The 72089-nt window shown below is 39.2% G+C and overlaps 1 protein-coding gene across 1 annotated transcript; it reads left to right on the plus strand.

Annotated features, from left to right (window-relative positions):
* The first annotated feature begins 12363 nt into the window (after positions 1-12363).
* osgin2.S (oxidative stress induced growth inhibitor family member 2 S homeolog) lies at positions 12364-35023 on the plus strand. Its single transcript, XM_018223852.2, has 6 exons — positions 12364-12766; positions 21227-21361; positions 22769-22905; positions 26435-26629; positions 31119-31210; positions 33811-35023. Exons 2-6 carry the CDS (start codon positions 21295-21297, stop codon positions 34838-34840), a joined length of 1521 nt encoding a protein of 506 aa, XP_018079341.1. The 5' UTR covers positions 12364-12766; positions 21227-21294; the 3' UTR covers positions 34841-35023.
* Positions 35024-72089: the final 37066 nt, after the last annotated feature.

The following is a 72089-nucleotide window of genomic DNA, read 5'->3' on the forward strand; positions in this document are numbered from 1 at the left end:
AGACAGCCACTATTTATTTGGCTTATGGAGGACTGTCTGGACCTCTGTGTCCATGAAATGCCAGGGCCTATTCTCAATCTCAGTCCAGACCTGCACTTTTAAAAAAGAGTGGCCTGGTGCTCATATTGGATGCTAGGACTACCTTACTGGTACTACTTTTATATATAAAGAAGTTATTCTTTCTTTTCAATATTCACTTAAACTCTTTTCTGGTGCTATTTATAGCAAGAACATGTAAATGAGCTAAGTGGGAGTTAAAATGTACAATTGCCACCCACACCAGTCTGCCACCACTTCATATGAGATCATTATACAAGGTAGATCAATAGCATCATATGTATCTTTCCTTCATGATAGCAATTAATTTGGAATTATAGGGAAAACATGATATAATACTACTTGCATTTGAACTGCACTCTGACAATGCTGTAGTGCTATGTAGCCCCAGTGCAGAATCAGGGTCCGATAAACGCCTATATTACTATCGCCCAAAGTTTCTTAATGCTATACTATCTGTCCAGCCTTTTCCCTCAACCCCTGCCAGTAGGACTGGACCTTTTGAACTTAATATTTTAGTATTGCTAATGAAACCCAAATTTCCAGGAAATAGTGAAGCAAACATCGAGAAATATGGAGTAAGTTATTATACTGCTCTTGCAGTTTGAGTTTGAGAAGCAATAGCAGCCTCTACACTCACCAATGTTACACATCAAGACTGTTGGTAAAATGGGATGTGCTTTGGTTAGGACATTGCAGGGTTTGCTGCTCAATGGTGATGGCTTCTAAATGGAATAAGAGTGAGTTTGTGAGACATGATTATAAGAAGCTGAAAACTCCTGAATTCTTGATGATAAATATTGGACAAATATTTGCTCCAGAACATACAACCAACCTGGCTTACATAGTAACATAGTCAGTTAGGTTGAAAGAAAACATGTGTCCAAGTTCAACCATTTAAGTCTATATATAACTTGCCTAACTGATAGTTGATCCAGAGGAAGGCAAAAAAAAAAAAACATTTGAAGCCTCTCTAATTTGCCTCAAAGGGGGAAAAAAAATCCTTCCTGACTCCAAAATCAGACCAGTCCCTGGATCAACTTGTACTATGAGCTATCTCCCATAACCCTGTATTCCCTTACTTGCTAAAAAGCCATCCAACCCTTCTTAAAGCTATCTAATGTATCAGCCTGTACAACTGATTCAGGGAGAGAATTCCACATCTTCACAGGTCCCACTGTAAAAAACCCCTTCCAAATATTTAGCCGGAACCACTTTTCTTCTAATCGGAATGGGTGACCTTGTGTCAGCTGGAAAGATTTACTGGTAAATAAAGCATTAGAGAGATTATTATATAACCCCCAGAATTAGCAAAACATTTTTTTGCTAATTATTTGCTTGTTATTTAAGCAAAAATCATCAAAGACTGATAAAACAGTCACTAGGGCCAATAAAATATATACATGCAGGTTGAGTTTAATTGTAGTACAGGTATGGGACCTGATATCCAGAATGCTTGGGACCTGGGGTTTTCTGGATAATGGATCTTTCCTTAATTTGTAATCTGCATACTTCGTATAAAATCGTATAAACATTAAATAAACTCAATAGGCTGGTTTTGCTTCCAATAATGATTAATTGCTGTATATGTTAGTTTGGGTCAAGTACCAGTCATTTTTAAAAGTTTGGATTATTTGGAAGAAATGGAGTCTATGGGAGATGGGCTTTCTGTAATTTGGAGCTTTCTGGATAACAGGTTTCCGGATAATGGATCCCATACCTGTAACAAGTGACCAGCTATATAATAAATAACTGCATAAAACTGGCTATACAAAGAAATATGTCCCATTTGGGCTCAAGTTATATATGGGCACTGTAAGAGAATGCAATTCCACACAGGAGTGGAGTGCTCACCTTTTACTCCGTCAACCTTTTCAGGTGACATGTCCATATTTACATATCTTCAAATCCATATTTTACACCCAATCAATCCATTGTTCATATTTATCTCTAAAATCCTTGTCCGCGGATCATGTAAGAATCAAATTCATTGTGCAAGTCGGTATATCTTAAGAAATATAAGTTAAATAGTGTAAATATTTTATAGTAGTGATACAACAATCTGAAACACAAACATGGTACCTCTACTGCATGTTATACCCGTTCTTTCTTTCTTAGGCACTTCGGGTTACGCAGATCGTGGTACTGGTATTCAGATTGTTCTTTCAGTGACCTTAAAAGAAAACATGTTTTTAGTAATCATGTACATTTCAAGATATTCAATAAGATACAACAATATTAGTATCAAGTCTACATACCTACTGATAAATAAACATTGCTGGGGTATAATCTTTGTTCAGGCCCCTTGGATACTGTCCATGGATACTTATGTGATCCATGGACAAGATTTCGGATTTTAGAGATACATATGAACAATGGATTGGGTGTAAAATACAACACTTGTTTTGCATTTGATGATATGTAAATATGGACATGTCTTAACTTCTCACCATTGGTTGTTCCCTTTGTCCCGCCCCACCTCCTCATTATACTCCACCCCCTTGTTGAACTATTTAATACAATATTCAGTGTTGGCCATAGATGTTGAGATTTTAAAAGATCCGATCCTCATCGTGAGACCACGATTTTCTCGGAACGATCGTACGAATTGTCCATCAACTAAAAAGACCAATTTGCCAGGAAAACAAAGGGGAGCTGCCTGCTTGGCCCTGCAAACATAGAGAGATTGCACTGGGACCGATAAAGATTTTTTAACCTGACCGATCAATTTCCTGACAGATGTCAGCTGAAAAATCGTAAGATGTAGGATCGTTCGAATCCCACTAACCGCACGATAATTTCGAAGGATTGGTCGGACTTCGCTAAAATCGGTCGTTCGGCAAGAAGAATCGTCACATCTATGGGGACCTTAAGTTCAAGCTTGAAAAAGGGCCCTGAGTGGCCCGATAGGTTGCCATGTTTTAAAGTCTACAATGAGCCAATGAAGTCACCTTTTTGCATTCACTAAAACGGATCAGTGAGCTACAGCGATTGTAAGCGAATGCAAACAGTATTTTGCCTGCAGAGAAAAAGCTTGAAAGGGGAGAAACAGATTGGCATTCACATGGTAACATTGTGCTCCTCTGTGATAACCTAGTGTTTGCTCCTCAGGCATGGGAACAGAAAGCATGACTAAGTAGGTTGCACTCATGGAAAATATTATGAAGTATCATACACAAAATAGAACTAATTCCAACGTGGCTGTTTTTTTTTTTTTTTTAAATATTCACTATAACTTTCTTTTTTGCACATATGACAGTTGCCCTTTATTACTTATATTAATCTAAGAACAATAGAGTGATTATACAGTCGCCTGTGAAACCGATATTTTGTTTTGGTGGCCTGCACTTGTGTTCCATTAAGCCCAGTCTGTTGAACTAAGCTCCAGTAAGCCAAGAATATTTTCTTTTCAGCATAATTATACTAGGATTATGAAGAGAACTATTCAGCAAAGCTGGGCACATTTCTAGTTTGTTGCCATTTAAAAACAGGTTGCTGCGAACAGAGCACTGTTCATCGGTCCGGCAAAAAAAGAAAACGGCCTTTTATCTAGTCACAATGAAAATGAATTCAAAATAGGTGACCGGTCAATGCTTTCTGTTGATTGGTTACTATAGGTGATTAGACCTGTAGCAAGTTTTGAACCAATTTCACCTATGATAAACAAGGTAGACCCATTTAAAGGAAAAATAAAATATTAAATGGTTATTTATTATATTTTTTATAAATAATACTGCACAAAAGTCTGAGAAAAATTCTGAGACCATGGAGTTAAAAGATCATGCTGGGCAAGCAGCAAAACCATCATATTAATTCAATCTCATACAATAAAATTAATTTGTCTGATGTTTTAGGAAAGAAAGTGCTGAGAAATGATTATGTCTTGATAGCAGCCAGGGCCAAAGTTTTTTAAAAAAGGGGACCACTGGCTATTCTAGGAGGCTGTAGCACCGTCTGAAGAATTGGGGGTGAATTACATAAATATGCCCAAAATAAGAACAGGTAAAGCTCTAAATGATATATACAGGAATGGGACCAGTTATCCAGAATGCTCTTGGCCTCTGGTTTTCCAGATAAGGAAATCATTTTACATTTTTTTTAATATTTGATTAAAAATGAGTCTATGGGAGATGGCCTTCCCATAAGTCGGAGCTTTCTAGGTTTCTGGGTAACGGATCCCATTCGTATACAATTCTGCTGAAGCAGCACTAACATGTTTTCCCGTGACAGTATCCCTTTAAATATAGTTTTCCTGGGCCTGTACCAGAATAGAAAGAATCTGCATCTGGAATTCTGAAAATTCAATAAACCTACAAAAGCCCAGAGAATTAAGCAGTAAAGCATTCAATCGAACTTGAATTTTGGCCTATTCGATAGTCGAAGTACACACAAATAGCTGAAATTCAAATTTTTTTACTTTTAATTTTCACTTTGACCCTTGATAAATCTGCCCCTTAAAGTATGAATATCTAATTTATGGAAAGATCCATTATCTGGAAACCCCCAAGTCCTGAGAATTCAGGTCCCATACAGACTAAAAGTTCATTTTAACCACCCTTTAATGTGTACAGTGCATCACAGAAATCTATTAAGATATAATGCTTTGTGTGGAGGTTATGTGCAATAAACATTTACTAGTTGCAGCTGATAATTGACCAGTATGGTCCTTGGTTAAAGATTTCTGTAAAATTGTTTTATGAAGTTTGAGGTGGGTGAAAACAAAAGCCAATGACCAAGGGTGTGTACCAGGCAAGATAAGATTACAGTTTCCCTTTCAGTCCATAATCAGGGTGAGATAAAAAGAATTTACATTTTACAGTACATAACATGGAGGAGGACATATCCGACACATCACAGACAGCTGTTGCCCAGTATGAAGTCTATTTTCATTTATTACACTCGCAAATTTTGTGTCTGACAATGCAAAACACCCTGTGATGCACGTTTTGAAATACTTCCTATTGCTGTTTAGTTTGTAAAGTCAAGGCAAGGGTTAATCGTGATATCTACATTCATTTAACTGCTATCTGTGCCCCCCTAAACAGATTCCAGAAATAATTGTGTTGGCCATACTGCCTCTGTAACCTTGGCAATTAAAAATTCTAACTGCTGAGCCAGATTATGGAGCATTTGCTACCTAGGTTTCTGACAAGTAGGCTTTCCTGGTGTGGGTTGTTGAGTAAACATGCGATATACTCTGTGGAATCAATCACTCAGCTTCAGTAATACATAACATAAGAAACTTTCTAAATACAAACAATTGAAAAATTCTATGATGTTTCTGAAATAAGTTTATCTTCACTATTTTTCTCTCAGTATCTGGTTCTCGTCATGCAGGAGTTGTGTGTCAGATATTCATTGACAGTTAGATCCTAGAAGATGTATTAGAGGTCACTCTATTAAACCACCAGACATCATGTCTCTCTACATGCAGAATTTGTGCAAAAGGCAGTTATTTTGTTAGATTTTGTTTGTACTGGAATCAGTTATTTGAATGAGCTCTAATTCATCTGCTAGGAAAGGAAGCCCCTCTATAAGATATATTGGGGCAAATTCACTAAGCGCCGAAGCGCCGAACGCTAGCGTTACTTCGCTAGCGTTTGGCATTTTCGTTACTGCGCAAATTCACTAACGAACGCTGGCGTAGTTTCGCTAGTGTTACTTCGCACCCTTACGCCTGGCGAAGTTTCACTAGCGACGTAACTACGCAAATTCACTAACGCGCACAGTGTACTGAACGCTATCTTTTACGCTAGACTTCCTTCGCCACCTCAGACCAGGCGAAGCGCAATAGAGTAGATAGGGATTGCTTCAAAAAAAGTCAAAATTTTTTCTAAGTCCCAAAAAACGCTGGCGTGTTTTCTACATTATGGGTGATAGGCTGAAAAAGATCGAAAAAAATTTTGGGGCTCCCCTCCTTCCCCCCTACATTTCCTGACTCATGGCAACTTACCTAGACAGTGGGCAAATGTGTAGGGCAAAATAAAATTTTTATTTGAGGTTTTTAAGGTTTTCTAGCCATTTGTAGTGCTGCTACGTATTCCTCCATTGAAATTTGAATTTGGTGCCGTATGCCAATTAGCCTTCACTAGCGTAACTTCGCTTCACTTAGCGAATCAACGCTAGCGCAACTTCGCGACCTTACACTACCCCCGAGCGCAACTTCGGATTTTAGTGAATTTGCGAAGCGCTGGCGAAACTACGCCTGGCGAAGTGTGGCGAAGTGCGGCAAAGTTACGCCTGGCGCAACTACGAATCTTAGTGAATTTGCCCCTATATTGGATCTAACTGTCAGTGAATATATGGCACCCAACTGCTGCATGAAGACCGAATGAAGAGAAACAGATGCTGAGAGAGAGATAATTAACATAAACGCGATTATTTCAGAAAATATGCAGTACAACGTATGTATAAAGTTTCTTATTTCAGTATGTTGAAGCTTATATTCATTTTCTTACATATTTTCGTGATAGTTCCCCTTTAATTTGGTACCACGGATTCTTTAGAACTCTTTTTGAACAGAGTACATATGACTTAGTAATAAGCATGTCAAGTTCCTCAGCAGTGACAGTTGGGCATCATTCTGTATATATTGGAGGTGATTCCATACCAACCCCAGCCTAATCAGGGTTAGGAACAAGCTGAGCACAGCTCCATGGGGCATGCCTCTACTTTTAGGTGGAGCTCAGCACTGCCCAGTCTAAAGTGCCCATTCTACTACAGTGGGGTCCCCCAACCTTTCTTACTCGTGAGCCACATTCAGATATAACAAGAGCTGCAGAGCAACACAAGCAAGGGGGTGCCAAATAAGGGCTGTGGTTTGCTATTTGGTATCCTTTATGTGGACTGGCAGCCTATTGGAGGCTTTGTTTGGTAGTATGCCTTTGTTTTGATGGAACTAAAACGTGCCGAAAAACAAGCTGAAAATTCAAAAATAAGAATCTTTGAAGCCACTGGGAGCAACATGTTGTTGAGGAGAAACTGGTTGGGGATCACCGTACCATAGTATGGTCCCTTAAGCTGGCCATAGATGCAAAGATTTGATTGTATGAATCTTTTTTTCGTATGATTTTTAGACTGTGTGTGGAGTGTCCTGACATTTTTCGTGCCATGGCGATTGGACAGGTTAGAAAATTTTTGTCGGCTACCGATAATATCTCTAATTGCCGATCTGACGATATCAGTGGGAGACTGTGACCAGTTTTGTCAGAAATAACTTTTTATACGATTGCTGTCAGCGGCAGAACATTATCTGACCTGTTCTTTTACTACTTTATTTGATCTGAATAGTTAGTGGCAGGTCGGGAGATTGCACGGCACAATCCGATATTGAAGGTATATCTGCACCTCTATGGGCAGATTTTCTTATGACAGCCTCCACTGATCTATCTACGACACACAAACCCCTACAGTGGGAGGTTACACATACAGTGCTTCATATATACTCCCATTAGTACAATAGATTTACTTCAGTTTTTTTATGCAGGCCTGTAATGATAATTCCCTACATTTCCTCCCCCCCAAAAAAGTAGTATGTTTACACTTCTACAGAAACCATAACTTTTTGCACTGTACATCTTAGAGGTCATTTATGAATGCAAGTTTGCTGGGTGTTATTACCCAAAATGCAGCATCCCCCCCCACCAGAATTCCAGCATAATAACAGGCGCACAGGGAGTTAAACCTGACACAACTGCACCTAATGTGTCAAATAAATGCAGTGCAGTGCTCTGTGAATCGGGCTGGGATTGCTTCACTTCCAACGTTTGGATCATCAGTTACTATGTGATTTACTGGGTTCTTCTTTGTATAGCAATGTTGGTGTGGCTATTGCCTAGGGGTGCACCCAATCCACTATTTTGGATTCGGCTGAACCCCCGAATCCTTTGCGAAAGATTTGGCTGAATGCCGAACCAAAGCCTAATTTGCATATGCAAATTAGGGGTGGGAAGGAGAAAACATTTTTTAATTTCCTTGTTTTATGACAAAAAGTGATGTGATTTCCCTCCCCACCCCTAAATGCAAATTAGGATTCAGTTCGGCCAGGCAGAAGGATTCAGCCGAATCCGAATCCTGCTGGAAAAGGCAGAATCCTGGCCAAATCCTGGATTCGGTGCATCCCGACTATTGACAGAAACCCAGGAATTACCACCACCTCCAGGTTTCCCCGTGTCAATGATTCAGAAGTAGGGATGCACTTCGTGAAAGATGTTGGCAGAGGTGGTCTTTATGATGATCACAACAAAAGATTCGGCCGAATACTGAACTGAATCCGAATCCTAATTTGCATAGGTGGGAAAGGAAAAAGTTGAAAAATAATGTTTTACTTCCTTGTTTTGAGACAAAAAAGTGATTTCCCTCCCCACACCTAATTTACATATGCAAATTAGGATTTGGATTCGGTTCAGCCACACACAAGGATTCGGCCGAATCCTGGACGAATCCCGAACCAAATCCTGGATTCGGTACATCCCTATTCAGAAGACACGGGACTGAGAGCAGCTATATGGAAATGCAAGGAGCATGCTTAATGAATAGCATTTGTACAACACATTTGTTTCCATGTTGCCACAACCACACATTTGTAGATGATTCTGTATTTACTTCAATAAGCCTTGAATGAAAGCACTTGCTTTTTCTCTGCTTATTAAGTAAAGTGAATTTTAGGTTTGGTTATAGAATAAAGTGTTATGTATATGACAGAACTAAAAGGGGGGTTACATTTGTGCAGGCTTATTATTTACTTACCAGCCATGCAGAACTCAAGCAGCTTTGTTTATGACGATCCCTAAGCAGCCCAGACCACACTGAGCATGTGCACAGTCTTGGTCTTGCAAAGATGTTTAACAAAGTTACAAGATGGTGACCCCCTGTAGCCAACTTTGAAAGCATAAATTATTTGTTTGATTAGGCTTGTGGTGCAGTAAGTTCATGTTTATATTAAGTATACAAAATACAGCATTTGTAGCCTTATTCTGTTTTAGACTTTACATGCCCTTTAACGGAGGCAAAATAATCCTATTGGGTTTTTCTAGTAGACTTAAGGTATGAGGATCCGTTATCTGGAAAACCCCAAGTCCCAAGCATTCTGGATTAACAGGTTTCATACCTGTACCACAAAGTAGTATGCTTATATACAAAACAGAATACCAGGAGCAGTTTCAGGGAACACTGTCTAACCTTGTGGACTAGTAATCAGTCTCAATCTATGTAATTTGATCAGTCTCACTGGGTTTTTCTGCTTGATGTGCTGTAGCAATCAAACTGATTTTTATTTAGATAAGACTGACCTATGAGCAAATCCTGGAACAAGGAACAGTGTCACAGGTCTTAGCTAAATCATGCTTTGTCTTACATGGACTCACAGTGACTTTACCACTGGAACATGAAGTTGCTCATGCATAAAAAACATTATTATTTTTATGAGGCTTTGCAAAAGTCAGAATATCTTAAAGGACGTGGCTATATCATAGAATACATGTAGCTTTCCAGTGTTTTTTACATCTGGGCCATAGTATGGTACTAATTTCCAGGTGTGCTTTATTTATGACACTGCCCCCCTACACACAAAAATATTAAGGGGCATGCTTAGAAAAATTGGAGATAAATTTCTAGAGATAACAACCAATCAGATCTTTGCTTTTGTTTTCAAACTTATAGCTGGCTGTTTAATCTAATTGCTGATTGGTTGCCATGGGCATCATCTCCAGAAATATCTCCTATTTATCTCCAATGTTGGTAAACATGCCCCTAAGAGCCTTATTTATCAAAATCCAAATTTTTTGGATTATTTTGATGATAAAAGTCTGACCAAACTAGAATCAACGATTGGACCTTATTTATTATTAAAAAAAAGCACGATTTTATCGAATTGGGGACAAACACGAATAAAAACGAGCGAAAATCCGAATTTCCCGAAACGCTCAATTTATTCTGCCTTTTTCCTGAAAAGACAAGAATTTTTCGGATTTTTACCCGAAATAGTTTTGGGCTAATTCCAGAGCAGACCACAGCAACTTCCAAATAGGAGATCTCTCCGATTATCTTATACACAACCCCAGTAGATGTGAGATGCCGGATTTTCGGATTCAGACTTTTTCCATGCTCGGGGTATAATAAATCTCAAAAAATTATGATTTCATACACTAAAAATTTGGATTTTATAGTAAAAAAAAAAAACATTTTTCGTGTTTTTGGCATTCAGACTTTAGTAAATAATCCCCTAAATCTAAAGGTGGCCATATACAGGCTGATTCAAACCGGCTTTGGCCAACCTCAAGCTATATCCAGTATTTTCATGGTGGAGCCAATGCTGGACCACAAAGAGCCCATGTGCCTTTACACATAAAGTAAATGCTTTTTAAAATGTACTTTTACAGGCACAACTTTGTGCTAACAGCTTGACAACTATATTTGCGTATATGGGCCCAACCTTTCCCCAAAGCTAGAGACTAGTTTCTTGACGTTGTGCTCCCTGTTGTGGAACTTCAAGAACTGGAGACCACTTGAGGTGAAACTTTAAAGTTTATTTGACATGAGCTCCGTGGATTTTGAACCCTGAACAAAGAAGTCACAGAGTAGAGTCCTGCAGCAGGTCGGGTACCCGCGGATTACCCGCAAAAACCTGTGGTACCCTGCAGGTTGCTGATGTTCCGGGTGCGGGTATAGACGCGGGTTGGCAGCTCTGAGGGTCGCGCCGCGGGTCTTATCAATAGCGATATTTACTACTTTTTTTCTGGTCACGTCTACTTCCGATGAAGTCACTTCTGGTTTACAATGACAGAACTTCCTGTTTTACTCCTTTTTTTCTGATCACGGCTACTTCTGATGATGCCACTTCCGGTTTTCAATGACAGCACTTCCTGATTCTTGATGGTCAGCGGGTCCGGGTTGCGGATAAGGTACTTGTGGGTCGGGTTGCGGGTCCAAGCGGGTAAGAATGCGGGTTGTGGGTCTGGGTTGCGGATTGCAGGTTGCAGGTACGGGTCGGGTACGGGTCCCAAAAAATGGACCCGCACAGGACTTTATCACAGAGTTTTTATAAACTTGGGAACCTATGACATAAGAACTTAAACAAATAAAACAGTGTTACCAATGAGAACATAGAGATATGTCTTCACAGCACAGAAAAAACAAAGAACTGCTCACAAATCAGATGCTTCTTCCTCAAGGTCAAGGTAGTAGTAGCAAGGTTAGCTGGAGAACACAATCCATCCAAGTCAGGGGGCCTCCCTGGGGGATCTGCGTACACAGACTTCTATTCATTCTCACCCCCATGCACTGACCCAACTTTACACATACATATCGGTAGACTTATTTATCCAAATGTGACCGCAGTACATTGACCCTAGTTCAAACCTCCTTCCAGATCAGTTTCTTCACTTGGGACCCATTTATCCCTACTGGGACAGAGAAACACAGGGGATTCTGTAAGTGGCATAAAGTATCACAGTAACACTGTATCCCCAACTCCATCATCTTGTCCCCCAACTCCATCATCTTGTCCCTAGGGTTGCTACCTTTTCTGGAGAAAATATACCTGCCTTCCTAACATTGGGATCAACCATCATAATACAACATTTTTACCAGGCCGGTAAAATACTGACCAGGTGGCAACCCTAGATGGGAGGCTGGGGTGCAGGGCCTAAACTCTGGTAACTTCCAACTTCGACACAACTTAGTCCCATAGCCTGCTGGGTATTGTAGTCTTACATTCAACTCGGCAGTCGACAAATTGTTAAAGAAAAACTACATTACCCAACATGCACTGGGAGACACAGGCTTGGCACTTTACGGCAAAATACAAGCCAGCCAAAGGCCCAGATCTGTAGCTTGGCTAGTTTGTACTCGCAAAACCAGCCTGGGCTTTAAATAAGTAGCCCAAATTTGGCTGGAAAACCGCCAACCTGCCAACTCTGCCTGAACTGCTACGTGAACAATTCCTTTAACCCTCCCCCCGCACATCCTTCCTCAGCTCCTTACAACTCCATCCGCAACCCCCTTTCTACGGCTCCCTCCCTCCCCCCATTCTGGTGTCAGATAAGCAGCTCCCGGATTTCACATAGAACCTCATCTCACATTCCTTCTTCTCACAACCCTGATCAAACTTTCCCCTGATTTCATCCCGCCCACTGAATCATAGCAGCCAATCGTCGCATAGTTCGTGCCACGCACAACAGCCAATCACGCAGTGCAGCGCAGAGGAATGAGGGGCGGGTTTGGGAAGAGAGGTAGAAGCTGCGTGTGGTACTGGGGAGTCAGAGATAATATGGCGTTAGAGACATTCATTATATCACAAGGCATTTACAAGTCTAAACCCCACCTCCTTTGGCACTCTGACACGCCTTCCTTCTCCGCTGCCTCAGAGAGCAGCAGCATCTTCTTCCCCATCCTTTGCGCTGACTCCTCCCACTCCCTCTCAGTGACACCCTCTGCACTCACACACCCTCAGCCAGTGACAGGCCGGCAGCTCTGCGCCTCAGGCCGCCTCTATCTCCGAGGGACTCTTTCACAGCCGGCCTTTTAATCGCATGGACATTCTTTCTGGCCCGGCTGCCTCAGCGAGAGTGTGGCACATCCCTTACTGCCTGCACAGCATCACCATCAGCCTCTCCCTGGCCGCCACTCACTAAGGAAGTGTCAGGAGAAGTGTGAGGAGGAGAGGGAGTGTGAGCGTCGCACCGCTAGTCCGGGACTTGTCAGGCTGCCGGTGAGTGGGATGCGGATGAATAACAAGAGACTCGCGGGGAGATGTGAGCGTGTGCTGGGCCCGGGTATAGCGTTCTGGTTTGGTGAGTGTAAGACGGATGAATGGTGGTCAGAGGGCATTAGTACTAAGGGAGGGCTCTCTGCGTGTCGCCAACTGCTATCAAGCTGCCAGTAGTACGGAGGCTTAGAGGGCTGGTTGGGCACCAGCGAAAAGGAGGAGGGGCGAAGGCAGAAGTCGGTGCCGCTAGCCCTGGCAGCAGCCTGATGAGTGAGAAGGATGAATGGGCAGGGGGCGTGGGCAGCGCGGGTGGGCGTGGTCTGTGGCTGTTGTATAAGCGGAGTATGTGTGCAGGTGTCTGCTCTGTGTGCGTGCGGGGATTGGCTGCACAAGGTACGGGACTGTCTGCTGATTCTGCTCACTGGCTACTGATTCTGCTCACTGGCTACTGATTCTACTCACTGGCTACTGATTCTACTCACTGGCTACTGATTCTACTCACCGGCTACTGAATCTACTCAACGGCTATTGCTTCTACTCCCTGGCTACTGCTTTCTGCTGCTTCTACTCTCTGGCTACTGCTTCTACTCACTGGCTACTGATTCTACTCACCAGCTGCTGCTTCTACTACCTGGCTACTGCTTTCTGCTGATTCTACTCCCTGGCTATTGCTTCTATTACTGGCTACTGATTCTACTCACCGACTGCTGCTTATACTCCCTGGCTACTGCTTCTACTCAGTGGCCACTGCTTCTACTCAGTGGCTACTGCTTCTACTCAGTGGCTAATGCTTCTACTCAGTGGCTAATGCTTCTACTCAGTGGCTAATGCTTCTACTCAGTGGCTAATGCTTCTACTCAGTGGCTAATGCTTCTACTAACTGGCTACTGATTCTACTCACTGGCTACTGATTCTACTCCCTGGCTTCTGCTTTCTGCTGCTTCTACTCCCTGGCTACTGCTTCTACTCTCTGGCTGCTGCTTCTACTCCCTGGCTTCTGTTCACTGGCTACTACTTCTACTTACTGGCTGCTGCTTCTACTCCCTGGCTGCTGCTTCTACTCCCTGGCTGCTGCTTCTACTCCCTGGCTGCTGCTTCTACTCCCTGGCTGCTGCTTCTACTCCCTGGCTGCTGCTTCTACTCCCTGGCTGCTGCTTCTACTCCCTGGCTGCTGCTTCTACTCCCTGGCTGCTGCTTCTACTCCCTGGCTGCTGCTTCTACTCCCTGGCTGCTGCTTCTACTCAGTGGCTGCTGCTTCTACTTACTGGCATTCACCCTTTCTCCCAGCTCTGCGGTGAGGGTTAGGGGGGCTTGGCTGGGCACCACCAGATCTTTTCCTCCTATAGGGCTGTTGTTGCTTCTGCTCCTCCCAGCTGTATGATAAGGTGGGACACCTCCTGGCAGGGTGCTGCTGTCACGTGTCTGCTTCATGGCTGTGGGATGTAGTGTGGGGGCCTGACATGGTACTGTCATTTCTTTCTCCCATCTGTGGGATGTAGTTTGGGGGGGGGGGTCTGACAGTCAGGGGTCTGTTTGCTGTATCCCCCCCAATCTGTACTTGCAGGTGTCTGGCAGGGAGACCACAGGTTTGTATGAACACTGTCCCCCCAGCTTTATGATGAGCTTGTGGAGGTGCCTGGTAGGGTCACGTCTGCTTCATGACTGTGGGATGTAGTTTGGGGGTGCCTGACATGGTACTGTTATTTATCTTTGATATTGTTTCATAGTTTGGAGGTGTTACAGGCACAAGGAGGAGGGTTTGTGTTTGCCCAGTTCCCCAGCTATATGATGGCAACATACAGTTAGATGTGCAGCACCTATGTATGTGATGTCTGGGATATCAAACCTGTGTTGATGTTGGATAACACCTAAGCATATACGTTATTTCCTCCTATGGGAAGCCTGAAATATGAGTGGTAGCTCTAAGGTGCGTTTTTCTTGATAGCAAGTGGGGAATGGGTAGAAGAGCTTGCAGTTCATTGCTCTGTATCAGGGGCACTCCTGCTGGCTCAGCCAGATCTCCAGATGTCACGGTCAGTTGCTGAGGTTTTGCTTTGCAGGCAGCATTCGGAAAGACAATCATGGGCTGAAAGACAAGTGCAGTAAGACACACACACACAGAGTTTATTTTTTTCCTTCTTTTTATTACATTGTCAGCGGGATCTCATTCTCCCTTTCTGTTCACATGACCCCTCGGAGCCTGTTCAGAACATGAAAGTGATACTGAGAATGGGAATGGAATAAATATGCAGAAGTGATTCATTCACAGTGTCAGCTATTATTTTGTCTTGAGATTATCTCCATATAAATATACTGTATATAATTATGTGTCACTTGCAGATTCTGGATTGCACAAAAGTCACCATTATAAAAGGCGATTTTATAAATTAACAGATCCAATAACTGCTGATTCGTTTGTATGGATCCATGCATTCACCTATACTGGTATATTGTTACCAGGAATGCTTGGGACCTGGGGTTTGCTAAATACTGACCCCCTCTAAAAACAAATCCTCTTTAAAGCTACACATTTATTGTTATTGCTACTTTTTTATTACTCGTCTTTCTGTTCCGACCCTCCCCTATTAATATTCCATATTCTCATTCAAATCAATGCATGGTTACTAGGGTAAATTGGACCCTAGCAACCAGTTTGCTGACACTGCGAACTGGAGAGCTGCTGAATAAAAAGTGAAATAACGCAAAAACTACTAATAATAAAAAATGAAAACCAATTGCACATTTTCTTAGAATATCACTCTCTACATCATACTAAAAGTTAACTCAAATGTGAACAACTCCTTTAAGGCTACTGAAAAATACAATAGTGCAGGTATGGGACCTGTTATCCAGAATGCTCGGGACCTGGGATTTCTGGATAACGCATCTTTCCATAATTTGGATCTTCATACTTTAAGTCTACTAGAGAATTATGTAAATATTAATAAACCCAACAGGCTGGTTTTGCTTCCAATAAGGATTAATTATATCTTAGTTGGGATCAAGTACAAGCGACTGTTTTATTATTAGAGAGAAAAAGGAAACCATTTTGGATTATATGATTATAATGGAGTCTATGGGAGACGGCCTTTCTGTAATTCGGAACTTTCTGGATAATGGGGTTCTGGATTATGGATCTCATACCTGTACAATAATTGTTTGCCTAAAGGAGAACAAAACCCTCCTCCCAACCTAGGGCCAGTTGTGCCACGAGGCAAGGGGAAAAACTTGCAGCAGGTAACAAGCGGTAGCAAAATGCTGATCCTGATAACTTTAAAAGCAGAAATTACATTTTTTAAAATGAAAATTGGGCTATATTCTTAAATTTGACACAATTGTACTCTCTGCGCTAGCGACACAGCCTCCCCTCGTCCCACTTATCACTAAAAAGATAAGCTTTCCCTCTATCTGATCTATGTTTTCCCTTGCAATATTTCACATACAAGTCATCACATGTGTACAGCCCCATGGGCCCGGGCATATTATATATAGACACCTGTGCCTAGGGCAGCAGCTTTTGGGGGTTAGCCCTTGGGTGCCTAAAAAACTGAAAACATTTTTTAAAAGAAAAATTAAAAATACCCCCCCCCCCCAAACACTTACTGCAGAAATCAGCTGAGGGGGTGCAGGCCTTGGGGAGTGACATCACACACACTTGTACGCGTGACATCAGGTTGTTACGCTGGGATTGCTCTGGACCTAAATACAGCCCTTGGGTCCTGGTGATCTCCCTTTTGGTGTGTGCAGCCTTAAAGGGGACCTGTCACCCAAAAAAATATTCAAAATCCTATTTTATCACTTTAGTCAAGCAGAATGAACTTTAATTACACTATATAAACTATTTGAATCTTGCTTTAGACTGGGAATTCATGATTATAGCAAGCAGACAGGAGCCATTTTGTGGACACTGTTATTAAGACAAGCCTTGCATCATCTCAGAATCTTGTTTGTGCAACAGAATGGGGGGACCTGATGTCCATCCCCATGCCCTGGTTACACAATTAAATGGTATAGAGAATGGGGGAATATGTGGAGAGCAGTGACATATAGGAAGTGCTGAATGGAACGAGAAAGTAATTGTCTGCCCCGCCTCTATGCCCAGGGCATAGAGGAGGGGCAGACAATATTTGATTGACAGCTGAGATTTTTAAATGAGCTTACAGCAGCTATGAATGATTTAATAAAAAGAGAAATTGGATTTCATGTTTAATTTGAAAAGGATACAGCTTTTTGTGTCTGGGTGACAGGTCTACTTTAAAGGGGTGGTTCACCTTTAAGGTAACTTTTATTATGTTATAGAACGACCAATTCTAAGCAACTTTTCAATTGGTTTTCATTATTTTTTTTTTATAGTTTTATAGTTATTTGTCTTTTTCTTCTGATTCTTTCCAGCTTTCAAATGGGCGTCGCTGTCCCCTTCTAAAAAACAAATGCTCTGTAAGGCTACAAATGTATATGTTATTGCTACTTTTTATTACTGATCCTTCTATTCAGGCCTCTCCTATTCATATACCACTCTCTTTTTCAAATCACTCTCTACGTCATACTAAAAGTTATCTTAAAGGTGAACAACCCCTTTAATGTCTGTTCTAGCTTTCTGTGTGCTTTTTTCAAGTGCTGCTTAGATTTAACAGCACAGAACATTTGTATAATTGTTATTTCTGGTTGAACAGATTAGGGCAGGCCCAGACTAGCAATCTGTGGGTTCTGGCAAATGCCAGAGGGGCTGCTATAAGGTGCCATAAAAAGTCAGTATTTAGTGGGCTGGTGGGGGCTGTTTGGGCCTCTGTGTACCTAAAATGCCAGGGCCTATTTTAATTGTCAGTCCGGACCTGGATTAGGGGTCCCCTTTGGACATGGGTCCAGCCGCACAAACTGTTGTTCCACTTGTAGTATATTCCATTTAACACACACTCTACTTGCATGGTAACTCCCCCATATGTTGACATGACAATTATTTTTTTTAAAAAAATCTTATTTTCCTTGTTAATTTTAACTAATGGCTTCAACTTTGGCCCATCAACTTTTTTCCATGAAGTCCTTCAAACAATCACTCCCGATTCATGAAATATATCCTCAAAGCCTCAAACACTTTTTTCTGATTTTTCTTTTATAGTTTGTCTTTAGGCTACGTGAAATATAGTAAATTTTTTTCTCTTGTTTTCCTTTGGATTTTTACCACCCCGCTGTCCTCATTTATCATGGGGCATGGGGTCCAGCTTCTGTTTTCAATAAGCCGTTAGTCGGCTGATGAGTGTGTGAACATTTGCTGCTATAATGGGAGTGTCCCATTGACACAAATGTAGCCAAAATAGTAATTTCCTGTGACCTGTAAATAAATGCATACTGTATTGATAGTGTTAAAAGAGAAGGAAAGCTACCAAGGCAGTTTATTGCCAATAGATTCGCCTCAACAGTGCAAGCTATAACACCATTTTTATTCTTTAGAATGCTTTCCATACCTGAGTAAACAGCTCTAGACATGTCTATGTTTGTTTAGGATAGCAGCTGCCATATTAGCTTGTTGTGACCACTTCCTGCCTGAGTCTCTCCCTGCTCAATCATAGCTTTGATCTTAGATTACAGCAGGGAAGGGAGGATGGAGAGAGAGAGAGACAGGAGCAAACTGAGCATGCTTAAGCCCTAGCCCTGGAGGTTTAAGCTGAAAACAGGAAGTCTGATACAGAAGCCCATGTGTACACAAAAGATATAAAAAAATGTGGGGTTTCTTTTGACAGAGGACTCAGAGCAGCATTACTTTGATTGTTTACTGGTATATTTATATAGACATTTCTGATCAAGCTAATTTACTTTTTACCTTTCCTACTCCTTTAAACATACCTCCCAACTGTCCCGTTTTCTGCGGGCCAGTCCTGATTTGGACAGCTCAGCCCGCAGTCCCGGCTTTTTAGAGTTTCTTTTAATTTCCTACACTGATGCCAGAAAAAGATACAAAGTTTCTTTACTAAAAGAAAAGGCTTTTTGGCAGAGAGCCCAGAACACGCAGACACATTAGTAAAAATTTTAAGATAATCAAAGATACAATTGTAACTATTTCAGATAAGTAGGTCTCTTGGCAAAACAGATTCCTTCACCTTCGTTAGCAAAACTGTTATAACACATACAACAATGTGTTCAAACTTCATAACCTGCCCAATTTTGTCAAATGTACTTGGTAATTAGGGGGTGTGGCCATAAAATGGGCTAAAACAACTATCGCTGCTTTACTTGTGGCAGATCTTTTTATGCCTCTTTCCATTTTTAAGATGTTGGTTGGTATGGTTACTTTTTTGAGTGAATGGGCTAATGATAAATAATAGTCTAGTGCTGTGGGCTAAGAAACTGGTCCTTGGCAGAATCCTGAGTTTGATTTTTAAAGGAGAACTAAAGCCCAACTAAAGAAGTAGCTAGAAATGCTGTACATTATATGTTGGGCTTCTGTACCAGCCCAAGGCAACCACAGCCCTTTAGCAGTAAAGATCGGTGTCTCCAAAGATGCCCCAGTAGCTCCCCATCTTCTTTTCTGCTGATTCACTGCAGATGCTCTGTGCTGCTGTCACTTACTGAGCTTAGGGATCCACTCACACTGTACAGTACACATAGAATAGAAATGTCACAATATAAGGCTGATGAGTAATTAATAAGATAATTACTACATGGCAGAAACCAGTGCAATTAACATCAGCTTATATTACAGGGGAAGCTAATTTTCTGCTGGATAATTAGTGATGACCCCTAAGCTTAGCTTCTCAACAGCTGCTCAGAGCCCACTGAGCATGTGAGTGTCACAGACACTTTCCAAGATGGTGACCCTCTGTGACAAGTTTGAAGTCCTGGATCATTGCTGCTATTGACAAGCTGAAACTTTAGGCTGGTGCAATAAGGTCATTATATACAATATGGCATTTTTGGCCGTATTCAGTGGCATGTTTATGATCAAATTGATTAGTGCATATGGAGTAACCTGGGAATGTCAGTAATCACATCTTGTTGGCCCTAGCTGAGACAATATGCACAGGAATAACTAGGGAGTGCTTTTTCTCTCAAAATGTGTGTATGTGCTCTAGCAACATATGTTCTGTGTAAGGCTTGCCCTATGTTTCTCTTACTCTTTATTTTGTATTGTATAACTTGATATACAGTTTTGCCGATGCATTTATAGCCTGGATTCTCTGTAATTTATAATACCCGTTTCATTGACCCAGAGGAATGTGAAAAAAAATGCTCACTAAAACAAACTCCAATTGGCTTCAAGAGGAAAAATTCCTTCATGGCTCCAAAATGGCAATGGGCCTAATCCATGGATCAACACACGGAATAATGTTCCCATACCAGTAGTGTTGTATTTGCTGCAGTGGTGAGATGCTTCCAACCTCTTCTTGAAACCACCATCTACTGCATCAGCCAATACAATTATCCCAGAATATTTTACAGTTTTATTGACCTTCTTGGGAATGTTGAGTACTTGAAACCTACTTTCCTTTTGTCCTTTGTAAAAGCCTATTTGGCAGTTGGTATCCAGAGTGTGTGGCCATATTGTATTTACATAAAATGATCATGTTTCCCCAAAGTGCTCCTTTCCAACCTCATTTTGACAACTTTTTTTCACCCTTATTTCAGTTCTCAAATGAAATGTATACTCTAAGTCATTACCAACAGGAATGCAACGAATCCACTATTTTGGATTTGGCCGAACCCCCGAATCCTTCAGAAAAGATCCCGCCAAATACCGAACTGAATTTGAATCCTAATTTGCATATGCAAATTAGAGGGTGGGAAGGGGAAAACATTTTACTTCTTTGTTTTGGGACTAAAAGTGGCTCAATTTCCCTCTCCGGCCCTAATTTGCATATGCAAATTAGGATTCAGATTTGGTTCGGCTGGGCAAAAGTATTCAGTCGAATCCGAATCCTGCTGAAAAAGGCCGAATCCTGGATTCGGTGCATCCCTTATTACCAAACATAGATGTTGAGTCATAACTAGTCACATTAATCTGGCCCCAAAGTGAACCTTGTACAGGTATAGGACCTGTTATCCAAAATGCTGAGGACCTGAGGTTTTGCGAATAACAGATCTTTCTGTAATTTGTATCCTCATACCTTAAGTCTACTAGAAAATCATGTAAACTATCTTAGTTTGGATCAAGTACAAACTACTGTTTTATTATTACAGAGAAAAAGGAAATCGTTTTGAAAAATTTGGATAACAGATAACATGTTTACAGATAACGTATCCCCTACCTGTACTCCTTTTGCCAGTTTTCTGTCTAACGATACTTACTATTCTGCTTGAACAGTTTAAGTTATGGCTTATTAGTCAGGAAAAAGTTTGGCAGTTGTTAATCCTAGCGCTAATGTGCTACCCCAGATGAAGATCTTCATTATTGCAAATTAGTCTGCTTTAGCTCTTTTATTGCACGAGAGTGTGGCTTTTTTTGTATTTATATAAAACATTTTTCTGCAGAATTCTCAACACGGGAGAACGGCAGGTTGTTACCCAGCAGTACCACAGAAATACTGCAACCAGCAATCATGCCTTTGGCAGAAGACACAACTGTACTAGATGATCCCCCTCGAACTGTGCCGATAGTTATTATAGGTAAGATTCCCCAGCTTTTCTATTCTATTCATCCTGTTAAAAGAGTAAAGATTTCTACTATTGGAAGGAAGAGAAGAGTGGGCTGTAATTCTCTCTACTAGGTGACGACAACCAGGTGATTGTTGCTTGCCCTGAAAAAGCGTAAGAACACCATATTGTTTGTCCTGTTGTCTTTGTACGTGTTCATTAGTGATGGGCGAATTTATTCGCCAGGCGCGAATTTGCGACGAATTTCGTGATTCCCCGCCAGCGAAGAAATTCGCGAAATGCCTGCGAAAATTCGCTGCAAAAATTCGCCGGCTTCAAAAAATTTTTTCGAAAAAACGGGCGCCGGCGTCAAAAACGGGCGCCGGCGTCGTGAATTTTTCGCTGTTTCGCGTGAAATTCGCGAATTTCCGGCGAAACGGAGCAAATTCGCCTATCACTAGTGTTCATCAATAAAACTTGTTTTCTTTTTTTTTTTTCTCTGTATACTCCTAAAGCTTCATACACATGTTGTACATTATAGCCTCTGCCAACATATACCTTTCCTGGCTATTCAATGTAAATAAACATATGTATCACACAAAAGAGCCATGCATTTTACTCTTGTCCCTTTCTTCAATGTTTTGGGATTTTATTATCCCTTTCTGCTTTAGTGTCCCAATTTCACCTTGAAAGGTATACATGTAAAAGTATGAACCTGCTAATAAAGCACTGTTATACTATACTCATCCTCGGCAACCAAAAGAAATTGGTGACGAGGATGGGATAACGTATAACAGTGCTTTATTAGAATGCTCATGCAGCCATTACACAACAGTAAGCAACTCTCACACCTCAAGCTGTATAGAAAGTATGCACAGTATAAGTCTTGAGCACAGTGACATCTACAGGCCATTACCACACCTTTCATAGCTGCAAGCACTGGACTGAAGGCATCACGTTTGGCACACATAACCTACTATTGTTTGAAGTCATATACAGGTATGGGACCTGTTAGTCCGTATATTTGGGACCTGGGGTTTTCCAGATAATGGATCTTTCCGTAATGTGGATGTTCATCTTCATTAAATCTACTAGAAAATCATGTGAACATTAAATAAACCCAATAGGCTGGTTTTGCTTCCAATAAGGATTAATTATATCTTAGTTTGGATCAATTACACAATACTATTTTATTATTACAGAGAAAAAAGAAATCATTTTTAAAAACGTGGATTATTTGGATAAAATGGAGTATAAAGGAGACGGCCTTTCCGTAATTCGTTCTGGATAACATATTTCAGGCTGTCAGATCCCATACCTGTATAGATAGATAGACTTACTACATATTTATGTTCTGTTATTGTATTGCTTGAATGTACAACTCTGCGCAGTTTAATATCATACCTACATGTGTCAAAATGTACTTTTTTTTTCCCACAGGCAATGGACCTTCAGGTATCTGTTTGTCATATATGCTGTCAGGATACAGACCATACCTTTGTCCAGATGCTGTACACCCTAATCCAATCCTTCAGAACAAACTAGAGGAAGCCAGGCACCTCTCTATTCCAGAACAGGTATGTTTGATGGTTTCAAGCCACAGTGCCAACAGTATAAATAAAGATAACAGCAATGACACTTTTGGGGTTGGTTACAAGTTATATGCATGAAGAACATTTAAAATGGGGTAGCCTTTAGATATGTTCACTACAGTAATCAATGCTGTATATAGGACCTGTTATCCAGAATTCTCGGGACCTAGCGTTTTCCGGATAACAGATCTTTCTGTTATTTGGATCTTCACACCTTAAGTCTACTATAAAATCACGTAAATATTAAATAAACCCAATAGACTGGTTTTGCTTTCAATAAAGATTAATTATATCTTAGTTGGGATTAAGTACAAGCTATTGTTTTATTATTACAGAGAAAAAGGAAATCATTTTGAAAAATTATTTGATTATAATGGAGTCTATGGGAGAAGGCCTTTCGGAGCTTTCTGGATAATGGGTTTCTGGATAACGGATCCCATACCTGTATGTAAAATATATATATATATATATATATATATATATATATATATATATATATATATATATATATATATATATATATAGTTTAACCGCACACCACTCAAATGCTCAAATGACCCTGGTGCTACTCACGAAATGTAATCATTGAACATCCAAAAGGAGTGAGTGCACACCAGGAACCTTCAAAAAAGTTTATTTTTTATAACATATTATCTATTAGAAAAAGTTAAAAACAGGCCAACGTTTCGGTCTCCTCCTAAGACCCTTATCAAGACCCGGTCTTAGGAGGAGACCGAAACGTTGGCCTGTTTATAACTTTTACTAATAAATAATATGTTTTAAAAAAAAAAAAAAAAAAAAAAAAAAAAACTTCCTTAGCTGCTGGTGCTACTTTATTTCTCGCCTTGGCTGATACATTTGCCTAAGACTGCAATTGCAAAACTACAAGCCTTGTGACACGAGCTGCTGCTGCCAGTAGTCTGTCAAGCATATCTGGGCAAAAGGGCACCTTCCAGTCATGTAGGATATATAGGGAAGGGTTGTTCTGTAAACTAAATATTTGAGAAAAATTTAATAAACTGGGGTAAAAATGTAACAAGCATTATAAGACAGAGCTTATTTTGTGGCTATTTATTGCTCATAACAATGGTGCTTGTTACGTTTCCTTCTTTATGTTCTATCTTTCTCTTCCCTGCACCGTCTCCTTGTGTATAAGGCATGTGATTGACCCACTTTCCTTCAACAGAACAAAAATGTGCTGATTAGCAATTGAACTAGTTTCATATTTCTATTTTTTGTCATTTGGCAAATTTCCTGATTTCTGGCATGCGTGCCGATAAACAGGCAGTCAGACACAAATATGGACAGATAAAGGCCTTGTATCTAGGTCATGATTTAAGAATTTTTTTTCCCCTCGCTCATTTACACGCCAGAGTTAAAGTTGTAAAGTCATATATCATTCAGATATACTGTATGTGTGTACTTAAAAAAACGTGTTACCTGTTTGGCCCCCTGGGCTAAGGTTCCAATTGAAATAGGGTCCTATGCCAGTGTGTATGAAGAAGAATGTGTCAACATACTGATATGGTTCTCTTTAGCCTGAACAGAAGATATCTGGCCAATTTTCAGCCAACTGTCTGCCTGGCAGAGCACAGTGAGGCCTCTGTACAGGGGTCAATAAGCTGCAGACTTGGGGGATTGTTTACGAACATTGGAGATAAATATTTCCAGAGATCTCTGGAGATGTTGCCCAAGGCAACCAATCAGCACTTGGATTTAAACCTACAAGTTAGAAAACAAAATCTGATTGGTTGCCATTGGCAACATCTCCGGACATCTCAGGAGATATTTATCTCCAATGTTAGTAAACATGCCCCTTGGTCTGTAGGGACTGAGTCAGTAACTAGATTTTATTGACATGTCATAGCCACCTTTACAGTGCCGGGGTCCTGGTCTAACAAGGGCACATTCTGCATCTGCTTTGTATTTTCTTCTCTTGTCTTGAGTGGGTTTTCTCCAGGTGCTCCTGCTGCAGTCTATACAAACATACTGGCAAATTAAATTGACTTTAGTGTGGAGGTGTCTGTGTGTGACTTTGCTATAGAAATTAGATTGTAAGCTCCACTGAACAGAAAATGATATGAGTAATTCAACAATTTATGTAAAGTTCAGAGAAATAAATGAGTGTTCTATAACTCAATTATAACAATGGCTTTCTTTTATGTTGTATGGTCAGCTATGAAATCATAGAAGACTTAACTATGTAGAATGAACATATTCTGGCTCAAATAACGAGAAATTAAAGGAGAAGGAAGGGCTAGTATTAAGTAAACTTTATCAGAAAGGTCTATATAAATACACCAGTAAACCTTCAAAGTAATGCTGTTCTGAGTTCTCTTTCAAAAGAAACTCTACTTTCCTTCTATTGTGTACACATGGGCTTCTGTATCTGACTTCCTGTTGTCTGCATAAACCTCCAGGGCTAGGGCTTGAGCATGCTCAGTTTGCTTCTCTCTCCCCCTGCCTTTTCCCCCTCCCTGCTGTAATCTGAGCCCAGAGCTATGGGGAAAATTCACAAAGATCCGGAATTGCGGAAAGTTTCACAAGTGCTATGCAAATTCACTTAAATGTGAAATTGTGCTCAGGGAGGCGTACGGTAGCGAAGTTGCGCTACCGTTACTTCGTCAGTCAAAGCGAAGTTACTCTAGCGTAGCCTAATATGCATACGGCGCGAAGTTAAAGTGCAATGGAAGTATATGCTGCAGCAACTACATTACACTACACAAGCCCAGGAATCCTTTAAAAAATAAATTTAAGGTGTTCTATTGCCCTACACATGTGCCCACTGTATCGTTGAGTTGCCATATGTTAGGAAATGTAGGGGGGAAGGAGGGTACCCCCAAACATTTTTTCGATCTTTTTCAGCATTTTTTGTGACTTAGAAAAAATTTCAACTTTTTTTGAAGCAAGCCCTATCTACTCTATTGCACTTCGCCTGGTCTAGTTAGCGAATGCAAGTCTGGCACAAGAGGTAACGTTCAGTAAAATGCGCAAGTTAGTGAATTAGCCCATTACACTACACAATCAATGGGCTGGGTTTGTTAGCCCTGAGCCCGTAGCTTGTGGGTGACATCAAACCGTGAATCACAAAGTCAGCTCTTGCTCTCCAAGGCACCAAGGTTGGATGTCACTTAAAACTTAATATTTATTGAATCCATTAAAAACATTGCCTGATGCGTTTCGTATGGCTTGCACTAGAATTCAATGAATATTAAGTTTTAAAGGAAAACTTTACCCCCAAAATGAATATGGCAATTTTCTATTTATGATTACCCAATGGCCCATACGACTAAAAAAGTATATTATTATGACAATAGTTTATTTACATGAAGCAGGGTTTTACGCATGAGCTGTTTTATGCGATATCTTTTATAGAGACCTACATTGTTGGGGGGTATAGTTTTCTTTTAAGTGACATCCAACCTCAGTGCCTTGGAGTACGAGAGCTGACTTTGTGGATCGTTGTGTATTTACACTTGTATTTTAATAATAATTCCTCACTTTAATATTTTAGGACTTAGAATACTTATCTGAAGGTCTTGAAGGCCGCTCATCCAATCCTGTTGCAGTTTTGTTTGACACCCTTCTTCATCCTAACGCAGACTTTGGGTATGATGATTACCCATCTGTCCTGCAGTGGAAACTGGAATCAGAACATTACATTCCCCATTTGGTGCTCGGCAAAGGACCCCCTGGTGGTGCCTGGAATGTGAGTATTGCTCCAAATTCTGACATTAACTCTTTTATGCATGTAGTAGAGTGTGAGCTCTTGACTGCTTGTTCATAGTTTTCTTTATAATGACTGCTGAGCTGAGCCAATTTCCCTTTTTGACATAAGCTGATCATGATTCATACTGAGAGGAAACCTTGATGGTCTGTCCCACTGCCCTTAAAGGGGTTGTTCAGCTTTAAATTAACTTTTAATATGACGTAGAGAGTGGTATTCTGAGACAATTTTCAATTGGTATTCATTTTTTATTATTTAAGGTTTTTGAGTTATTTAGCTTTTTATTCAGCAGCTCTCCAGTTTGCATTTTCAGTAATCTGGTTGCTAGGGTTCAAATTCCATGCATTGATTAGAATATGAGCCTGGGATATATCTAGGCAAGGCCCGAAGAGAAATATGAGTAATAAAAAGTAACAATAATAAAATATTTGTAGCCTTACAGAGTATTTGCTTTTTAGATGGGGTCAGCTTCGCCCATTTAAAAGCTGCAACCAGTGCAGAACAACAGTAAATTATATTTTTATCACTTTAAAAGAATTTTTTGGTGTTACTGTCCCTTAAGGGTAAGGCCAGACGAGGAGATTCGGGGAGATTTTGTCGCCTGGCGACTTATCGCCACGTCTTTTGCGCGACTATCTCCCCGAACTGCCTCAGCGTTTTTTCCCCATAGGCTAGAATGAAAAGTCGCCTTTGCTAATGCTCACTGAGGCAACTTTGGGCGACTATTGAAAATGCATTGCCGCGTGTGCATTAGCGCAGGCGATTTAGCGCTGTAGCCTATGGGGAAAAGACGCTGAGGCAGTTCGGGGAGATAGTCGCGCAAAAGATGTGGCGATAAGTCGCCAGGCGACAAATCTCCCCGAATCTCCTCGTCTGGCCTTACCCTAAAAGGGGTTGTTCACCTTTGAGATAACTTTTAGTATGATGTAGAGAGTGATATTTGCAATTTGTTTTTATTATTGAAGGTTTTCGTGTTATTTAGCTTTTTATTCAGCATGTCTTCAATTTGCATCTTAAGCAATCTGGTAACTAGGGTCCAAATTACCATAGCAACCATGCATTGATTTGAATAAAAGACTGGAATATGAATAGGAGAGGCCTGAATAGAAGAATCTGTAATAAAAAGTAACAATAATAATTCATTTGTAGCCTTACAGAGCATTTGTTTTTTAGAAGGGAGTTAGCGACGCCCATTTGAAAGCTGCAAAGAGTCAGAAGAAAAAGGCAAATAACTATAAAACTATAAAAAATAAATAATGAAAATCAATTGAAAACTTGCTTAGAAGTGGACGTTCTATAACATAATAAAAGTTACCTTACAGGTAAACCACCCCTTTAAGTCACAGCCTCATTCCCTTTTAACTACTGGCTTGTATATCTTATTACAAAAAGCAGTAACCCTGCCTGTGCCACAGCTCCTTACAATTCATTTGCTAAACTACTTGGCATAAACAAGAAGAGACATGGCAGTCAGTGAATAGAATCTCTGTAAAACAGAAGTACTTTGAATTCTAGAATCCTTACTTGAACATAGAAAAATAAGAAGGTGGGGTTGAATAACTTTCCCTTCCTATGGGGGCAGGAGAATCATCTATGCTAGTCAGAGGCAGATCATCATGTGTAGTAATTATTATTATTATTATTATTATTATTTCAGGTCTTTAAATAGGCCTGGTGCCTATAGAGTACAGGTATGGGACCAGTTATCCAGAATGCTTGGGACCTGGGGTTTTCCTGATAATGGATCTTTGTGTAATTTGGATCTTCATACCTTAAGCCTACTAAAAAATCATATAAACATGGGGAAGCACATTTATCAAATGTCGATTTTCGAATAGGGATGCACCGAATCCAGGATTCGGCATTTTTTTCCGTCTGAATCCGAATCCTAATTTGCATATGCAAATTAGCAGCAGGGAGGGAAATGTACGTGACTTTTTGTCACAAAACAAGTAAGTAAAAACTGTTTTTCCCCCTTCCTTCCATGCATATGCAAATTAGGATTCGGTTCAGTATTCAGCCGAATCTTTCTCCAAAAAAAACCTCAAATGTCAAGAAGGCTGCAATAAACTCCAAACTGATCCCTGGACCTCTCCCATTGACTTAAACAGCAATTCGGCAGGTTTTAGGTGGTGAATAGTCTAATTCGAGTTCTTAAAGGGCCCGAGTATGATAAATCTCGAAAATCAAGCTGGAATCTTTTTAAAAACTCAAATTGAATTCGACAGTTTTGACCATAAAACATTACAATTTTCGAGAAATTACAGAGCAAAGGGAAATCCTGTAATTCGGAGCTTTCTGGATAACGGCTTGGCGGATAACGGATCCCATACCTGTGTAATGAATGATAATGAATTAGATTTATATTTTTTCATCTACCATAGGCCAGTTTTAAAAAGTTCACCATAATATTCTATGTGTGCAGTATGCTGCTTTGTAAACAAAATGACTTGCCATTTTTTTTTTGGTACTGTATATTATCCCTTCAGGGAGTGCTATAGAACAGGGGTCCCCAACCTTTTTTGGCCCGGGGACTGGTGGACATGGGGAGGGGGTCGGAAGGGGTTGGCGTCCAGTTCGGCTGCCCAGTTGAAGACTGTCCGCGGACCGGATTTTGGGGACCCCTGCTATAGAACATAGTAACATAGTAAGTTAGGTTGAAAAAAGACACACGTCCATCAAATTCAGCCCTTTAACTTTTTTTAACCTGCCTAACTGCCAGTTGATCCAGAGAAAGGCAAAAAAAACATCTGAAGCCTCTCCAATTTGCTTCAGAGGGGGAAAAATTCCTTCCGGACTCCAAAATGGCAATCGGACCAGTCCCTGGATCAACTTGTACTATGAGCTATCTCCCATAAGAAGAAGACTGGACCAAAGCAGGAGCTCCAAAATAAACTAGGCTAAAACTGAAGAAATGTCTGAGCCTTATTTTATATTCTCCCTGCAGTAAACAAATTAATTTTGGATAAGTATTACAGTTCAAGTTCCAATGTCACTCTTGGAGATTGTTTAGCCAAAAATGCCTTTTCCAGCCCTTATTCATATGCAACAGTCAATGACTTTGTGACACCCCGTGAGAGCACAAATGACACTTGCATGCTCCCTCTGTGTTTTGTGGTTCATCCATGTGAAGGAACATAACAGCACTTGAGTGGAATTTTTCTAAAGATCTTTTTGTACCAATGTATTATAATAAAGTATTCATATCCCTCTCTAAAGTAGATTAGCCATTGTGTATACCCTCATACCTTGAATGATTCACATTCCTATTCAAACCATTTACTGACAAACATTTCTTTTTTTTTTTCCTTTCCCATTGGCAATGGGGCTATATGGGTGTGCCAGTGCTTCTGTTTGAACAATACATTTAAATGCATTTTTTTTGTTTCTTTATTGCATGGCGGAATAGCTCAGCACCACCAGGATACCGAATATTTAATCAAATGCATTGCATCCGTATTTGGGGAGTTTAGTGGCACTTTTATGTTGTATATATGTTAAAGATCAACTATCGCGAAAATGAATATGTAATATAAGCTCTATCATACTGAAATAAGAAACTTTCTAAATACAATCAATTAAATATTCTGCATCATTTCTGAAATAATCAAGTTTATCTTCAGTATCCCTCTCTCCGCACCTGTTTCTCTTCATTCTCTCTTTATTCAGGAGTTGGGTGTCAGATGAATGATCCAATATATCTTATAGGGGGGGCTCCTTTCCTAGCAGATGAATTAGAGCTCAACAAAATCTAACAAAATAACTGCACAAATTCTGCATGTAGAGAGACATAGGGGCAGATTTATCAAGGGTCGAATTTCGAATTTGAAAAACTTCGAAATTCAAAAAGACCAACCAAAATTAAAACAAAGTTCTTTTTTTTTTGACCGAATAGGTCCATTTTTGATCGAATTCGAATCATACAAATCAAAGTAATAGCACATTTGAAACGTACTATTTAGCCTTTTTCCCCCAAAAAAACTTTGATTTTTAAAAGTCCATCAATTAACTCCAAATAGGTTCTAGGAGGTCCCCCATAGGCTAAAACGGTTCTAATTTTCACCTCGACCTTTGATCAATCTGCCCCATAATGTCTGGTGATTTTAATAGAGTGAACTCTAATACATCTTCTAGGCAAAAGGAGCCCCCCTATAAGATATATTGGATCTAACTGTCAATGAATATCTGACACCCAACTGCTGCATGAAGACAGAATGAAGAGAAACAGATGCTGAGAGAGGAATAGTGAAGATAAAACTTGATTACTTCAGAAACAGTGCAGAATTTTTAATTGATTGTATTTAGAAAGTTTTTTATGTCAGTATGATGAAGCTTATATAAAATTCTCATTTTCGCGATAGTTCCCCTTGAATAATTATAGAAATGGGCAGTGTTTAAATGTGCAGGACTGCAGTTTTCATTCATCATATTTCAGATTTGTTTTTATTGGTCTTCTTTTGCCTCTGTTTAGGATATGGAGGAATCCATGCTGACTCTTAGCTTAGGAGACTGGATGGAATTGCCTGGACTTAAATTTAAAGACTGGGCATTGTGTAATAGAAGGTAAGATCTTGTTTTTTTCGTCGTTTGTCGTTTCTTGTCGTTTGTAATATAAATAAAATGACAAATCTATGACATCTATACTACAGATTAACCACAATTAACCATTTATTTTCTCATTAAGGAAACCATTGTGCACTGCCCTACCTAATTACTGAGTGAGGCTGCCTATAAAATGCCAAGGCTAATGCTTTGTGTGATGTGATATAACAGTACAGGTATGGGACCTGTTATCCAGAATGCTCGGGACCTTGGGGTTTCCGGGTAACGGATCTTTCTGTAATTTAAATCTTTATAGCCAAAGTCTACTAGAAAATCATGTAAACATTAAATAAACCCAATTGGCTGGTTTTGCTTCCAATACAGATTAATTATATATTAGTTGGGATCAAGTAGAAGGTACTGTTTTATTATTACAGAGAAAAGGGAAATCATTTTTAAAAAATGGGATAATTTCATTATAAGGGAGTCTATGGGAGACATCCATTCCGTAATTCGGAGCTTTCTGGATAAAGGGTTTCCGGATAAGGGATCCCATACCTGCACTTTATATCTTTCCTACACCTATATTCTGTGGTATTTGCAGCACTTAACACAAGCAGAAAATCCGTTTCAATTCACAGCTCACCAATCAATCTGGGAAAAAATAGATGATCATCACTATTTTAGAAACAGTTTATTTTCTGATGCTAGAAATGCTGTGTTTTGGGTGACTAGTTCACCATCTATTTTCTGCTGACTCTGCACCTGCTCTGGGCTGCTGTAAAACCAGATCATGCTGACAAAAGAGAAAGGGATAATAAAATAAAATTACTTCAAGATCAGAAAGACCAGTCGGGTGCACTGACAAGAATACCACGTGCAAGGGAAACACAAAGGATGCCCGACAGGAGGGCTGCTGAACCTTTATTATATTAGTAATGCAGAATATCAGACTTTATTAGCTGTATTAAGTAGGGATGCATGGAATCCAGGATTCCGTTCGGGATTCGGCCTTTTTCAGCAAGATTCGGATTTGGCCGAATCTTTCTGCCCGGCCGAACCGAATCCTAATTTGCGTATGCAAATTAGGGTTGGTGAGGGAAATCGTGTGACTTTTTGTAGCAAAACAAGGAAGTAAAAAATGTTTCCCCCTTCCCACCCATAATTTGCATATGTAAATTGTTATTTGGTTCGGTATTCAGCCAAAATCTTTCCCGAAGGATTCGGGGTTCGGCCAAATCCAAAATAGTGAATTCGGTGCATCCCTAGTTTTGTGGCCATAATGAACAAAATATTAAATACTGATTTGGCAATAGCACCCCTCTAATTAATTAGTGATGATTGGTGTTAAAGGGGATGTAAAAAAATGAAAAAGAAACCTATCTCCAATATACTTTAATTAAAAAATGTGTACAGTTTTTATAAGAAAGCGAACTGTATGCAGTGAAATTCTCCCTTCATTTACTTGCTCTGACTGATACGGATAGGAAACTTCAGATGGTCCCTAACTGCTCTGCAGGGAATGATCATACTTTCAAACTGCAGGGGGAGGGGCTTCCCAGAACTCAAGCAACTTTGTTTCCATGTAGAGCAGTCGGCGACTGTGTAGAGATTCTTATTGGATTTTAATTTTGCCTTTACATCCCCTTTACTGTTTCCAACTCCTGCTGCAGGGGACAAAGATCATGGAGCCAGATTTAAACAGATAAACTAGGATTCTCATTGAAGGATTATTTTACTGTAGCCACTGGTTCTGGAGAGTTGGAAAGAATGATCATACTTTCAAACTGCAGGGGGGAGGGACTTCCCAGAACTCGAGCAGCTTTGTTTGTCTCCCTGTAGAGCAGTCTGCGACTGTGTAGAGATTCATATTGGATTTTAATTTTGCCTTTACATCCCCTTTACTGTTTCCAACTCCAGCTGCAGGGACAAAGATCATGGAGCCAGATTTAAACAGATAAACTAGGATTCGCATTGAAGGATTATTTTGCTGCAGCCACTGGTTCTGCAGAGTTGGAGAAAGTTTGTATTAAACAATACAAAATCCACATTAGATTATATGAAAACACAGGACCCAGTGCAGTCTGTATATTCAGATTATTAATCGGCTTCTGTATCAGCTTCTGGCAGAAATGATTTGACTTGTGCTGTTTTGATAATTTATGACGCTCCCTTAGCTTAGGCTCCCAACTGAAGCTCAGACCACATTGAGCATGTGTATGGTCTTGGTCTTGCAAAGATGTTTAACAAAGTTACAAGATGGCAAACTTTGAAAGCATAAATCATTTGTTTAATTAGGCTTCTGATGCAGTAAATTCATGTTTGTTTAGTAAAAAAAAATACAGCATTTCTAGCATTATTCTAGTTTAGACTTTAGTTCCCCTTTAAAGCTTATGAACAGCCAAAGGGTTTTGCAATTTTTCTTCTTTCATTCTTCTAATAAAGTTACGTCCAACCTTGTTCTATATGTCAGTAAGAGTAAAGGTCGTGGCAGCATAACGTCAAACCTCAAAGCAGACTTTGAATGAAAATTTGTGCCACAAGAACCTACTTCCCCTTGGCATATACCGTTATATGTAAGTGCCTCAGTTCTGAGCTGTTTTGTCCTCTCTCTCAATCAGAAATTCAAAAAATGACCGAGCTACACCAGCAGAAGTGGCTTCCTATTACAAGCATTATGCCAAGGTAATGGGTCTCAAGAGAAATTTCATTGATAATTCCTACGTTACCTACGTGGCCAAAACCTACAGAGAACCAGAAGAGTCCGCAAGTGTAGAAACGAAACAGATTTCATCGGAACAGCTGCAACATAAAAACAATGACGTGTATTTGAAAAACTGGGAAATTCAAGGCTATCGAAGAGCAGCTGACGGGTCACGTGAGCCTTTTTGTCTCTTTGCCGAGACGGTGGTCCTGGCCACAGGAACTTTTGATGCGCCAGCACGACTTGAAGCGAACGGAGAGGACTTGCCTTATGTTTCCCACTCTCTGTCAGAATTTGAGACAGACATTTGTAAAGGAAAACTCAGGGGTGCAACAGACCCTGTGCTTGTTGTAGGAGCAGGACTGACAGCAGCTGATGCCGTTCTTTGTGCCCACAACCACAACATTCCAGTCATACATGTTTTCCGTAGACGACTCAATGATCCAAGCTTGATTTTCAAGCAGTTGCCCAAAAAACTGTATCCAGAATACCACAAAGTGTACAACATGATGTGTACCCAGTCATACGGAACAACGTCTCTTCACCCAAAATACACCAGCTTTCCTGAGCACTGTGTGCTTTCTTTTAATCCAGATATGAAGTTTGTTCTGCAGTGTCCCTCTGGACCGAAGAAGGTATTCAAAATATCCAAGGCCTTGGTTCTCATAGGTTCTCACCCCAACCTTTTTTTCTTAAAAGAGCAAGGTCGAAACCTCGGACACCACCCTAATCAGCCCATCACATGCAAGGGTAATCCAGTGGAGATAAACCCTTACACTTATGAAGCCTCCAAGGAACCCAACCTTTTTGCACTGGGACCACTGGTGGGTGACAATTTTATTAGGTTCCTAAAAGGAGGGGCACTTGCCATAACACGTTGCCTGGAGATGCGACTCAAGAATAAGAGTCAAATAGATGAAAGTGGCAGTACTAACGGGGCGTGCTAAAAGTGGAAAAAAATACTGCCCCATATTTAAAGTAAAATCTGCAAGTTTACAGATATCATCGGTATGTGTCTGGGTACAGTGCAACATATCAAGACCCTGTGGAGAAAAAGTGCTGCTCTTTGTACAAATACAAATTGAATTAAAAGAAGTATGTACATAATGTATATACAGTAGTAACATTTATGTATTGTATCTAATTGGCTGCTGAATTTGAATGCCTTTTTTACTGTCAATATTAGTATCTGTATATTTTTTACATTATTTTGTTTCGAAATTGAACTCTACAAAAAAAAAATATATATACTCTTTTACACATCACAAATGATGTATTGCTAATAGGGATGCGCCAAATCCTGGGTTGGTGCAAATTTTACCCTTTTTCATCAGGAATCAGCCAAATCTTAAAATCACGTGAATTCAAAACCGCGTGAAAATCAACAGTGCCAAATTTTTTTTCCAGGGGAGGGGGGCGTCTTCCATTTGCATATGCAAATTAGGGTTTCCAAGTTGGCTGAATCCTAGAAAAAAGTGGATTGGGTGCATCCCTAATTGATAAAAAAGAAACCGACTCTAATGTTTACTAGAATCATGTCATCATATGTGTAACAAAAGAGATCGTTAGTACAGGTATTGGAACTGTTATCCAGTATGCCCAGGACCTGGGGTTTCCGGATAAAGGATCTTTCTGTAATTTGGATCTTCATACCTTAAGTCTAATAGAAAATCACATAAACATTAAGGGGCAGATTTATTAAGGGTTGAATTGAAAATTTGAATTTAAAATTTTTTTTTATGGTCAAAACTCTCAAATGCGAATTGTGTATTATCCAAACTCGATTCAAGTTTTAATTCGAATTTGGAGATTTATCACACTCTGGCCCTTTAAGAACTAGAATTCGACTATTCGCCACCTAAAACTTGCCGAGTTCATGTATAAGTCAGTGGGAGAGGTCCAGGGACCGATTTGGACATTTTAGTGGCCTTCCTGACACTCAAGTTTTTTTCAGAGAAAAAAACTCGAATCGAGTTTAGTCAAATTCCATTCAAGTCAGTTAAATTCGTCCGAGTTTTAGATATTTGATTTTTTTCTTATAATTAATCCCCCAGTCGAATTTCTAGTGTATTCGAATAGTTTAAAAAAACTTACATGAATTCAAAATTCGACCTTTAATAAAGGTTCCTCTAAATAAACCCAATAGCGGGTTTTCCTTAAAATAAGAATTAATTATATATATATTATATCTTAGTTAGAATCAAATACAAGTTACTGTTTTATTATAACAAAGAAAAAGGAAGTACATTTTAAAAAAAATTGGATCATTTGGATCAAATGGAGTCTATGGGAGACAGCCTTTCCGTAATTCGGGGCTTTCTCGATAATGGGTTTCCGGATAACGGATCCCATAGCTGTACTTGTTTATGGAATGTTTTCAAAGTGCTCTTATACAGAAATCTTAATGTGAATCATTTTATAAATCAGAAATCTCTAGTTCAAGATGGAATTTAAACGTTTTTAAAGGAAAGATTATATAATAGTTTACAGATAGCAAGTGAGGCCAGCTGTGCCTGAACTTATCCGATATGTTTTCTTTATTATTTACATCTTTCTGATTGCCATGGGTTACAGGAATGGGAAAAAAAAGGTGGCTTTGTCTGCTTCTTCCACTGTAAGGATCTAATAATACATCTGAGGAAGGATAAGACAGATTGTGCAAAACTCAAGTTCAGCTGATTTTGTCCTCCAACCTTGCAACATTACTTGTGGCTGCCGCCGTGCATTCTAGAAATCGGTAGGTTCCGTTCTCTATTGATTTCCCAGGAATGTTTTTAGCCAAAGCTCTCCGTGTAGGTCCTGCACAGCGTGTTTATAAGCTTTAACCACTGCAATCATTGTAGCTGTCCCTAATAAGTAAGGTAAACCGTTTGCTTTTTTTTCAGTTGACTTCCAGTGGGAAAAATATGTAATATATTGCTGACCGTATACCACTCGGGTGTGTTGTAAAGGCTTTCAACGATTCTATATTTTGGTAGGCTGATACAAACTAAAGCTGGCCATAGACGCAAAGATCCGATCATACGAATCTCCGTATTGTGGGTGTCCCGACATTTTTCGTGTCAGTCGTTCAGTTGATTGGACAGCTTAGAAAATTTCTGATGGCTACAGATAATATCTCTGCATGTATTGCCGATCTGACAATATCAGTGGAAGACTGTCACCAACTTTTGTCGGACATAACTTTCGTATGATTGCTGTCAGGAGCTGAACATTGTCTGATCTGTTCTTTTACTACTTTATTTGATCTGAATGGTTAGTGGCAGGTCGGGAGATTGCACCGAACGATATGAAGGTAAATCTACACGTCTATGGGCAGCTTTAGTTTCCCCTTGATTAATGAATACTGAGCTGGTCCAGTGTTGTGATCAAGATTCTGTCATTTTAAAGACATGGGGACAGATTTACTAAAGGGCGGATTTTCGCCTGCAACCGATTTGCCACACTTCACGCCAGGCGCAAATTCGCTACCACTACGCTAATTCACTAAAATGTGAAGTTGCATCTCCGCAGCCGAATGCTGGCAAAGTTTCTCTAGTGTTAATTCGTCAGCACAAGCATTTCTTGGCAACCTTTTGCTAGCATTCAATTCTGCCTAGCCAAACTTCTTTAGTACTCTTATGTCAATTTGAATAGGGTGGGTACATATAGATTGTATAGATGTCTTTATTAGAGATGTTGGTGCAAATGCTTGAAGTGGCCACTTATTACAAATGTCCAAGGAAGCAAAATAAAGACAAAAAAGATCCTCTAAAGTCCTAGACATGAGCCCACCCTAAAACAAATGTGGCATGCCCCTCAAATTGGTTAAAAAAAATGTTAACACTAAAAAAAGGTATAACAAAGATATACAACCTACTAAGTGAACCAAAAGAAACATTAGAAATATCTCACATGATTAATAATAAAGGAATGATTTCACAATAAAGGAATGGCAAAAGGCAATTATCAAACCACAATTGTTAACTAAATGTGTCACTCATCAGGAGAATTATTACAAAATCCTTTATGATTGGTACCTAACACCTTCAAGGATAGCAAAAATGTATCCCGAAGCTTCTATGCTGGAGATGTAACAAAGATATAGGAGATATGCTACACATCTGGTGGAATTGTGATACTATACAAAGTTTGTGGCTAGCAGCAAGATCATTCCATTATCTCCTGAAGCAATGCTGTTAAACCTACATGACAAACTTCCAAATAAGAGCCTAGAAATGCTGACCTTCCAAGTATTAAATACCTGTAAACTTACAAAATACCTGATAGCTAGGAACTGGAAAAAAAGGAGATTCGAAATATCCACCACATACGTACAACAAGATGTAACTAATAACTTACAATATGAAAAAGCTGTGCCAAGAGGTATGACAGGGAAAAGAATAATACAGAAAGCATATAAGCTTTGGCTACTTAAGACCAAAACGTAAAGCCTACTTTGTCTAGGACTATCTTTAGTAGTAACTAACCTGGGAGGTATAAAATCTTTATTTTTTATGTATTTGTTAGATTTATAGTTAACTTTAGATCTTACTTCTTAGAGAAGTATATGAAGATACAATGTATGTACTTGTTGGGAAAAACACAATAAATAAAGAGAAAAAAAATTGTTAACACAAAAATCTTTAATAGTTAGGACTTTTGAAGTCAATACTGCTTTAAAAAATGAAAAGACGCCAGTGTTATTACAACGTTTATAAGTTTTGGGCATACAGGATATGATGTCACTGACATAGGATTGAGGAGGATGTATCTTATCATCTTATCAGTTCTCAAAGCTGGCGAAGGAAACTCTGGCAAAAGAGGTAACATTCTGTAAATTTCACACTTTAGTGAATTTGCAGAGTAACGATCGTTTGCCTGAGCAAAAATGCGCCTGGCGATAGGGAGCGAAACTGTGTTAGAGACAATCTCTTTTGCTAGCGTCTGTTAGTAAATTGGCGATGTCCCTGCGGATGAAATTTCTGGCGAATTGTTGCTAACGAGGGCCACTTTGTCCTTTAGTAACTCTGGCCCAAGGTCTTTCTCCTTTTAGTCCAGCCCATTTCAGCAATATAGTATAGCTTTATTTCACTATTAAAAGCTGGTACATGTGGGAAATGTGGAATTTTAGCGCTAGTCTTCATTTGCTGTTAACCATATGTGTATGAGACAATGGGTACAATAACCTGGTACCCTACTACACCAGTGCCTATGTTGGTCTAATATTATCCCTCTTTGAGACATTCGTACGTCTTTTCCTTGCACTTCATTTTATACATTGAGTACAGATTTTCTTATTATGACAGATTGACCTGTCAACATCTCTGAGCCGTCAGTGGATTTCTCCTGAGCTGCCTTTATCTCTTTCTCTGACTTCCATAGAAAGGACAGATATTCAGTCGTAAGGATCACTCACAAGAATGCTGCTTTATGAAAACCACAGCATAGAATTTAAACAAGCAATACATCTTAAAAAGAACTTCTACGAGTTATGTTTAGGGGTTGAAGATGTGTTCCTCTGAAGATGTCTTTAGTAGCTCCCTGTCTTGTTTTGTTAAAATTCACAACACATGCTCTGAGCTGGTGTCAGTTGAACAGGATCCACAATGGTGATCTCTTGTGGACAACTTTGAAGGGGTAGTTCGCTTTATGTTGAGTCCAATTATTGGCAACCTTTAAATTTTGTCTTTCATGATTTTTTTCTAATTATTTGCCTTTCTATTCTAACTCTTTCCAGATTTCACATGGGGATCACTGACCCTTTCAGCCTATTTAAGACCTATTTCTCAGTAGGGATGCACCGAATCCACTATTTTGGATTCGGACGAACGCCTGAATCCTTCGGGAAAGATTCGGCCGAATACCGAACCAAATCCTAATCTGCATATGCAAATTAGGGGTGGGAAGGCGAAAACATTTTTTACTTCCTTGTTTTGTGACAAAAAGTCACGCGATTTCCCCCCCCCCTAATTTGCATATACAAATTCGGGTTTGGCCGAATCTGAATCCTGCTGAAAAAGGCTGAATCCTGAACCGAATCCTAGATTTGGTGCATCCCTATTTCTCAGTGAGGCTACAATTGTATTGTTACTGTAACTTTTTATTATCTTTGTATATAGACCCTCTTCTTTTCATCTTTCAGTCTCTGATTCAATACAGTGCTTGGTCGCTAGGTTAAATTGGTCCATAGCAACCAGAAAGCTGCTGAAACTTGGGGAAGTGCTGAACAAAAAGCTAATTAACTCAGACCATAAAGAAATTAAGACCAATTGCAAATTGTCACTGTCTGCATCATACTAAAAGTTAAATTAAAGGTGAACTACTCCTAAGGCCTGCTTACTCCTTGCTGTAATAAGGCCACGGAACCTCTCTGCTGGTCATTTCTGTATATAAAATACAGCATTTCTAGCCATACTGGGTTTTAGTTCTCCTTTAATTGAGTTCTTGACAGTGTTCCTTGCTCATTAGCACTTGTAGAATGTGTTTGTTAAATAAAAAGCACTTGGTCTTAGAATAGAATCTGACGAAGGGGCCCGCCCCCGAAACGTTGCATCACAAGACTTGAATAAACACGCAGGGGTCCACCCCGCTTCACTTGCTTTTGAGTGTCTGGTGAATTTTCTCGTCTCTATGTATATTGGAGAGGTGCCGACCTCTTTTCCGGACACCACGCTAATTGATTGGAGAGGCTGGGGATTCAGGAATCCTTTTTGTGACTTAGAATAGGGTTGCCACTTTTTGTTCTCTGCGAAAATAGGCAGGGGGGCGGGCCAGTGACATCTGCGGCGGGGTGGGTGATGTTGGAGGCGGGACTGATGCCCAGCGATTGGCTGAACGCCATGTCAATAACTTCAGTGTCCTGTCTGAACAGGAACTTTTCACCCGGACAGGTCTTCAAAAAACCAGGCTGTCTGGGTGAATTCCGGACAGGTGGCAACCTTATCTCAGAAGGTACTTTTGCAATCTTTTGCCCAGGTCCAGATCCCCAGGTAAGTGGGATATTGCTTTCTGGACATGTTTTGTAAGGGGAAAAGTAGTACACTACTAAACAGATGTTAGTGATGCTGAAGTTGAAGGCTTTACTTGTATTTGTAACAACGTATTTCATCATACCTTCAGTCATGTCATCCCAATACCAGGCACTTGCCGACTTGTTTTGTAATGCTTCAAATGCTGAACATGACAATTTGCTGTGCAAATATATGGTGGTGGAGACGCAAGTTTATATTACCCCATATACATATTTTATATGAAAAATAAAACCATTATGAAACTGTGTAATTGTGTGTGTTGTTTTAAATGCTTGAAAGCTGATATTCTGGTTTTTTTTGGGGGGGGTGTTCAGAAGATTTAATTTAGTTTTTATTTATAATGTGCAGGCTGGGCATGTATAGCCATTAACTGTTCCAGCAGCAACTTCACTTCTTCAACATTAAATGGAAAAATTTTACCATACAACTTCAAAGGGATTTTATCATGGGAAAGTACTTTTTTTCAAAAACCCATCAGTTCATAGTGCTGCTCCAGCAGAATCCTACATTGAAATCTGTTTTTCAAAAGAGTAAACAGGTGTTTTTATATTTAATTTTGAATTGACATGGAGATAGACATGTTGTTAGTTTCCCAGGTGCCTTCAGCCACGTGACTTGTATTCTGATACATTTCAGTGACTGTTTACTGCTAAACTGTAAGTTTGAGTGATATCACCACCCTTTCCCCCCAGCAGCCTATAAGTAGAACAATGGGAAGGTAACCAGCTCTCAATAGTAAAAATCCAAGTTCCACCACAACTCCTTCAGTTACATCGATCCACAGTAGTTTATCTGAAAGTAGTTCTATTGTGAAGTGCTAGCTCTTCCTGAATGCATATGACCAGGTACAATGACCTGAGATATAGACAAATACAAGATTCCTCTGCACTCAACCCATTATCAATATATTTAAGACAGCGACATTTTGTGCATTCAGCTACTAAAAAATGCCTTACCCTTTAAAAAAACAGGGATTGTTTGTCCATATATTGCAATATATTTAAGCTGGCCAACTACGTCAAAGTCATCCCATATCTGGCCAGTCCTATGCTCAATTTTTATCTGATTCATTAAGAATTCTATTGCTTCATTATACATTTTACAAAGGGACTAAGTTTTAAAAAATACATTTGTTGTTTCAGGAATAACATTTGAAACGGTAGAATGAATTATTTGTAATGTACACAGTGTAATTTAGAAACATAAAATACACCATAAAAATCATGAAAGAATCCCTTTAAAGGAGAATTCAGCCCGTAATTACAAAACCCCTCCACCCTAACCTGGGTATACCTCCTTCCCTCCTGCCTACCTGCCCCCCCCCGGGCAAATGCCCCTAATTTTTTATTCACTCCTCTGTGCAGATTCTGGCCTCGGAGTTCACGGCAGCCATTTTCTTTCTTCTGTATTTTTCGGAAGTTTCGGCGCATGCGCAGTTGGAGTAATTTCCGACTTTAAGCGCGTGAGCAGGTTTTTTTTTTGTGCTAGATTTGGGATTATACCTGTAGAGAAAAGAAAAGCAGATAGTAAACTTGTTGGCAACTCTATTCTGTGCATAGGGTTACACAAAATAAGCACCAACCCTATATACGTGATATTATTCTGTTATTATTGTTATTCTGTCTGTGCTCAGTTATTAATACACAACAAAAAGAAGTACTATAGCATTGCGCCTCACAATGTATCATTCTACTTGCTCAACCTTCCCAGTTCATTGTTTATCCGCAGCTGTCTGCCCAAACACTGCATATCTATCAGTAACATAACTAGAGGGGGTAACCGCCCAGAATTCCACCAGAGTCAGTGGCGCGTGAGCTGCTGGGGGGCCCTGAGGGGGTGCGGGCCCTGGTCCAATTGCACCCCCTGCTCCCCTGGTAGTTACACCACTGATATCTATACTGCATACATGGCTGCCTAGTGCAACAACTAGGAATACAGGGGAAGCATCAGTACAATATTCAGCTGGGATATTTGAATCGTTGTTATTGTTCCTTACCTATCAGTTTCCCGTGGGAAAAATGCACACAAGCCGACTTTTCAATTAAGATAAATAGATTTATATAAACAACTGACTTTAAAGATTATTTTACATAAATAGCTGCTTAGTTTTTACTAACGAAATAAAGCTAAAGCTGTTCTTGGTTGATTAATAATGACATAACCCAGGGGAAGATTAGCACATAAATTGACAAGAATTTCTGACAAACAGTTGGAGGCAGAAAGTCTATTTGAGGTTGACATCTCTGTTGTAATTCATTTCCCAGGTTCTATTGCTGCAATATCCTATAAAAGGGGAACTAGACCTTTTGTAACAAAGGGTCATGATTGTTACATTGTAGAGCTGAAATATACAGCCTTGTGAAAAAGTTTGGGAACCCCTCTTAATTCTTTGGAGTTTAATTTTATCATTGGCTGAGCTTTCAGAGTAGCAACTTCCTTTTAATATATAGCATGCCTTATGTAAACTGTAGTATTTCAGCAGTAACATAACGTTTATTGGATTAACAGAAAATATGCATCATAACAAAATTAGACAGTTGCATAAATGTGGGCATCCCAGCAGAGATATTACATCAATACTTAGTTGAGCCTACTTTTGCAAATGTAACAGCCTCTAGACACTTCCTATAGACTTTGATGAGTGTCTGGATGGCGGTATTTTTGACCATTCGTACATACTAAATCTCTCCAGTTCAGTTAAATTTGATGGCTGCCGAGCATGGACAGCCTGCTTCAAATCATCCCATAGATTTTCAATGATATTCCAGGAGGGGGACTGTGACGGCCATTCCAGAATATTGTACTTCTCCCTCTGCATAAATGTCTTTGTAGATTTCGAAGTGTGTTTAGGGTCATTGTCTTGTTGGAATATCCAACCCCTGCGTCACTTGCTTGAACATTATCCTGAAGAATTTGTTAATATTGGGTTGAATTCATCCGACCCTCTACTTTAACAAGGGCGCCAGTCCCTGAACTAGTCACACAGCCCCACAGCATGATGGAACCTCCACCAAATTTGACAGTAGGTAGCAAGTGTTTTTCTTGGAATGCGGTGTTCTTCTTCTGCCATGCAAAATGCTTTTTGTTTTGACCAAATAACTTAATTTTTGTCTCATCAGTTCAAAGCACTTTGTTCCAAAATGACAGTGTCTTGTCTAAATGAGCTTTTGCATACAACAAGCTACTCTGTTTGTGGGGTGAGTGCAGAAAGGGCTTCTTTCTCATCACCCTGCCATACAGATGTTCTTTGTGCAAATTGTGCTGAATTGAAGACCAATGTACATATGCACCATCTGCAGCAAGATGTTCTTGCAGGTCTTTGGAGGTGATCTTTGGGTTGTCTGTAACCATTCTCACAATCCTCTGCATATGCCGTTCCTGTATTTTTCTTGGCCTGCCAGACCAGGGTTTTACAGCAACTGTGCCTGTGGCCTTCCATTTCCTGATTACATTCCTTACAGTTGAATCTGACAGTTTAAACCTCTGAGATAGCTTTTTGTAGCCTTCCCCTAAACCATGAAACTGAGCAATCTTTGTTTTCAGATCTTTTGAGAGTTGCTTTGAGGATCCCATGCTGTCACACTTCAGAGGAGAGTCAAACATAAGCACAACTTGCAATTGGCCACCTTAAATACCTTTTCTCAGGATTGAACACACCTGCCTATGAAGTTCAAGGCTTAACAAACTAATCCAACCAATTTGGTGTTGCCAGAAATCAGTATTGAGCAGTTACAAGCATTCAAATTAGCAAAATTACAAGGGTACCCAAATTTTTGCACAGCCAGTTTTTCACATTTCATTTAATTTCATACAACTGAATACCGCTTCACTAAAAATCTTTGTTCAGAAAACACCCCAGTACTCAGATGTTCCTGGGAAATGAAAGACATACCACTGTAATTTTTTTTGTTGAAAGTGGAGTAAATTATTATGCAGACTGAGAGATAAAAATGTAATATAAAAAGGCTGGAGTGACCGGACGTGTAACATAATAGCCAGACTATATTACACTCACTGGTTCCCCTGGTGACCAGGCAGTAACCAATCAGTGAGGGGGAGGGCACATGGGTCATAACTGTTGCATGCTAAGGATCAATTGCAAACTCACTGAACAGATATGTCCCATGTGGTCCCCCTTCAAGTCACTGACTAACTCAGAGTTACTGTAGAGAGCTGAAAAGCAGGAAGTTGTGTTCTGGCTATTATGTTACACATCCAGTCACTCCAGCCTTTATACATTACATTTTTGGATAACTAATTATATTAGAAACATTTTTTATTTTGCACAGCCTATCTATTTACCCAGTTTTTATTTTTACAGTGAACTGTTTCTTTATGATTATGTGCTCATGCCTAAAGCACAGATTTAATGTCATCTAAAAAATGTAATTACCAGCCCCCCTTCCCAGAGAAATTTGGGGAACATGAAGAGGCCATAAGTAACCTAATATTCCTACTTACTGCACACAGAGCAACTGAGCCCTTTATCTACTGTCTGACCCTTTATATGTGTGGAACATTTAATCATTTTCTTGCAAAATATATATTTATGTTCCCCACTCCTTGTAAAAATCTATCTGGATAAAGGAAAAAACCTACAGGCACAAAAGAGATTAGGCATTTTCACTCGCTATAAATCCTATTTGCCGAGATAAATGGCACATTGCATCATCACTGAGCTGAGGATATAATTGCCGGCTGCGGCTGTTACTAAGCAACCCCTGATTATACGTCACGGCAGGGAAAGCACATGGAAAAACACTGTCTCTCTCTAATATCCAGGACCTATGCTATATCTGCCCCGTGCACTGCTTGTTCTGACTGCATGCACCACTGAAACAAGTCACTTAACTTTGCCCTTGGCCAGTAACATATGGCAACCAGTCAGTAGTTGGCTTTGATTTGTTACCATTGGTTACTGCCCATGAGCAAATTTGCCCAGTGATGATAAATGACCCCCATTGATTCCCAAAATGCCTTGCATGCTTATGGGTTACTCTCTTTCTTTATAGGCCTGTTAATTGCAGAACATGCACGGCACTGTGGGAATTTAGAGATGCTTTGCAACTGCTACATTTTTGAAGGAGAAGGAATGATTTCCAATTGCAGGGAGCACTGTGCCACCAACTCCTTCTGGTCCCTGCGATTCTTATTGGTACTCTGGGCAGGGTCGGACTGGGCCGGTGGGACACAGATTAAAACCCAGTAGGACCCACCGACCCAGACCTGCACCCTCCTCCGGCCTCAATCAAGAGAACAGGTACGCGAGGGGGGCCACTGCTGGGGGTTTGCAACTGGAGCCGGGGTTGATCAGTGTCAGAACCCTGGTGGGCCTTGGACTGTTCAGTCCGACCCTGACTCTGAGTTGTGTGTATGCACAGTAGAACCAAAACCTTGGAAGCTCATTTCTAAGTTGTGTTTTAGCTGTAATGAGTATGTGTGCAACCCAAAGCAGCAATGAGGATCACATGGACCGGTCTGGAAACATGGCAGGGCTCAATACAACTCACTAGCCCGGGCCAGTGAAGTCAGCAACAGAAAAGCACCAACCTGGCATCTGAGATCAGAAATGATAATCACTGGGGACAAACTGGATTCGCTCAGTCACTGAGCCTTTAATGGTGCATATAGCCAAGGGGAGCAGTGCAGAGAATAGAAAGTGACTGTGCCTCCAGATGGGATAAGTTTCTTATGTTGAAATGCAGTATTTTCCTTCTCCAAATGTAATGCTCCTCATTTAAGCCAATAAGTTCTATTTTGTCTTCATCCATCTCCCAGTATCCTTCTGGTTTGTCCATGTGATCTTTATCAAACTGTAGACAATTAGCAATATTTTGGGGGGAGAGCAGTCTCTACCCTGCCATACACACCATTGCTGTTCAGTGTTCTCCTGATGGTGGAGCAAGGCTTTCACAGATTCGCACACACACAATTTTCTGCAGTTGGGGAGCTTACCCCTTTTATTGCATCACCAATACCTCCCAACTGTCCCATTTTTAGAGGGACAGTCCCTCTTTTGACAGCTCAACCCGCAGTCCCTTGTTTGTACTGGAAAGTCCCAGTTTCCTCTGCACTGAACAGCCAGAAAAAGAAACAATGTTTCTAACTTAATTGGCTTTCGGCAGAGAGCCCAGAACAGCCCCTCAGCAGATACATTTGTAACAATTTTGAGATAAGCAAATAAGTAATTGTAACAATATAGGATAACAGGTCCCTTGGGGAAAGTTAAACTCACAGCTTAAAGGGCAATTCACCTTCACTGTAATACTGAAACAAAACTTAGAAATATGTTCAAACTTTCATAACCTGACAAATTTTGTAAAATGAACATGGTAATTAGACGGTGTGTGGCCACAAAAATGGGCGTGGTCAAACAAATTTCACTGCGATACATACGGTTTTTATTTCCAAAATGTTGGAAGGTATGACATCACCAACAGTTTCAATGTTTTTGGTGGGTACACACTCTCTTTATCAGGATCCATTGATGATATAATAATAGGGGTAAGCTCCCCAACTGCAGAAAATTGCATGTGTGCGGATCTGTGAAAGACTTGCGGTCACTAAGGGACCTAGCCGGGTCAACGGAGGGCCAGCACCACCAGTTCAGTAGATATGTATCACATTATTCTCCTGATGGTGAACTCATAAACATCAACACATGCCAATCAATGTAAGACAGACCTTAGAAGTTACCCTGGTTCCTTTGTAACCTTTCTGACTATTAGATGCCTTGCAGTTGGAATTATGTTTGATGGTCGACACTGCTGCACAAGGGGGTCACACCAAATACTGAAAGAAAGTAAGGGATAACTGATTCACTTACTTTTGCCCCACACAGAAATGTTATTGGATCTTTTTGTTTTCAATAAATACATGACCAAAGATGATCATTTGTGTTTCGTAAGCTTAACTAGGTTTTCTTCATCTACTTTTTGGACTTGTTTGAAAACCAGATGATGTTTTAGGTCACATTCATAGAAAAATAGAGAACATTTTAAAGGGTTCACAAACTTTCAAGCACCACTGCGTGTATATATACTGTATATCTTGCATATAAAATCTATCTACAGTGGAACAATCAAGGGTGGTCGATCCAAGTCTGTTTAGCGCAGGAATCTAACTACAAAATTTCTCAGTGGAAGTGATTGGCGCCCAGTGCTGTCTGTATAAGGGCAAGTTCCAAACATTTCAAATGTATTTATTTGGCCTGTCAAAAGTGATAGAATTGTAGTTACAGAGTGTACTGGCTTTCTGCCCCTCAGCCCTCACCAAATTCTAACAAGATCGACTTAACCAGCCTTTATGTATTTTAATTTTGTACTTGTACACAGCTCTACAGATGTTTTACTTTCAGTTAAAGAACTATCGCAAAAATGAAAATTTAATATAAGCTTCATCATACTGAAATAAGAAACTTTCTAAATACAATCAATTAAACACTCTGCATTATTTCTGAAATAATCAAGTTTATCTTCACTATTCCTCTCTCAGCATCTGTTTCTCTTCATTCTGTCTTCATGCAGGAGTTGGGTGTCAGATATTCATTGACAGTTAGATCCAATATATCTTATATCCATTTGCCTAGAAGATGTATTAGAGCTCACTCTATTAAAATCACCAGACATCATGTCTCTCCACATGTAGAATTTGTGCAAAAAGCAGTAATTTTGTTTATACTGTAATCAGTTTTTTGGGTGAGCCCTAATACATCTGCTAGGAAAGGAAGCCCCCCTATAAGATTTATTGGATCTAGCTGTCAGTGGCCTGAACCAAATCCGGGGAGGGAAGGAGGTGAGGAGATTACCTGGACAGCAGGAATGATTGCTCATATCCAGACAGGTTGGTGCATGGAAAAAACAATGGCACATCCATGTGGGTGATTCATTCTACCAGGGCGTATCAAATAACATGATTATAATGGAATGCTTGGGGCACACCAGGATCTTAACAGAATACAAGTGTTACGTAACCTGTTTTGTAATCATATTATTTCCCAAAAGTTACACTGGATGGTGCACGGGGGGAGGGGGTTGTCTTTTAAAAATTCTTACTCTTTTATTTATATACAGGAATGGGATCCATTACCTTTTAACCCGTTATCCAGAATGCTCCGAATTATGGAGAGGCTGTCTTTCATAGACTCCATTATAAAAAAAACTTTTTTCTCTGTAATAATAAAACAATACCTTGTACTTGATCCCAACTAAGATATAATGAATCCTTATTGGAAGCAAAACCAGCCCGTTGGGTTTATTTAATGTTTACATGATTTTCTAGTAGACTTAAGGTATGAAGGTCCAAATTATGGAAAGATCCGTTATCTGAAAACCCCCAGGTCCAGAGCATTCTGGATAACAGGTCCCATACTTGTACTACACAATACAGCCAGTGTAGAAGATACCACCCAGTTTAATCACATTATTGCCTTTTGTACTGTAGGAAGCTGCTACACTTATAAATGTGAATTGAAGAAAAAAAAAAAAGCAACAAAGTAGCCTGTTTTAGAAAAAGCAAAAATATGGCGTTAACAAGATTTATGAAATTAAAGGGCCATGGACACCAGAAAATACAGATACTAGTAATGGGCGAATAAATTAGACGAGTTTCCACATTTCGCTGCCAGCGAATAAATTTGCTCCTATGAAAATGCAAAAAAAATTGTACACGCGTCGGAAAAGACGCTCACGTCAAAACCGTTGCACGGCAACGCTATTTGGACGCGTCAAAATTGACGTGAGCGACAAAATTTACACGGGCGTCAATTTTCGAGTTTCGCAAATTTTTCGCCGTTTCGAATTTTTCGGCAAAGGAAACCTGTATAGCTCTAACCTTGCTATAAACCAATGCTCAGACCTTCAGGAGGGACTTGAAAAAGAAAAAAATAAAAGCCCAACAATGAATTAGTCTAGTTATGTTGGTTTAGCCCTTTAATTCAGAAGCATGTGAGTAATAAGCTTACCTGAACAAATCCTCAGTGAGTGACTCTTCTCTGGCTTGTTGTGTTTGTTCAGCGCATCTCACATTATTAGTTCTTATCTAATCTTCACATAAAGGGGCAAATTTACTAAAAGGCGAAGTGGCTAACGCTAGCTAAAATTCGCCAGTGTGACGTAATTTTGCCGATTTACTAACGGGTGCTGGTGTAAATTCGCTAGTGAAGTGGACCTACTCTAGCTCTACTTCGCACCCTTACACCAGGCGAAGTTGCGCTCTGGTGAAGGGACATAGATACGCTAATTTACTAACTTGCCTATTTTAATGAATGTTACCTCTTGCGCCAGACTTGCCTTCGCCAGCTCAGACCAGGTGAAGTGCAATAGAGTAGATAGGGATTGCTTCAAAAAAAGCTAAAAAATTTTCTAAATCCTAAAAAAACACAGGCGTCTTTTACTTTTTTTTAAGGGTGATGGGCTGAAAAAGAGCGAAATTTTTTTTAGGGTACCCTCCTTCCCCCCTACATTTGATAACATATGGCACCTACACTATACACAATGTGTAGGGCATTAGAACACATTTATGAAGGTTCCCTGGCCTTGTGTAGTGTAATGTGTATTCTGCTGTATATACGGCTATTGTACTTTAACTGCACACCGTATGCAAATTTGCCTTCGCTAGCGTAACTTCGAACCGCTGATCGTAACATCACTAGCGCAGCTTCACAAACGATCGGTAACTTGTGCGCAACTTCGGATCTTCGTGAATTTCATATTCGAATTCGGCGACTTTGTCTAGAGCTGTTTACTCATTTTTAAGAATAAAAATGACATTTTAGCTTGCACTATTGTGGCTAATCTATTGGCAATAAACTGCCTCGGTAGCTTTCCTTCTCCTTTAAGAGAATAGCCGAGCATACTGACAGTAAAATACACATAAAGCATTTGCTGAGCAGAAGACTCTGATGAGGGCAGCCCCAAGCAAGTGTGTGATCCCATGTGTAAGAAACACTAGTACAGAGAATATTTATGTTTACCCTTGAGACAAAGGGCTTAATGCAGAAAAAAAGGAGCATAAAACAGATGGAAACCAACTGACGAGCCAGCTAAATGGCAATGTTTATTTATCTGTGACTTTGGTAATGAACTAACAGGAAATCAAATATTGGACCAAGGGAAATAGAGGCTTATATTTAAAAACCTCCATTATAAAAGGACCATTCAAATACCTTTCGCATAATTGAACATTAATCTTGAGACAGCTTTATTTATTATGCACAGCCTGGAGAGGCAGAAGGGTTATCTTGTGATGGTTAGAGGAGATCATGGGAACACATGACTAGTGCCTCTGGGCAAGCTTTAATACTAAATTCATGGGGATTGTACAAAAGAATGTCTATCTGTCCCTACTGAAATAGAAAGCATTGCAAAGAAAGGTCTCAGATATCTTACATACCCCATTGGCAATTACAGTGTTAAAGTTAAACCAGCTCTTATCAATAAGTCATGTCCGGTGTGGATTTGACAGACTAGCAGATGTTTTAATGACGTGTTCTGTGCCCTGTGCCAATGTTATTTCCAATGTTATTTCCTGCTTACCTCCACTTCCTGGCGCAGCCACTGTTCCAGCTCTCCATTTCTCTTTCTATCATCTGCAATTAAATCAGACCCTCCAATAATATTCGGAAAGATTTCAGTCCCAAAGTACACCACCTACGTAAAATAAAATACTTTATAAAAGATCATTATCCAGAACCACCAACCAGCCCTGTACTGTAGCAGTCACATCCTACAAATCCTACAAATTAGAACTGCAGAGATATCCCAAAAGTATCAAGACTGCCACATTTAGGATTACGCGCTAAAAGTAACAAGACTGCCACATTTAGGATTATGCACTAAAAGTATCTAGATTGCCACATTTAGGATTACGCACTAAAAGTAACAAGACTGCCACATTTAGGATTACAAACTAAAGGTATCTAAACTGCCACATTTAGGATTACACACGTAAGGGCACATTTACTAAATCGTTCGATCGAAGCATTTGCGGTAAATCCTTCTAAGGATTTTACTTCAAGGGTCGAATATCGAGGGTTAATTAACCCTTGACATTCGACCAATAGTAAATGTGCCCCTAAAAGTATCTAGACTGCCACATTTAGGATTACAAATTAAAGGTATCTAGACTGCCACATTTAGGATTATGCACTAAACGCAATGATCCCCAACCAGTAGCTCGTGAGCAACATGTTGCTCTCCAACCCCTTGGATGTTGCTCTCAGGGTCCTCAAAGCAGGGGCTTATTTTTGAATTCCTGGCTTAGAGGCAAGTTTTAATTGATTAAAAACCAAGTCTAGTGCCAAGTAGAGTCTTTTGAGGCTGCCAGTCAACATAGAGGCGACCAAATAGCCAATCATAGCCCTTGTTTGTCACCCCAAGGGACTTTTTCATGCTTGTGTTGCTCCCCAACTCTTTTTACATTTTAATGTGGCTCACAAGTAAAAAAGGTTGGGGACCCTTGCACTAAAGGAATCTAGACTGCCACATTTTGGATTACCAAGTAAAGGTATCTAGCTTGCCACATTTACGATTATGCACTAAAGGTATCTACACTGACACATTTTGGATTACGAACTAACAGGGGAATGTAATAAAAGTCGCAAAGAGCAAAACAATTCGCACCAATAAGACTAAAAATCCACATCTCGCAATGTAATATTGTTCCTTAAACTGTTATTGCATTGCGAATTTTAATTGCGCATTGCGAATTTTAATTGTGCATTGCGAATTTTAATTGCGCACTCATAAGAAGTGCTTGAAGGTGTCGTAATCTTTTGGAGGAAACATAACGACTTTTTCAGTAAGAAGTTTTATTACATTGACTGCGCATTGGCGCAAACTATAAAATTCGCAAACGGTCTTTCACTGTCGGAAGTGGTCGCTAAACAGTTTCAGGGCTCGCAAAAGCTATATTAAATTCGCACAAAGCAAAATTTGTTCGCGCAAAGGCATAACTTTTCGCATTGCGAATAGTTTTTCCGTTAGCGATTTTTATTACATTCCCCCGTAAAGGTATTAGACTGCCACATTTAGGATTACAAATTAAAGATATCAAGATTGCCACATTTTGGATTACAAACTAAAGGTATCTAGACTGCCACATTTAGGATTACAAATTAAAGGTATCTAGACTGCCACATTCAGGATTACAAATTAAAGGTATCTAGATTGCCACATTTAGGATTATGCACTAAAGGTATTTACACTGCAACATTTAGGATTACGCACTAAGGTTATCTAGACTGCCACATTTAGGATTACAAATAGTGATGGGCGGATTTATTCGCCAGGCGCGAATTCGCTGCAAATTTGCGAGATTTGCCGCCAGCGAATAAATTCGTGAAACACCCATGACAATTCAAGGTAAAAATTATTTTTTTTAAAAAAAAACTGACGCCGGCGTCAAAAACGGGCACCGGCGTCAAAAAAACGGGCGCCGGCGTCAAAAACGAGACGCTGGCGCCGTTTTGCGAATTTTTCGCCGTTTCGCGAATTCGCCCATCACTACTTACAAACTAAAGGTATCTAGACAGCCACAATTTGGATTACAAACTAAAGATATCTAGACTGCCACATTTAGGATTACAAAACTAAACAAAAGGCTGTACATTTTTTTATTGTTTTATTGATTTTCGGTAATGCAGATAAAATAGCATATAAACAGCAACTTGTGTGTGATTGATAAAGAACTCTATGTATCTATATTGTCACACATAGATCATATAGGGGTATATAGTCACTGCCTTGCGCAAGGGGTAGGGGGTGGAAGAGATAGCAAGGGGGGGGGGGGAGAGAATGGGAAACAGGAAGAGGAAGGAGAATAGTTTAAAATGTTTAGGTTTCATGGTACTTGTGCCGGGAGGCATGGTATCTACCGCATTCCCTATGTAGTGTCTTATGTAGAGGTAAAAGTCTTGGGTTTGTGGCATCCCAAGTAGGTGACATGATTTTTTAGATACATTCCCTAAATGGGAATCATTAAAGCTCATTATTGTGAGTTTCTGGTATAAGCATGGGGATGCATCTTGCTACAACACCACTTATTACACCGTTAAGATTCCCATGACCTCCCACACACAGACATTGACTGCCTAATACTGGGGGCAAAAGAAAGTTAAAGGAGAAGTCTCATGTTACAACTCCCGGTTGATTCTGTGAGTATTGTGGTGAATTTGCAGGTCCCACAAATAATGCAGTTTAGCAGTTTTCTAGGTACATTAATCTATTTACCTTGGAGCTTATTTTAATAAGTCCCATACCAATTGTTTCATGATTGAAAAAGGATGTGATAAATGGAATTGTAGGAAAAGGGATGGAGCATTGCAAAGATACTGATGCCTCCCAGGTCTTAGTGCTCCAGACCACTGGCTGAGAAATGTCTAGGTTTCAGTATAATAGGGAACTAAATAACTGGACAGGGAGAACTCTAGCACAGCTATGAATAGACACCAATTAGCAATGACAATAAATTAGAAAATAAAAGCAAAGAACTGAGTGTTTGTTATGGGTAATGTAAAAAATAAATGGGTAAAGTTTAGCTTGCGCATGGGTAAATCAGGCCTACTGTACGGGTATGGGTTCTGTATTCCGGAAGCCTATTATGCAGAAAGCTCAGAACTATGGGAAGGTTGTAACATATAGGGAGGAATTCACAAAAATGTAGAGAGCCCATTTCTGGAGTAAAAGTGGTGGTAAACTGGAGTAAAACACTTTCTCCATATTCACAAACAGAAATCCGCCTAAATTCCGACTCAACCGCCACTTTTCATATTTTAGTCAAAGAAAGACAGTTTAAAGATACTTTTATGAATTTGTCTTTCAAGCGACATAAAAAAGGGCGCAAAAACAACATTTTAAACATTTTCTCCCGACATTTTAAAAATGGAGTAAAGCTCAGTATGTGTCAGACCAATTCTAAGATAACTTGCTCTGCTTTGGTTCAGCCAATCTTCATTTAACACCTCTTGTAGGTGCCCCATTGGGGAATCATTACCATTCTAATAGGGATTAGCATTTTATACTCAGGGACCAAGTTTCTGCGTAACCCTATAGGTGTAAAAGACTCATTAACAAAACAAGTGAAAAACTGATTAAACAAATAAAGTGTATTTTATACAATTTTACGTGTAAAAAGTTTTTACCTCACACTTGCATTATTTTACTAGTTTTGGCTTAATGAATGAGGCAATATTAGCAATTTGAGTGAATATATTATCTAAAGAAAAAGTAAAGCCTCCCAGCCTTTTTTTTTAGTTTTAGCAGCAATTAGACACTTGACATAAGATAAAACATATTTCTGATACAAATCCCTATATTATGCAAAATAGCATTTCTTGTATTTAGACCCTTATGTCTTGTTACAGAACATGTAGGAAGATTCAGAAAGCCTAAAAAAAATTATGTATCATTTTCCAAGTTAAAATAAATAGGGATGCACCGAACCCACTATTTTGGATTTGGCCGAACCCCCGAATCCTTCACAAAAGATTTGGTCGAAAACCGAACCAAATCCAAATTTGCATATGTAAATTAGGGGTGGGAAGGGGAAAACATTTTTTACTTCCTTGTTTTGTGACAAAAAAATCCTTATTGGTGAGCAAACAATCCTTCTGGGTTTATTTAATGTTCAAATGATTTTTAGCAGACTTAAGGTATGGAGATCCAAATTACATAAAGATCCCTTATCTGTAAACCCCAGGTCACAGGAATTCTTGATAACAGGTCCAATACCTGTATTGTATAAAGAAATGAAGGTATAAACTATTCTTCTCTTGTAGGAGTCAAAGCCCTTAATTTTACTGAATCCCTAAAGGGAATGATGGAGGGTGGAGCAAATTCTTGCAGAGATCACTGGAGGAAGGCAAATATCAATTAGAGGATGTAAAGGAAAAATAATATTTTGTTGGGGTGATGGGCAGGTGATTTTGATAATAAGGCCATTAGCAAAATCACTGGGAGGGGTGAGAAAAAGAGAAGCTGTGGCAAATTCTCCCTGACTGAATCCCTGATTTGTTTTCTGGAATTTTTCTGGAGGTGAAAACACATTTGAGTCAGGAGCGGCAACACGTTAGTGTACCTAGCCCAAAGGTGAAAATCAATCACAGTGATCAGGTAAACCATATGATGACCCTGCCTCAGGATAATACAACTTACATAGTTACATAGTTAAATTGGATTGAAAAAAAAAAAAAGTCCATCAAGTTCAACCCCTCCAAATGAAAACCCAGCATCCATACACACACCCCTCCCTACTTTTAATTAAATTCTATATACCCATATCTATACTAACTATAGAGTTTATTATCACAATAGCCTTTGATATTATGTCTGTCCAAGAAATCATCCAAGTCCCCTCTTATAGTCATTAACTGAATCAGCATCACAACATCACCCGGCAATGCATTCCACAACCTCACTGTCCTGACTGTGAAAAACCCCCTACGTTGCTTCAAATGTAATTACTTTTCCTCTAGTCTAAAGGGGAGGCCTCTGGTACAGTGATCCACTTTATGGATAAAAAGGTCCTCTATTCCTGCTATTTGTCTATAATGTCCTCTAATGTACTTGTAAAGTGTAATCATGTCCCCTTGCAAGTGCCTTTTTTTCCAGAGAAAACAACCCCAACCTTGACAGTCTCCCCTCATAATTTAAGTCTTCCCTCCCTCTAACCAGTTTAGTTGCACTTAGTCTCTGCACTATCTCCAGCTCATTTATATCCCTCTTAAGGACTGGAGTCCAAAACTGCACTGCATACTCCAGATGAGGCCTCACCAGGGACCTATAAAGAGGCATAATTATGTTTTCATCCCTTGAGTTAATGGCCTTTTTTATACAAGACAGAACTTTATTTGCTTTAGTAGCCACAGAATGACACTGCCCAGAATTAGACAACTTGGTATGTACAAAAACCCCTAGACCCTTCTCATTTAAGGAAACTCCCAACACACTGCCATTTAGTATATAACTTGCATTTATATTATTTTTGCCAAAGTGCATAACCTTGTGTAGGGATGTGTAGAATAGCCATCCCCAGTATTATTTAGCAGGCAGTTTCCCTAGTGTTATAGACACCTAACTAGGTCCTTAAATACAGTTGGGAGGGGTAACTGTTTCCTATTTCTGCTTTAAAGGGCATGTAAAGGCAAAAAAATAAAATCCCATTTTTACTTTCTTTAATGAAAAAGAAACCTATCTCCAACATACTTTAATTAAAAAATGTGTAGCGTTTTTAAAAGAAACCTGACTGTATTCAGTGAAATTCTCCCTTCATTTACTGCTGTGGATAGGAATTGTCAGACGGTCCCTAACTGCTGAGCAGGGAAACAATCATACTTATGGACAGCAGGGGGAGCCCCGCCTTACTTCCCAGCCATGCAGAACTCAAGCAGCTTTGTTTATGACGATCCCTAAGCAGCCCAGACCACACTGAGCATGTGCACAGTCTTAGTCTTGTCAATATGTTTAACAAAGTTACAAGATGGTGATCCCCTGTAGCCAACTTTGAAAGCATAAATTATTTGTTTGATTAGGCTTGTGGTGCAGTAAGTTCATGTTTATATTTACTATAAAAAATACAGCATTTCTAGCCTTATTCTATTTCAGACTTTACATGCCCTTTAAGCTATACCCCTTGTTGTTTCTCACAGTGACCAGTAGATGGCACTGTGCTAGAGTATAAAAGTCACTGAAGCCATGCTTTCAGTGTCCATCTTGTGCTGGCTCAAGCCTGAGCAGGCAGGCGGAGCTCGAGTGGAACCTAGACAGGTCAGGTCTAGTAAGGATAGGCTAATCACCTTTATAGGTCAGTCTAGGAGTGACAGACAGTCAGATTATTTAGCTGAGCAATTTGAGGCTCCTCTGAGGATTGTGAGTGGGATTAAGATCCCGGGTACTAATTGCCCAGAAGTAGGGACTAAGTGTACAGACCTAGGGTAGAAAGTATTCCCCTCAGGTTCCACTTATACTTAGGGAAAAGGCTGAAAGCTGGGTGTACCTCCTCAAAGCTGCATGCATTATTCTTGTTCACGTGGAGAATCATATTGACCAAAAGGTGCTGTGACTATTGCCTATCCAAGTTGAAAAGCATAGGACCAAGTACAGAGTCCTGCAGTACTCCACTAACAACACTGGTCCAATTAGAAAATGTTCCATTTACCACCACTCTTTGTAGTCTATCTTTTAGCCAGTTCTCTATCCAGGTACAAATACTATGTTCCAGGCCAACATTCCTTAATTTAACCAGTAACCTTTTGTGCGGCACTGTATCAAATGCTTTAGGAAAGTCTAAGTAAATCACATCCACTGCCATCTCAGAATCGAAGTCCCTGCTCACCTTCTCATAAAAAGTTAAGTTAGTCTGGCAAAATCTATTACGCATAAAATCATGCTGGCACAAACTCATAGTATTATGATTTGCTATGAAGTCAAGTATCTTATCCTTTATTAACCCTTTGAAAATCTTTCCTACCACTGACATCAGACTAACTGGCCTATAGTTTTGATGCTGAGAACGGGATCCCTTTTTGAAGATCAGCCCCACATTAGCAATTCGCAAGTCTTTCGGCCAGGGTTGCCATCAGAAATCACGGGGCCCCACACGACAACATTTTCTGGGCCAGGGCCACCCACACTTTTTTTTAAAAAAAAAACAATTGACCAGGCACACAATTGGCCACCCAGGGCCCCTACAAGTTAAAAGAAAAAAGAAAACTGCACGTACCTTAGCCAGGGAGTTCAGATGCCGGTATCTTCAGTTTCTTGTGCTCTGATTCGCCAGTGAAATGTAAGTCCCAGTAAAGCCGCATGTGATTGGATAAAGTAGAGGTGAGGTTTAAACTTCTCCCAACCAATCCGCATGTGCCTTTACCGGGACTTACATTTCATGGCGAATCAGAGCAGAAGAAGCAGTCATCAGAGCTCCACCCAGCCCTCCCTTCGAAGTCTGCAGCTCACTGATTGCAGGGGCCCGGCTATGCATGTAAGTGCAGCACGACCGGGCCCACCTTAACTCCCCAAACCATCTGGGCCTGGGACAATAGTACCCCCTGTACCCCCCCCTGATGGCGGCCCTGCTTTCGGCACCATGCCAGACCTCATTGAATCCTGAAAAATTAACTTCACAATACAAACTGAGCAACTTGAGAGTATTCCAAAAAGCACACTGACTATTACCTATTATTACATTTTATGAATAAAGTTTTGCACCCAGTAAGCTTTTTAGTGAGAGTTATTGTAGCTGTCAATCCATGATGCTTTGCTCTAAAACCGTACAATGGGTTTGACATTCAGCTGATGAGCAATCCCTAAACCATTCTGTCATTTGTTATTCTTATTTATCAGCATATGTGCTGCCATACTGATTGTTTAGTTGGAATGAAAAAGCTTATTGGCAAGATTACTTCATAGACAAAAAGGTGCGACTAATCTCCCCGAATCATTCATTGAGCTTGATAAAGGGCCTGGTTGGCTCGAAACGTTGCCTTTGTATGCTATGGGCTAAATAAATTATGCACTTGAGCACTTTTGCAACTTAACAGTGTGCTGCTAATTTTTGTCTATGAATTCATTGAGGTTTGGTATGGTGCCAAAAGACTAGGCCGATTAGTCTGACAGCAGTGGTAGGAAAGCTTTTCGAAGGGGTATTTAAGGGGAACTAAAGTCTAAACTAGAATAATGCTAGAAATGCTGTATTTTGTATGCTAAATATAAACATGAACTTACTGTACCAGAAGCATAATTAAACAAATTATTTATGTTTTCAAAGTTGGGTCACCATCTTGTAACTTTGTTAAACATCTTTGCAAGACCAAGACTGTGCACGTGCTCAGTGTGGTCTGGGCTTCAGTTGGGAGGTTAAACTTAGGGATCATCATAAATAACAGCACAAGTCAAATAATTTCTGCCATAGAAGCTGATACAGCAAGACACTGCACTGGGTCCTGTGTTGTCATGTAATCTAATGTGGCTTTTATAGTTTTTCTATTGTTTAATACAAACTGTCTCCAATTCCAACCAGTGGCTGCAGCAAAATAATCCTTCAATGAGAATCCCATTTTATGTCTTTAAATCTGGCTTTGTCCCTGCAGCTGGAGTTGGAAACATTAAAACAAATGTAAAGGCAAAAATAAAATCCCAATACGAATCTCTACACAGTCACCGACTGCTCTACATGAAAACAAACAAAGCTGCTCGAGTTCTGGGAAGTAAGGTGGGGGGAGCTCCCCCTGCTGTTCGAAAATATTATTGTTTACCTGCAGAGCAGTTAGGGACCGTCTGAAGTTTCCTATTCTCAGCAGTCACAGCAAGTAAAACGAAGGGGGAATTTCACTGCATACAGTCAGGTTTCTTATAAAAATGGTACACATTTTTTAATTAAAGTATATTGAAGATAGGTTTCTTTTTTAATTAAAGAAATTAAAAAATGGGATTTTATTTTTTGCCTTACATGCCCCCTTTAAGGGATAAGATACTGGACTTCAATTGCAAATCAGAATATAGATATATATATATATATATATATATATATATATATATATATATATATATATATATATATATATATAATATATATATATATATATATATATATATACATATATATATGCTATAGCATGATATCCAAGGCTATAGTGACACTAAAATCTACAATTAATATAGATATTGGTATATATAGTTTCAGTGAGTTTGTGTAGTTATGAACATGGGTTTCATTTAGAGGGGTCTTTTTTCAACCAACTTAATTATGTAACTATTAGGGGTGACGAATTCTACAGTAAATTCAGAAAAGATGGGTGTCCTTATACTTTAAATAACAGCTATAGCTTCAACCCTCTCAATCAAAAGTTTTGTAATGTAGGCAAAAGTGATGAAAGGAAGAATAGAGAATATTTTTGAATATGAAATACAGAAATATTTTATGCTTAAAGAAATACGACCACCAGAAATCTCCTTTTATTGGCATTTCATTTGTTATCAGCTTCTTATAAACAGGCCACTTTTCTGTTACCAAATATATCCCATTATCCTAAAATTATATAATTAATTATTATACTGCACTTTGCTTTGCAAAATTTTCTTGTCACTTTCTGTCATCGAAGTGTGTCTTCATCATTTTTTGGATGCTACCCAGATTTCGAAGTCATTTTTGCAACACAAGATTTTGTTTAGAATTAAAGAGGCAGTATACACCCCTGTGAAAACAACATCTGGGGCTTATTTACTAAAACTAAATTTTTTCTGACTGTTTTAAAAAAAGGAAAAAATTCAACCGAATCTCCTTAATTTACCAATAATACTTTTTGAAAAAACGATGCAACAAAAAGTTGTGACAAAATAGAGTGTCAATTCGAATTGATGCTCCAAAAAGTGACTTTTTCGAGTTGTCGCCCAAAAGACTCGAATTAATCGGATTATCAAACGAAAATATATAAAATTTTGAAGGTAAAAATATGTTCCAGTTGTTAAAGGGACCATCTGCCATTGACTTCTACATGATTTAGACGGGTTTTAGATGGAATGTTTTCGGAATCTAATTTTTAGCAGCTCAGAGCATAATAAAATTCAAAAAAATTTTGGTTTTCCCCTTTTAAAACTCGACCAGCAAATATCGAGGTTTAATAAATAGACCCCTAAACTGATGGGCGCCAAGATGTTAGAAACTCCTCCCCCAATGAATACAAAAGATAGGTTTGTTTAAATCACACCAAGTACCATCTTAAATTGTATTCCCAGTCTTGCTATTAGATTTACACATGTGCATTAGTGTAACAATGCGAAACACTTAATCTGATACAACGGGGGTTATGTACTAAAATCCGATTATTTCTCATTATTTTATTAAAACCACTTCGACCAATAAATTAACTTGAAAAAAATGTGGAGCAGGAAAAGAGTCAATAAAATCATGAAAAAAATCCAAATTGTATTTTTTTTCCAGATTTGACGCCCAAAACGCCTTTTTTTTGGATTATTGCTTGAAAACCACAAATTATTTGGATTATTGTATGAAACCCATCATAGATCATGATCTTCTAATTGTAAAATGGACATCTGTCACTGACTTCTACATGACATCAGCAGGTTTGAGAGTATTCAGACTTTTAGCAGCCCGGGATATAATAAATCTTGAAAAATTAGTTTTTTCCAAGAAAAAAAATGGTGCTTTCCCCTTTAAAACTCCAACCAGAAAATAATCCCCTAAATCTGACAGAGAACCAGGTAAGCAAAGAAAGTTGTAGTCACAGTTCTACAATACAAACTGCTTTTTCCTAAAAGCACTGGCCCAGAGAATATGTATCTAACATTTTGACTTCCACTCAGTGAATAGGCATTTCCTTGTCCTTGAAGAACAATAAAGATTTTGGAAACAATGCACTTTTTAATGATTGCAAAACACACCAATTGCTGAGCAGTTTATATAATGCACAGATCAGGCAAGTTCTGCTGATTTATGGCTGTCCAGAAATAAAAAAAAAAACAGACATTCTTTATTTTGATGTTGAGAAGAGATTAAGTGCTGCCATACCAGCCTCATTTCCACTTGTCGTGCGTCTTCGAGGATTGCAATAAATTTCTGTTGACACATTGATAACGGCCAAACCAATTTCTGCTTCTGGAATTGCTCTCAGCCCTTTACTGTAGAAGAAGAGTTATGTTGATTATTTCTCCTAACGCAATGAAACAATGCCTCTTCAGAGTTGTATTTAACATTGGTTATATTGGTTTATGTGTGAGCTACAATGTGCAGGAAAGATATTTGGAAAAGGAGCACTAAAAAGTCACTAATACACCAATGTATATTGAAATGCACAATGCTATCCTAGTAGATAGGCTGTGCAAAATAAAAAAATGTTTCTAATATAGTTAGTTAGGGAAAACTGTAATGTATAAAGGCTGGAGTGACTGGACGTGTAACATAATAGCCAGAACACTACCGTACATCCTGCGTTTCAGCTCTCTTGGTTTCCACTGATTGGTTACCAGGCAGCAACCAATCAGAGACATGAGGGGGTCATAACTGTTGCTTTTGAATCTGAGCTGAATGCTGAGGATCAATTACAAACTCACTGAACAGTTATGTCCCATGTGGCCCCCCTTCAAGTTGCTGACTAGCTCAGAGTTATAGAGCTGAAAAGCAGGAAATAGTGTTCTGAGACGCTATTATCATTTTTTATATAATTTTTTTTTAACTCAAATTCACTCACAAATCGAATAGGAGGTTATTTAAGAAATAATTTGAACGTCTAATATTCGAGCGAATAGGCCTGACCCGAAAATTCTAATTGAATTAGAATCGAGTTTTCCCTTCGAAAAAACTAGAATGTCAGGAAGGCTATTAACATATTCACATGGTTCAGGGGACCTCAGCCATTGACTTGTAAATTAACTCGGCAGGTTTTAGGTTTAATATTCGAATTAGAACTGCTTCCAGGGTCGAGATGTGATAAATCTCACATTCAAATTGACATTCGAATTGGGGAATAAAAATTTTAATATGTGAACTGAAAAAATTTTGAAGATTCGAATTTACTTTTCGACCCTTAATAAATTTGCCCCTAATTGTTACAGGTTAAATACAGAGAAAGAAAAACATGTGCTTAATTAAAACAACAGTCTGCACTCAAGGGCTGAAGTAAAGAAGCAACTGCTTTAAAGTCACACCCAGATGTATAGTGTAAAGTGATAATCTTCATCTTTTATATAATTTAGTTGGTGCTTTGATTCTAATCCTAATTATGTAGGCCAATTATACTTTTTAACCTCCACCTCTATTGCCCCTGGCTCTGTTCATCAGCTAGTAAAGACAAGCCAGGTTCTTACATAAGTAAACTTGGATACCATCCCACTGAATCCTAAAGGGCAAAAACAATAATCAAGGGGTATTTGTTGGAGAAATACATTTGTAAAATCTTAGAGACTGCATTTGCCTGAGACATGCTGCCATTTTTCTTATATTTAGGGTCCTTTTCTAATGGTGGCCCTGTACGTATGTACTGCATACCTTTTTATTAAAGACCAATAAAAAAAAGAGGTTTGAAGGTCATAAAGTATAAACCACCGTTTTTATACCATTAAAAAAACAAGTGACTCTGTGTAACGGATGCCTAACACATATCGGGAACACCGCTTAATCATAGGCTTTTTGATCACCAAAACATTAAATTACCGTATGTTATAAATAAGTTATTTTCTCTTAAAGGGCATGTAAAGGCAAAAAAATAAAATCCCATTTTTACTTTCTTAATTGAAAAAGAAACCTATCTCCAATATACTTTAATTAAAAAATGTGTACCGTTTTTATAAGAAACCTGACTGTATGCAGTGAAATTCTCCCTTCATTTACTGCTGTGGATAGGAATTGTCAGATGGTCCCTAACTGCTGAGCAGGGAAACAATCATACTTATGAACAGCAGGGGGAGCCCCCGCCTTACTTCCCAGCCATGCAGAACTCAAGCAGCTTTGTTTATGACGATCCCTAAGCAGCCCAGACCACACTGAGCATGTGCACAGTCTTAGTCTTGCAAAGATGTTTAACAAAGTTACAAGATGGTGACCCCCTGTAGCCAACTTTGAAAGCATAAATTATTTGTTTGATTAGGCTTGTGGTGCAGTAAGTTCATGTTTATATTTAATATTCAAAATACAGCCTTATTCTGTTTTAGACTTTACATGCCCTTTTAACATCCCTTTATCAGTTCGACAGAGTTTATAACAAGACAGAGAAAATGGAAAACATTAACCTTTGCAGTAAATCAAGTGTAGAAGTTATCCAGGGCTGTGTGGACTGGGATTCGGAGAGCTGAGAATTAGTCATGGCCACGTCAATAACACATGTTGCAGGATTATCCAGTACTGTTGTGTCTTTCAGTTCCCCCATCAGCAGATTTGTCTTTCCCCCACCTCACAGAACTACTGGGCTCAGCTTTTTATACTGGAAAAACAAATACAGCTTTATCATTTTAAAAATCAACCTGCAGAACCAAAGAGTATTTTACAGTTAAACAATCACTAATGGACACACAGGAAACACAATCCATTTTATTTTTGTACTGCTGACACTCACAGATTTGTATTAATCACAAAAATCTTCATTTTTACTGCCACTGTATGGAAATAGTACATAAAATAGCCTAATAGCTGGGCTGCCAAATGGAGGCTTTAGGCCAGATGTGGATAAGTGGGCCCCAAACAATGTTACAAGCCATCCAGCACTCAGAAAATCAGACAATTACCACCATGGAAACATTTACAACAGAATATCTTGCTGGTACTAAAACACTAATATTTTCGTGTACACCATATGGACTATGCTTAGTATTAGTACAGGGTGATACTAAGGATAGTATAGTTTCCTGGGATACATTCAAAACAGTAGAAATATATATATATATACAGCAATACTAAATACTAAATCTTTTAACAACACTACACTAGGAAAAGAAGAACTTGTATAGTTAATTGACTCCAACTTTACATTTTGAAATATCAAATAGCCAAAAGCAAAATATCTTCCATCAAAATTCAAACTCTCCAGCAACTGGGGAAGGAATGGAATTTTAAACACTTGGACAAGTAGCAAGAGAAGGTAATGTAAATAAAGACAAAAACAAAAGCAGCCAGAAGAATCAACCAACTTACTGTCTGGAGAGATCCCCCTCCTCCTATTTCCCCATCCCCTTTATCCCTCCTATATACTATCACCCCCCCCTCATTTACCTATTTTCTTTTAATCGCTGTGCATAGTGATCTTTGTTCTTTTCTATTTGTAATCCAAAAAATAATACAAATTCAACTGATAAAAAAGTATAGTTTCCTGGGATATCGCTGCATAGGTTACTGGTTGTTTTGATTTATGCCTCCTTGGACTGCCATGTTCCCTCTTGGCTTCTTTTAAAGGAGAACCAAACCCTTGCTTATAAAAACCCCTACCCTACATAGACCCCCCTCCCTGCTCCCCCCCAGCCTAGATGGTACCGTTGGTAAATGCCCCTAACTCTTTACTTACCCCTTGGTGCAGATTTAGGGCATCGGAGTTCACGGGCGCAATCTTCTTCTCTCCGGTAATCATCAGGAATAGAGCGGCGTAACGGCGCATACACAATTGGAGCAATCTTCTGTTTCGTGACAACTGTGCATGCGCCAAAAGGCACGGACATTGCTGAAGCGCTGGAAGAAGACCCGAAAAGAAGATGATGCCCGTGAACTCCAATGCCCTGAATCTGCGCCGAAGGGTAAGTAAAGAGTTAGGGGCATTTAGCAAAGGTACCACCTAGGCTGGGGGGGGGAGAAGGGAGGGGTCTGTGTAGGGTAGGGGGGTAGGGGTTTTTATTAGCAAAGGATTGGTTCGCCTTTAAAAGAAGCCAAGAGGGAACATGGCAGTCCAAGGAGTTATCTTAGCAAGTTATCTTAAAGGTGAACTACCCCTTTAAATGATAGGGATGCACCGAATCCATTTCAGGATTCGGCCTGGATTCTGCCTTTTTCAGCAGGCAGAACCGAATCTGAATCCTGATTTGTGACCATTTTGTCACAAAACAAGCAAGTAAAAAACGTTATCTCCTTCCCTCCCTAATTTGCATATGCAAATTCGGATTCGGTTCGGTATTCGGCCAAATCTTTCACGAAGGATTCAGGGGTTCCAAAATAGTGGATTCGATGCATCCCTAATAAGTGATGCCTGCAGTACATGCATGCTCTGAATAATCCCAAAAAGTGCATTAAAGCTTGAGGCAAAACAACATATTCCAGTTTGTTACCTTCTATATTCAGGCAATGGTCTTTTCTCCTGAATGGCTTGAATCAGTGATCTGTTTTTATGATGGGGTTGCAGCAAATAAGAGCACATATCGTCTAACAAAGTAAAAAATAGTTTGTCAGCAGAAAAAAAATCTAAATAAATGCAGAGTAGGGCTCATTTACTATCAGTGGGGAAATCTTTACTAGTGCAGCTGCCACTCAAGATATTTCATTTTATTATTTTACATACATCAGACAGATTAAAGCTAAAGTCCTATTATTCTACTAAAGCTGAATTACCTAGCAATCTAGCTGAGCTACAGCTCCCTGGATCCTGTGATAGCTTTTGGCTGTAGGTGAAAGTTACAAACTGCAGTTGGGTGACATCTGGAGGCTGCAGGCTGGCATTACTTATTTAAAGTATATTATTATCATCCATACTCTGTATACATACTGTCCCTGTCTTATACTGTAGTTTCAGCTGGTTTCAAGAAGGAGGGAGAAATCTATAGGGTGTAAATTCACCAATGTATATCTTCTGTGCGGTGCCTCCTGATTTCCTTACAGCCTTGTTCATGCCACCAATATGCAGTCAGATGAACAACCAAATCAGTGCAATCTAGTTAGCAATATGTGAGACCTAATCGTAAAATATGACAATTCAAATTTGCCCCAACTCTTCAGTATTTCAACTAACAAGGCTGCTCACTTAGAAAATGCAATTACCAGCACTGCAAGTATTACATGTTCTATGGGCAGATTTATCAAAGGTCGAATTTTGAATTTATGTAAATTGTTTTTTACTGTAATGAATTCAAACGTACTTACAACTCGATTGGTAGGTTATTTATGAAAAAATTCGAACCTCTGAAATTCAATCGAATGGGAACAATCCCAAAATTTGTCTCGTATTCGAAATGAAAATCGAATTTTCCTCAGAAAAAAATTGAATGTCAGGGAGACTATTAACATATTCAAATGAGTCAATAGACCTCTGCCATTGATTTGTTAATGAATTCGGCAGGTTTCAGGTGATGTGATAAATCTCACATTCAAATTTAAATTGGGGGATTAAAATTTGAATGTGTGAATTTTGACACCAAAATAAATTTGGATGTACTATTCGACCATTAATAAATCTGCCCCTAAATCTCTGCAAATTTAGGTCTGGGATGTCCAACTAAGAACCTTCAATACTACATGTTCTATGGGCAGATTTATCAAAGGTCGAATTTTGAATTTATGTAAATTGTTTTTTACTGTAATAAATTCGAACGTACTTACAACTCGATTGGGAGGTTATTTATGAAAAAATTCGAAACCTCTGAAATTCAATCGAATGGGAACGATGCCAAAATTTGTCTCATATTCGAATCTAATAAGAATGAAAATAGAATTTTCCTCTGAAAAAAAATTGAATGTCAGGGAGGCTATTAACATATTCAAATGAGTCAATAGACCTCTGCCATTGATTTGTTAATGAATTTGGCAGGTTTTAGGTGGCGAATATTCGAATTAGAATTGTTTCCATTGTTGAGGTGTGATAAATCACACATTCAAATTTAAATTGCGGGATTAAAATTTGAATGTGTAAATTTTGAGACCATTATAAATTTGGATGTACTATTCGACCCTTAATAAATCTGTCCCTAAATCTCTGCATGGGATGTCCAACCCAGAACCTTCAATACTAGGTTTTAGCTCTATTGGCTCTCAGTCCCCATGCCTTGGTTCTGATGATGCTTGTTCTATTGTTTGGAATAGGTTTATTTCTGCTTGATTTACTTCTTGTATATGCCCAAAGACTATTGTACAGTGCCGCAGAATATGCATAAACTTGATAAATAAGAATGCCAGGGAGCCAAAGGTTATGACTGCACACTGGGAATGATATCTTAAAACAGATTTAAAGTCTACATTTAATCCAGTTCTGTGTTATTTATACATTAAATAATCTCTGTGCCAACCTACTATGAGTTCTCGGGTATTTATACATGAAATAATCTCTGTGCCATCCTACTATGAGTTCATGGTTATTTATACATTAAATAATCTCTGTGCCAACCTACTATGAGTTCTCGGGTATTTATACATGAAATAATCTCTGTGCCATCCTACTATGAGTTCACGGTTATTTATACATGAAATAATCTCTGTGCCATCCTACTATGAGTTCTCGGGTATTTATACATGGAATTTCCTCTGTGCCATCTTGCTATGAATTCGGGTGGTATTTATACATCAAATAATCTCTGTGCCATCCTACTATGAGTTATGGGGTTATTTATTTATTTACAGAGGGGGTATTTGTAAAATGGGGAGTGGTTAGTGGGGGTCTTGCACAGTGGGCATGGTCTAAAATTTTGTCCTTGTCCCCAGGTTTCTGGTCACCTTAATATAGTCAGTATTCCTTTGTTCCCTTAGACACAGCTATTTATATTAATTTATATTATATTTATAAATTAATATCCATAACAGTGTGCATTTAAACAATCATACAAACTGACATGAAATGTGCCTATCTTTAACATAACAGGAGTCATAACAAGGTAGATGCACTTTTTTGTCCAGTTATTTAACACATGGCCACCTAAATGGATGAGGTTCTGGATTAAAGAATTCTTCTCCGTGTTATCTAAACAGGAAGAACAGACCACTAAAGGCTCCTTTTCCACCCTAGACAGGAAGAAGTTAAATGAAACTAATCAATTACATTCACAGTCTGGGTTTAATTATGCTAATGACTGGGCAAGGTTTTCTACATTTCATGCTTTCATCTGTTTTTGGTTTGTGCCTTATTTGCTGCCCATAAAGTGCACTGGAACATTATAACCTGTGGCCCTCCTGACTGATTCCCATTGGTTAAAGAAAGAGACTAGCAGATAGTATTTATGAACTTAAACATGGACAGCTTTTTTTTATCTATTGGATATAAGTAACTAGTATGTACTGAGACCCTGGGTCAGATTTCTAATAATCGCCTCTAAGTAGGTTTTAGGCATATTCTATTGGTGTCTTTTCATTTAAACTGGCTGTTGGAAACCATTTTTTACAAGTTTGGGATCCGTTACCTGGAAACCCGTTATTCAGAAAGCTCAGAATTACAGAAAGGCTGCCTCCCATAGACTTCATTTTATCCAAATAATCAGATTTTTTTTTTAATTTGTCTTTTAAAATGATTACCTTTTTCTCTGTAATAATAAAACAGTGCCTTGTACTTGATCCAAACTAAGATATAATTAATCCTTACTGGAAGCAGAATCAGCCTATTGGGTTTATTTAATGTTTACATAATTTTCTAGTAGACTTAAGGTATGAAGATCCAAATTACAGAAAGATCTGTTACCAGGAAAACCCCAGGTCCCTAGCATTCCGGAAAATAGGTCCCATATCTGTAGTAAGAATTCCTCCTGCACTCCAAAAAACATAGTAAGGTTAATTTGTCTCAGCTTAAACGGAGCCTACTGTGTGGGACCTTTGACTGTAAGCTCCACTGTAGCAGGGACTGATGTGAATGATGTATAATCTCTATAAAGCACTGCAGAATATGTCAGAACTATCTAAGGAAATGATAATAAGAACTCTAACCATTGGACCCTGGGAACAGTGCAGTATTCTAGGTATTTGCAGAGCTGGACACAAAATGCACAAACTTTATTTTTTAGTACCAATTGACAACAAAATCAGGCAGATATTAATATATATAAAAGATATGTGTTGCACTTCCCCAATGAAAAGTAGAGAAAAAATACACAGGTTTTTGAGTGTGGGAACATGTGCAATAAATCAATGTTCATGTGCTCTCCTCACATTTGTACATAAACTATGTGTCATATGTGTCCTATTGTTGAAGTCGATGGGGAGTGCCAAATGTTAGGGCACCCCCAAGTAGTGATGTCATTTTTGTCACATGATTCACTAAAATTTGTGTATTATAATAAATAAAGTACCCCTTGTTGGAAAATATGAGGATATTAGAAGTAACCTCAGAGTTCCATGACCTGTATAAAAACACTCGGTCTTGTGCTTTTATATGGACATGGAACTCCTCGGTGACTTATAATATCCTTATATTTAACAACAGGGTGTACTTTATTCACTATATCTGGTACCCCGGGCCGCTGGACCAGAAAACTGCACCGGCCCAGGTTACCTGTGGGCTAGCAAGTCCATCATACTTTGACACTAATATTTGCCAGCCCCCCTATCAATTGGACCTTTCTCTTTCCTTTAAAGGATTATCACATGACTAAGAGCAATTTTAGAGCTAGGGCAGATGGGCAGATATTACCCATATATTGTGGTAATCGTAACAAGCCTTCAGGTGCGATTAGGGATCAGGCGGTTACTACTTGAAAAAGTGCCAATTACATGACCCTCAATTGCACCGACAGAACAAAACATGACATTTCACCTGAATAGAAAGTTAAGTATTAAAAATGAGCAATTACACAAGAAAAGGTATTTTGGCTGCCGGGGTCATTGACCCCTATCTAAAAGACAGAAAGAGGCAGAACATGATTCAAATCTATTAAAAATAAGAAGACCAGCTGAAAAGCTCCTAAGAAAGGACATACTATAACATACCAATCCAAAGGATTTCTTTTCCATTACATCTCTTGTGCAACTTCAAAAAACTGGGCAAGCATGGCCTTTTAAGGCCCCTCATCCACAAATCTGTGTGATGCAACATTATGGGGGTTATTTATCAAAATCTGATTTTTTAAGTAAAAAAAGTCTGACCAAACTAGAATCCAGGTTTTGACCTTATATATCATTGAAAAAACTCGATAAAATAAAATCTGATTTTTTAAGTAAAAAAAGTCTGACCAAACTAGAATCCAGGTTTTGACCTTATATATCATTGAAAAAACTCGATTAAATCAGTTCAGGAAAAAAACTCAAAAAATTCTGGTTTTCGCGAATCCCCCCTCCCCCAAATTTTTAAGGTTTTATGCCCGAAACACTCAGATTTTTCGTGAAATCCCTGGAAAACCCCATTTTTTCCCAGATTTTTCGTGAAACTCAGCGCAGACCCTGATTTCTTTAAATTTGAAATGGGACCTTTGCCATTGACTTCTACGGGACCCCGACAGCTTGGAGATGGAGTATTTTCGGATTCAGACTATTAGCAGCCTAGGGGTACAATAAATTACAAAAAATTCTAGGTTTTTTTACACTCATGAACTCGAAATTGAAGTTTTTTCTCCGAAAAAGAAAACTTGAATGTCAGGAAGACTGCAAACAACTCTGAATTTGAATTTTCAATTCGACCCTTGATAAAACTGCCCCTTGGTGTCTCTGGCAAGAAGATGTGCAGTATGGCAAACCAAAAAAATCAAACATGAGTGCTAATGAAATAAAAAATATGACTCCAAATGCTAACCCGCAGGAAATTTTTGAGACAATTTAAAATACCTCTTATTTGAAAGGGTTAATGTGCCCAGCA

The sequence above is a fragment of the Xenopus laevis genome, chromosome 6S (assembly GCF_017654675.1).
Source record: "Xenopus laevis strain J_2021 chromosome 6S, Xenopus_laevis_v10.1, whole genome shotgun sequence".
NCBI lineage: Eukaryota > Metazoa > Chordata > Amphibia > Anura > Pipidae > Xenopus > Xenopus laevis.

Bases quoted from the DNA above. Each gene is read 5' to 3' on its own strand.
- osgin2.S (XM_018223852.2), top strand. From the start codon at position 21,295: ATGCCTTTGGCAGAAGACACAACTGTACTAGATGATCCCCCTCGAACT. The intron at 21,362-22,768 runs GTAAGATTCCCC...TTTTTCCCACAG, and splicing joins TGTGCCGATAGTTATTATAG to GCAATGGACCTTCAGGTATC. The intron at 26,630-31,118 runs GTGAGTATTGCT...GCCTCTGTTTAG, and splicing joins CCCCTGGTGGTGCCTGGAAT to GATATGGAGGAATCCATGCT.